This window comes from Betta splendens, chromosome 13 (genome assembly GCF_900634795.4).
Source record: "Betta splendens chromosome 13, fBetSpl5.4, whole genome shotgun sequence".
NCBI lineage: Eukaryota > Metazoa > Chordata > Actinopteri > Anabantiformes > Osphronemidae > Betta > Betta splendens.
In genome coordinates this window covers 239,208-311,296 of record NC_040893.2, presented here as the reverse complement: position 1 = coordinate 311,296, position 72,089 = coordinate 239,208, and the positions used below count along the sequence as shown (strand labels likewise).

Here is a 72,089-nt window from a genome sequence, read left to right as displayed (position 1 = left end):
GCCAACTGGGTCGGCTAGCAGAGAGGCTAGGCATCAGATGAGGTTCCCAGGACAACGCAGAGGGTGCAGTGCCACAGCTTCCAGTACAACCATGATGGAAGAGCCACTGGAGCCGAAGGAGCCGAGGGAGAGTCCAATTAATCCAATTCCAGCTAGACCAAGACTTCTCACCCACCTAATATTGTGGGGCTGCGCGGACCAACACAGCTATAGGAAGCGGAACGCCGTGGTAGCACAGACCTTCATGGTTGACTGTTGCTGCGTGTGAGGATCACCTGTTGGAGCTGAAAGAAGAGCCTAGGCAAAAGGAGACGTCCTAGGCAAAGGACGAGCTGGAGCTGAAGTTGAAACCTGGGGATCCGGTGTACATTAAGGGGGTTCAGGAGAACGTGGGACCATGCCCGACAAGAAGGTCCCATCATGTTGGTCAAGACGACCTCGAGAGCAGTTCAAGTTAAAGGCTCTCCCACCTGGTATCATCTGAACCACTCTGTTAAAGTATCAGAGGGGGAAATGGGGAACCCTAAGACTGATGTTTAGTAAAAATAGTTTGTCACCCTGGCCATGATAGTCAGGTTAATCATTGTATGAATAATGATACCTGTGTTGTTTGATATAATGCATCTAATTGACCTGCCATGAGGGTCCAAGTGTGTTTGTAAACTTGTCAGTAATTTGTTTTTGTGTTTATTTTTAGAGGCAGGTACCGGATTCACCTGTGAAACGTTCGGAGGTCATCAAGCTGGCTGCCCTGAAAAGTCCCGTGTTAGCAGTAGGATAAATTTGGCTATTTTAATTGATTTATGTGTCCACATTGCTAAGGTTGAACAAAACTTACAATGGGTTGGGACATTGCTAGTGCTTATCACTGGTTTAAGGCGATAAAAGTAAATTGGGCTTAGCTTTAATGGACATTTGTCTGTCCATTGAGGGGGAAAGTTTGTGGTAAATTCTATTCCTTCTATGGAGTTATTTCTGTCCATTGCAACAAATGTCAAGTTGACCGTGGTGTCAGATTGGCCACTAAAACAAATAAACTGCTGCAGCTGAGTAAACATGGACTTTCGATGGACACGTAGGCACTTGCTGGTTGCATAAACAACACAGCTTTAAAAAGTGGGCATTGGGAGATGTTTCTTAGAGTGCTTCGCAGAGGGTCTGCTGCAGACACCCAGCTGACCTTTTTCGACCTCTCAGTTCTTTCTGCAGAAGAAGAAGCGGGTGAATTCGGCCACCACCTCTCTCATGATTATTCTGTGATTGTACTATTTCATTCTATGTAATAAATTCATGTGTTAATTTGTGCATAAAAGTTGAGTCTGTGTGAACTCTCTAACAATGTCGGAACAAGAAATACAGAGGCAGCCGGTAAAAGTGTCTACCCCCACCGTGTTTGGATTTCAAATCTGCCGCGTCAGTGCCGGGTTTGTACTGCGGGGGGAGTGTGTTACGTCCTTCTGGCCTGTAGGTGGCCCACTTTTGGTCCTAAAACATCGTAGTTGCTTACGTCATATAGCCTCTTGTAGAACAACCAATGGTCAGGTCTTCGGTGGCCTAGTGGTTAACGTTTTTTTTTTTTCCGGGGTTCGAGTCTGAGTGGAAGCAGTATTTTTATTTTAATTATTGGAAAAACAGCGTCTCATCATCATCACGTGACCACGAGATGACAACGTTGTATTACTTAGTGCATGAATCGCCAAGACCATGAACCGCTGGTCGCGTTATAGTATTAAGTTATGAACGTTTAAAACTAATAAGAAGCTGAACGGTGCGCCCTCCCGCGTGCAGCGTTCGATTTGTGGCAGACAAGCTACTGTAACCCTGATTTCTTGCTGTTGGTACGGGCAATTTTCTTTACGTGGAATGCTTCTTTAATGCACCACACGGCAAGACAGTACGGCACATGTACACTTTTTTCTTTACGCCGCTCTTATCCAACGCGCGTCACCTTTTTCCTGTCCCCCGTCAACAAGGACAGGTAGGAACTAATGTTGATGACAAATAAAATCACAGTAGCTGAAATGTCACGTTTCCCAAACATAAAATAAAAAAAATAAAAAAGAATACTAACTAAGGTTACACTACTACAATTTAAAAAAGTGAATAGGGATGATCTAGACCAGAGGTCTGCCACCGGTAACACCCACGTTTTCAATAAAAAAAACAAACACTGGGAGCCGCGGAGGGCGGCAATATTATATTATTTGAAGAACATTCAACATTTGTTTTTTAATCCAAAGAAGACATAAAAGTCGGGGCTCAGAGATCTAGCCGATGATAAAACATTGTCAAGGCATCGACAAGGACAGCTAACTCACTTTTCCCTGCTTCAAACAGCTGTTTTAACCGTGCGGCATCACCGGTCAATCTGTAAACGTATTAATTTTTTTTTTGTAAATAAAAATAATGTTTGCCCTGTTCAAACCTGCATGGGGAATAAAAAAGATTCTGATTCTGAAAGCAGCTGAGCAACTTTGCAGGAACACATTTCATATGGTACAGGTGAAAGGGAGACTAACAACCAACGCAGCCGAGGCTGTAGCATCAGAGAAACGCAGATCTTTGTCCTGCGTGTTGATGCAGAGTAAACGTATGTAGACCAAACTACTTGCTGCATTAATGAGTCTTAGACCTGCAGCTGATCATGCCGCCCGATGCTGCCCAGTCTCCTACGGAGCTTTGTCCCGGAGCTGTAGTATTTCTCACCTGCTGATCGAGTAGTAGCAACACATTAGCATGTCTATGCGCCTCTACGGGGGAAGGGAGGGATGAGAAGTTTGCCTTTGCGACTGTGAGCAAACATGAGACAAACAAAAGCTTGGTCGAATTCAGATCCAAGTCATCTGAGTACGAAACACATCCCATATCATTCAATCTCGTGTTTCAGTCAAGCGACAGTCGGGAGCTCTCTGCTACGACTGCTGCCCCACGACCCATCCACGGATGAGCTACGATTAAAAAATTAAAAGCAGAGGTTTTTAGTTTTACGTTTTTCTCTAAACGAAAAAAACAGCTTAAAATTCAAGTCTGTGTGTTTTTGTTAAAAAATATTTTTGTTCGGTTTATTGGTTTGTAATGCGGTGCTTTTATTAAGGATAGATGGACGGATGGAAAATCAAAGTTTTGAAACATACACGGGCCCAATAAGTCACATCAGCCACTCATTCAGTTACAATGAGACGCACAGTCAAAACAAATTCTCGCTACATCTAGTGCGCCACTCCCCCGTTCCTCTCGTAGCCTGCATTTGCACATCCATATATTTGTGCATTGGTCACTCTCTGTCTGGACACATGACTCCGAAACACGTCACGTGTTTGTGTAAGAGGTTGATGTCTCCACCAAATTATAAGCAGAGGTAACGATAGATGACTTTTTGTGTTTTCCGTTTGGCTCTAAACAATAAAAACATATTAACTCCAATTCCGTGTCTTTTTGTAAAAAACAAATATTTTTGCCTGTTTTATTGGTTTGTAAGGCGGTGCTTTGATTAAAATCCGTTTGCAGCTCAACAAAAGAGAAACGAAAACACCGGTGAAAGTGGCTGGATGGACGGATGGGAAATGAAAATGTTGAAACGTACACTGGTCGAATAAGTGCTCTCAGCCACTCAGTTACAATGACACGCACAGTCAAAACTAGTCAAACTGCAGTTCTGCAGACACAGAGTAAACACGTAGGAACAAACATGTTGCTGTAATGCGTCGCTGTAGATCTGCTGATTTCTGGCGTCCTGTCAAAATTGCGACCGACAACTGCTGTAAAACAAATTCCTATGATTATTACGGTTATTTACGTAAAATCTACGACTATTGGAAAACATTCATTAACAAGTTGTGGAAGTTTAAAACCTAAATAAGCGGCTGTAGTCGCAGATGGACTGCGCTCTACGACTTTACTTGCGCATTCAAATTATATTAATTAAACCGCGACGCATAATCATGGTATTATGTGAAGTCAATATGTTGTATCAGATGTTAGAGTGGTGGGTGTGTACGAATTTTTAAGAGACGTCTTCTATTTAAAGACACGAAAAAGCTGAGGAGAATAAAAACAAGAACGTGTTGCTGCTGTGGCGCTGCCTGTTTTAAACCACACAGAACAATTATAACTTTGCAGTGAACAGAAAATAACTAAGCCATCAACAAGTTGTTGCCCTTCACACTCCCCATGTTTTAGCACACAACAGATACTTAATAGTAAAAACTTAATAGTAAAATAGGTCTGGTGTAATATATTTGTGTTACAGGTAGAAATGAACAGTCGGACCTCCGTTACGCTGTAGTGCTTTGGAGGCTTCTAATCAACGCTGTGCCACCTGTTGGTTAAAACGAGATTAGCGTCCTGATTTTTTTCAGCCGGCTGCAGGATTAAAAATCTTTAGTCAGCGACGCACTCGCTGCACCGTGGCGATGCATCGGTACTGCAGTAAAAACCCTAGTCACTTTGAACAGCTGCCACTGTACACGACAATGTGCCTGGCTAAGCCATCAAAACTACACTTTAGTCTGTATCTGCCTCAAAGCACAGAGAGTTCCAGAAATCCTCCCATTCACTCCAATGGAAAATACTCTGACTTCTGGGTAAAATCACAGAGGGACAGACATTTTTAAATCGCAACTGCGGCCACAATTTTCAATCCTCAAGCATAAAACGCACACCAGGTGCTCATTGAAGCCTTGGGATTCATAGAGTGAAGTTATTTTTGTGATAATCTTTATGGTTTTGGTGTAACAAGACTGTTAAGCTGGGGTGGAACTCAGCCTCACTCCAGCTCTTTGTGCTGATCAGTGGGGGTTCCTGCTTGTTCCATGAAAACTGCGCAGCTGCAGCAGATAAGGGTTTGAGCTCAGTAGCACTTTGACTTACAAGTCAAACTCTTAATGCTCACAACAGCTCTATGAATATTATTGATAAGTTCATTGCATTGTTGATTCCCCATAAGAGCAGGTGTAGACAATAAGCTTTTTTAAACTACCTGGTCTGTCTAATGGTTGAGGGGGTGTTTTTAAGGAATTAAGTCAACATTACAGCATGAAAAAATATATGCAAATTTATAGCACAAGGCATTGTGGGTAATGCACCATGACAGAACTTGGTGTAAATAGGAATGACCCTTGCAATGAACAATGAACAAATTCTGTACTGTATTAGGCTCTTCATGTTAGTTTAGGAGTCTAATCATTATGTTTAAATACAATATTTTTTTTTTGTATTATAAATATTTCTTAATCACAGAATGATCTTCTACTTTGTCCTTCTGCTTATATAGTAGAAAAAGCTTTATTGCATTATTTTGTTTTAAACTCTGCACATTTGGCTCAGGTTTAGACTTTCTACACTACCGCAACACACAGAAATACTTTAAGAGTCTTGCTTGCAAGCAAAGCCAATTAACTGATTGTCCAGTTAATCTTGCATTTATTTATAGGTAAAATAATTCACGTCTCAGCCACACAAATTAGACTGTGCAGAGAAGGAGCAGTTGCAACTGGTGCGCTCCATTTGTGGAAAGCAAGCCACAATTGCTTTTCACACATGCCCAAAGAATCACTGCTGATGGTCACTCCCACACACAATCGTCTCACTCACGGTGTACCACACAAACAAGAAGAAAATCAAAAGGAACACATTACAACTATAAATGAACAAGGTGCTAAATTAATTTGACCAAAGTTATAAAAATTTTTGAATCCTAACTTTAACTATAAGACTTTAAAATCAAAAAAACGGTTGTTTTACCCATAAGCCTTAGCGACTCAGGGCGGGACTAACTGCTGTGAGCCACTATAATGTGTTAAAATTGAAATTGCAATGATTGACCATGATTTTGTATGAAATATTTTCATTTGCTTTAGGTCCACCGTTTGTGTTATATTCACACACGCACACACACACACACACACACACACACCTCTCTCCATGTGGAGACGGCTCTTCAGCTACAATGAGTCCTCTTTGAACTACAGTATATACTGTGCTATACATTCAACTCATTAGCTAGTTTAAGTAATGTTTCAACTGATTAATTACAAATAGTTATTTAGATATAATATAGCAATATTTCTGCTTTCAACTGGTTTGTTTCTCAGCTTTTCCATTAGTGTGTATTACGTGAGCTAGAGTGCGTTATGTCACAGCTAGAGTGCGAGGGCACACTTTTTAAAGATAGAACTTCTGTCTTTAACTCGTCACTACAGAAACAGTTTGTACTCATCTCTATGCATATTATTGATTACTTCATTTAGCAAATACCTGCACTGGCCTTTTCCATATTCTTTCAAAATAAAAGCACCAATCCAAATTTTTAGCTTTAACAGGACTATTTCTGCTTTTGAATGGGTAATCGTGACTGGTTAATGTGACTGTTTTACAGTTTTCCTATTAAGCACTGTTATGGGAAAAATTGTCTGTTCCTTATTTCTATGTGTCTTCCTTATTTCTATGCAGTTATTATACGAGTTATGACTTATGTTCTGCAATTAATATCTTATGTTTTGTCTTACTGTATGCATTTGACATTTCACCTAGATTGTTCAATGGTTGTCTCTGCCTGATAGACTCTCAACTCTAGCTCCCAAACCCAAGGTCGGGGAGTTGTGTCTCTGTCTGTTGAGACTTGGTGCTCCTTTCTCACAGATAGTTGGACGTCAGCGATGCAGGTGTGAGAAAGTAAAAATCTTCACACACACTGCGACAGGGAGGAGATGGTGCATGTAATTTGATTGGGTTGGAAAGACATTCCACCCTAGTCAGACAGAGAAGCTAAAAGGCAGAAGCAACTTGAGGATCGTGGGCTCTTTGCATCACACCTTCGTGGTGTGTGCACTGATCTCCCCAGCTGGTTTTTGGTTTGTTGATGTGCACGATCAACATCCATGCTTTTTATTTGCTTTCCCCATTATTTTTATTTTCTTTATTATTTCAATAAATCGCACAAAAGGACAACACTCTCTCATCTGCTTCTTTGTGGAAAATTTCCACCACAGAAATTGGCGTTGTCGGCAGGACCCCGCGGCAGGTCGTCTGGACGGTGTGACCAGGGACGATAGTCCTGAGGACTAGGGTCGCTCAGCCTCCAAACCTCTACAGACATTCAGAGCTGGGAGGACTGCTCACCCGTCTGGATCGCCTCTGACGAGATCCACGAACTCAGATTCAAACTCAAATCCTAATTTGGCTCGGCTCGGTGAGAGAGATTCCTTTTGATTTGGGAAAAACAAAAGGATTGGAACTTTTATTTTTAATTTAGCTGAAACATTTCAATTGGTTGAAAAAAAAAGGGAAAGAAATCTTCTATTTGGTTGAAACACTAAATTTGAAAAAGGAAAATTAATTAGATCGAGAAAAAGAGAAAAAAAAAATCCCAATATTACATGTTCTTAATTAGGTGAAAGTCTGCTCTGGGTGGTGAGACGTCGGTTGCTAAGGGTTGGCTCGTGGAACCGAGCTTCCGTCTGTACTGAGGATACAGACATGTTTTTTTGATCTGTGCGTGGTCCACACGTGGGGGACTGAGTATAAAAGACGGCTTCTGAAAGAGGGAGTGCGTTCGCAGAGTGAAGTATTTTCAAGATACGAGGGACCCGGGCCTAGAGGGGCCTAACGTTGAGGAAATACTTCGGGAAAGGCTCTGTCGCCAGATCAGGTTGGTTCCCTTTTTACGGAGACGTCCGATAAAAAGGCATTTTGGGAAGGTTCCGGCCGGAACACACAAAAAATCTAAGGCAGGAAACCGCCGGACTCTGAAAGACGGGTTCGGGGCAATTTGAGTCTTCACCACCAGACAGAAACCGTACAAAACTAAAGGTAATTAAAAGTAAAAAGTAAATATGGTTATTAGTGCGTTTCATGTTTCCATGAGTGGGAAACTGGTTATGGGTTCAAAAGGAGAATCGCTTTGTGTAAGGACATACGCACCTTAAAAGAAAAATTAGAGACAAAAGAAAATACTTGAAAAAGCAAAACTATCAAAACTAAAGCCCTAAAAGAAACAAAAGATGAGAGTAACAGGAAAAAAGGAGATAACAACTCTGGGGAAGAATTGTTTGCACTCTGCCACAGACACACATACACACACACACACACACACACACACACACACACACACACACACACACACACGCACACGCACACACACACGTCATGTCAAGAGCAAATGCTCCCATTGTTTCTGCTCTCTATTCTAATGCAGAACTGAGCGCGATGAGGGTAAATCCGGATCTGGACTCCTTTCCCACCATCAGCAGAAGAACCGAAGGAGAAGAAGCGCCGACCAACAACCAGAACGGGGTGGAAGCTCTGACACCACAGCAGCTGGAGGACACAGACCACAGCATGGAGGCCTCACAGACTCCACAACGTCTGCAGCCATCACGTTCTGGGCTCATCAGATGAACCAGCTACTACAAGCGTGTGTGTCTGACACAGACATCTGCTTATGACTGTAATAGGTAATCAGCAAAGGAAAACAAGGACAGAGCAACAGCAGAGAAGACGTGCTCTGACACAGACACTGGTTGAAACAACAGGAGAGGCTTCAGACGTGATCGGCCCAATAGAGCTGCATGCGAGGATCCAGGAAAGGTCTGTCATCGAGGAACAACTGTCCCATTGAAAGGCTTCACCCGCTGGCGCTCACATCAGACTGATGGTTGGGGAAGGAGGAAGGTGACGGTTCCTTTTCACGTGACGTACAAGACGGTACCGCAAACACACACACATTCATACACGCAATGAAGAAACACGCTTACAGCTGATACACGCTCAAATTCATGTTCATGCTTATCTGCTCGCAATGAAGAATCGCTTTTTGCTTAAAAAAAATCCCACAGAGTGATTTTAAAATGATGACAAACAGCTAAATGACAACTGCTGCATGACTTTACAGTCTGATGGGTTCAAACTATTTTAACTTGCAACAAATTCAGTAATAAAATCCTCTACGTTTCTAAAAGGGTTTGTGCACAATATAGGTTTGTCTGGCCAGACTAGAAGACTATAGGAAACAAAACAGACGGTAGAAAAACAAAACAGACTGTAGAAAAAAAACAAAAAAACAGACTATAGGAAGACTGAGACTGACTGAAACAGACTATTAATGACTATTAAAGGGAAGACGACTATTAGAGAGAAGTAATAATAATTACTGTACGTACCAGACTATTAAAGAAAAACTTATTCTTTCACTGTCTTGTGCAACATCTGACAGCAAGACACCTTAACATTCATTTTTGCTTTCAAACTTGTGCCCAGTTAAATTTTTAGGAAGAGATCTCATGTAGTTTAGGTATTTAATTGATTTCCACTCCAGACGGAGTGCAGGTTACATCTACAGACATTCTAAATAATCCCTCTTTTGTTGCTGTTAACTTCAGCTCAGCTGTGCTCTTATCATTGGCTGCTGAGGGGGGGCTGTAACTGAGGCCCTCACACAGGCTGCATCACAGCTTGTTTATGATTTCACACACACACACTCAAACTGACCTCAACTTCATTCTTTTGGGATGAACACAGGTCTGCGCTTGCGATTTCTTTTACTAACGAACAAAAAAGATTTTTATTTTTATTCTACAGTTCCACACGTCCCTCTGTGAAAACATGATGGAGACAGATGCAGGACGTGGGTCCTTTCCTGAACAGATGTCAACGGGGTGGAGACTGGTGAACGACTTCCGACCCCATGTGACGTATTCACCTACTTTGCATACTTTTAGAAAACCTTTCTTTTATATTCTGCCTGTCATGTGCAGCAAACAGTGAACTGGGTACCTCCACACTCTAATGACACACATTACACGCTTTCGTTTTTATTTTTATTTCAGAGGACGCTCTGACCCAACACTCAGCCTTACAGGAAGCCCTGCTTCCCTGTGGCTCACACACAGACATGATGTAGGTTTGATCAGAGGATGTGAACCAGTGGTCATCACACCTAAATCTGACCACAAACCATGTAAACAACATCACCCTCTGGAAGAAGCCATAGATGGCGTTACTGCAGACACCACTAAGCTACTGAATCATTGGATGCTACAGGCCACAAAGAGAGCCTGTCTAAATTACAGTTTGTTCAGACAAAGGTTATTTTCTGGGTCATTGTAATTATAGCTGATGGCAAATCCATCTCACCCAACAGAGTTGAAGCAATTTGAAACCTGCCTAAACCGTGCACGTATAAACAGCTTATCTTTTCTAGGTTTTCGTTTTTATTGTAGGAACTTCATTCTTAACTTTAATGTCTTTGAGGCCCCACTCAGGGTTCTGATGCAGACATCTTCATCGTCCACTTCTTGTCTCACGTGGACGTCTGAGGCTGAACAACGTTCACCGACCTCATGCTTGCTCTTCAGTTGGCTCCTACCTTGGGTCTTCCTGATCTGACCCTATGCGACCTTTCACTCAAACAGTGGATGAGAGATCAGGTTGTACGACTTCTGTTCTTTGTCCTCATACTGTGTCTTTGATTCTTTTGGAAAACATCACATCTTTCTACAGCCCGATGGCTTAGATGCAACACCACCTTACTCAACATGCTGAACGTTACTATCAAGAGGCCGTCTTGAAGTCTGGCTCTTTGCTAAGACACTACTCTGCTCAGGCTGCAGAGTTGATCACATTGACTGAAGCTAGTAAACGAGCAGAAGGAGAGTCTGTTACCATCTACACGGACTCCACAGACGCTCTGTGGAAGCATAGGAAGCTTTGAAGTCTGATTGCAAACCTATCTTACATCATGATAAGGTTCTGCTTTGCTGGACGCTGTCCTGCTGCCTACAGCTAATGCTGTTTGTAACTGTCCAACATCAGTGACGACTTTGTTTCTGCCGACATGCAGCTGCAGACGCTGCTCCGAAGGTCGCTGCCCAACAACCCCTCCCTCTCCTGATCCTCGTTTCCTCTTGTTCCCTCTCCAACTCTCTCTATCCTTTCCTTCCTCATCTCCCTGTGCTTTAAACATTTTCTACCTCACAGGAACGCAGACTCTGGCTGACGCATGGTTCCACCTGTAGCCATGGAGTCTGGTTTGGGCCTGATGGCAGCCGTGCCGCCCAAACACCTTTTCCCCATAATTCAGATTTCCCAACAGGTGAAAGCAGGCGACAGGACCATTACACCATCCAACCAGGGCACTGGGTGATCGTTAAGGAGTTCAGGAGGAAGCACTGGGACTCCAAACGGTGGCGAGGCCACTTCCAGGTCCTTCTGACGACCCACACGGCTGTAAAGATCGCAGAGAGAGCGACTTGGATCCACTCCACTGCAAGAAGGTCCCGGATCCAACAGACGACCCTCCATCTACATCTACACCACACAAGAAAACCACCACTGACATAAAGAATTGAGAAGGACGACCCTCGCTGTGCTCACACACGCACTGAGGCGAGGCTGCGTTGACCGTTCAGCTAAAGGTGTGAGCCAAGCGCCGCCTGAAGCTGCACCGGTGAATCACACTATCAGACCATACATCTACACACACGCTCCTGAGAAAACACACACACGAGCAGCCTTGAGTTGCCGACGCTGGACAACGTGTAGACTCTTCACATCACGGGAGTGACAGTGACTCAGACGACATTGGGAGGAAACCTGGCGGTGATAACAAATCCCAAGTGTCTCTGTGATCAGCTGATCACAACCTGAAGAACCCCAACGAACAATCAATACTTCAACACACAGGTTGGAAACAATCTAACGCTACTGTTCAACAGGACGAAGCAGATTGTTACAAGACATCAATTGTAACCTCGTTGCGTTAGACATTTTATGTTACTCTGATTATTGCCTTGATCATATGATGTTTTCATGTAACTTTGCACACTACTTTTGAATGAGAAAATTTCACATAATTCACAACACTGAGTTTAAATATCCTAAAGTTGACTTGGTGTTTAATTTGCTCACAATCACTTTATTCACTGCTACAATTAGTTCTATCCTTCATCTACAGATGAAAGACAACACAAGCGGAAAAACGCATCATCATTCTGGTTAAATCCCTGAATCTCCTATTCGCTCTAGACGCAAATGTACAATTAAAGATCCGAAAGCATTAAATCTATCTTAAGAATATATGAAACAGAACCCCACCGGAAACCTATGGCTATCGTACATTAATTATCTTTATTACATTACAATTGAATGGCCGTAGACACGTTGTTAGCAGAGAAAAGAGGCGTTTGTGTTATGTTTGGAGAGGCATGTTGTACTTACATCCTGAATAACACTGATTCTAATGGTATTGTGGCGAAGGCGCTACACGGCCTTCAGAATCTCAGCTAACTCTGGTATAGGTTCTTCCTCTTGGAATTGGCTAGACGAAATGTCTGGAAAATGGAAATCTGTTCTCATGTCCGCAGCTGTTTCCTTTATCATTGAGATGGCTGTGATTCTCTTGTTTGGTTTTTGCGTTATCCCACTGGTTAGAGGTCTCATCATGCGTGCGACCTCAGCAACACTCTCGTATGAGATGACACAATGCACTATGTTCAAAAACCCCAACTCTAATTCACTTAATGACTTTGACAATGGTCTTAGGCTATCTGATCACAAAATATAATCTGATACAAATATGATTATGAGCTTATTTTCTTCACATGCCGATACAGAGGTTATTCTTGTTTAACTACCCACCAAAAACAGCTCCCAACCTTTTGTCCCTTAGTTACTTCCATTTTATGTGAAGGTGTATTTTGAATCTTGATGAGTTAATACCCTTATTGTTTCATTTGCAAGGATCTTTTATTATTACAGAATATGATGTTGACAATTTTTATTCCTTTATGGTTTGATTAATGTGTAATCAAAAGGGGGGAGTGTTATGGGAAAAATTGTCTGTTCCTTATTTCTATGTGTCTTCCTTATTTCTATGCAGTTATTATACGAGTTATGACTTATGTTCTGTAATTAATATCTTATGTTTTGTCTTACTGTATGCATTTGACATTTCACCTAGATTGTTCAATGGTTGTCTCTGCCTGATAGACTCTCAACTCTAGCTCCCAAACCCAAGGTCGGGGAGTTGTGTCTCTGTCTGTTGAGACTTGGTGCTCCTTTCTCACAGATAGTTGGACGTCAGCGATGCAGGTGTGAGAAAGTAAAAATCTTCACACACACTGCGACAGGGAGGAGATGGTGCATGTAATTTGATTGGGTTGGAAAGACATTCCACCCTAGTCAGACAGAGAAGCTAAAAGGCAGAAGCAACTTGAGGATCGTGGGCTCTTTGCATCACACCTTCGTGGTGTGTGCACTGATCTCCCCAGCTGGTTTTTGGTTTGTTGATGTGCACGATCAACATCCATGCTTTTTATTTGCTTTCCCCATTATTTTTATTTTCTTTATTATTTCAATAAATCGCACAAAAGGACAACACTCTCTCATCTGCTTCTTTGTGGAAAATTTCCACCACAGCACACACAGCTTCTCCACATCCTTTCAAAATAAAAGCCCCAATCCTGATTTTTAGCTAAAGATAGCAATATTTTTGCTTTCAACAGGTTTATTATGACTAGTTATTTAGACTAATATACTGCACACACAGCTTCTCCAAATCCTTTCAAAATAAAAGCCCCTTTCCAGATCTTTAGCTAAAAATGGCAATATTTCTGCGTTCAGCTGGTGTATTGTGACTAGATGATAAGACAATCTTAATGTTTAGAAATTACCTGCACAGGTGTCCTCAATCTCCTTTCAAAATAAAAGTACCAATCCAAATTTTTAGCTTTAATAGCATGAATTCTGTTTTTGACTGGTTAATTGTGACAAGTAATGAGACTATTTAGCTAGTTTAGCTATAAACACACACATCTCTAAATCATTTTAAAATAAAAGCATTAAAAGCATTTTTTTGCTTTTGAATGGTCAATTATGAATCGGCAATGAGTCTTTAAGTAATTACTGGTTTATTATTACTTGTTAATGAAACAATTTAAAAGTTACTCACACAAGCTTCCTGTAAACCATTTCAAAATAAGAGTACTAAAGTTTTAGTGCGACTAACTAAGCTCTAAACCTTTTTGATTTCTGCTTTTGACTGCTTTTTTTGTTATTTAGGACTACTTAACACTAGAACACCCAAAGGACGTACACTTTTACATATACCCCTAACAACGGCTGGGTGTTCATTTGTCCGGCACGCTCCAGCTGGCACCCTGCCAAGAGCCGCTTTTACATAAAAAGGGCCATCACCGACGCACTCTGTGGGGTGGAACGCATGGGCTCGCTGACCCTGCTGCTGCCTGCAAGGCAGAGCAGAGTTCCTACTCATGTTCCCATGAGTTTATGAGTGACAGCCACTGTTACAATGTTCCACCGCTATGTGCTTAGATTTACAACGTGAAAGGACGAGTATCATTGTTGCAGTCTCACCGAAGGAAGCAATAAAATACATCAACAATACAATAAGACAGTTTTGCTGCTTTGCTTATTTACAAAAAAACTGAAAGTTCACACATTCTTTCACTGTAACGTTACCAAAAATTACAGAAAAGATGACAGTACACCCATCTAGTTTTAACAAATGTGCCATTAAAAATATAAAATAAACCAAAAACTTTTGAAAGCGTTTCAGTTTTATATTCCGTTTATTTTGTTATTTCCCCTTTCACCTGTACCATAATAAGTCATTGCAGAGGTACAGCTATGTTCCCAAGAGGTTCACCAGCCGCTTTCGGCAGTGAGTCATAGACGGACGTTGTTATGCCCGCTTTCATGTAGACATGGAACTCTTCAAAGTTTTTTCAAATGTAGATTTTGTTAATTTTGTCATTCATATACAAAATGTAAATGCATATGCTAAAAATTACAAAAAAGATGACAGTACACCCATTATGTTTTAACAAATGTGCAATAAAAAATATAAACAGAAAACGCTTGACGAAAAAATATAAACAGAAAACGCAAATATTTCGTTATTACAAGTCATTGCAAAGCTACAGTCGTGTTCCTACGAAGTTCACCAGCCGCTTTCAGCGGTGAGACGCATAGACGTTGTTCTGCCCGCTTTCATGTAGACACAAAACTCGTCAAAGCAAAAGAGCTCAGTGCAGCATTTGCAATTACATGTATATTAATAACGAAATAAACGGAATGCAGAGTAAAATGCTTTGAAGAGTTTTGTGTCAACATAAAAGCAGCTGGTCAACTTTGTCAACATGTGGCATCAGTAAGTGGGGGAATAACGGCCCAGAGCAACAGGCTGTTGTACAGATGGAGCGGTTCGTTTTCGCTGATTTCAGTCGACTGTCAGTCACCTTTCTGATGCTGACCGCACACTTATCACACCCTCATCAGCCGACTGTCAGCAGCCCCCCTCCTTGGTCTGTCTGGGGAAGGTGTTAAAAATGTTAATGAGACCACCCCCATTTTAGCACCAAAGACGCAATTCCAGGGTAAAACCAAAAGGTGGAGCTTTAGTATCTGACCCGTAGAGTTAGGGTCAAACAGCAAGTATAGGCACAGTTCTGAGAACAGAACATAGATCTGATAATGTCAGTTCTACACTGTTTACTAGGGCAGACAGACAAACAGACAGACAGACAATAGTCTGTCCAAACAGTCAACTAAAAAGTTGAGAAAACTTGAAAAGTTGACTTCATTTCAAAATTGAATGTTGTACTAACTCTTTTTTAATCATAGATAAGCATCGGCAGCTCACGCTGCCACAGCTGCCAAACTACCTTCTGGAGGTTTATCAGTTACTGGCTATATTAGGTTGAGTTGGACTTCACAAAAGTACCTAATGAAATTATTAAATTCTCATTCTATATATTATTCTTATTCACTTGAATGTAGTGAGTGTCAGTCTGCCTGCTCCAGGAGCTGTTTTATATTAAAAAAGAACATTTCAATGTTCCAATCAAGCTTAGATGAACATAACAATAGAGAGCCTCTCTTCAGACAGAACGACCAATCCACAGCACTAGTTAGACTGGTTTCACACAACCCCCTTCTCCCCAAAGCACCAGAGTCCTGCAGTGCTGTTACCTGATGTGATGTAACCAGATACATTTGTGAACTACTTCATCCATCCATCACTTATAAGAGCCTAGTGGTTAAAGCACACAACTTCTCACCCACAGTTTTTAAATAAACAGTTTTTGTTGGTTGGTGGTTTAAAATAAGAAACTTTTATATCCTAAAGCCATAGACTTAACACTTTCTTTTTAACAAGTTTTATTTACAGATTTTATAAACGTCCAGTTAATTTGACCATTTTCTAAATCAAGTTGTCTGAAATTTGGGTCACTACATTCTTTCAGAGCAGAAATGTTTCTCAAGGAGCTTCTACATTATATGTCCTTCATGGGGGACATGATCTTCACACCTTCTTACAGTCCTTTGTTCAACTGATGAGCCAGTTCTTTACAGGTGTGAAGTGAAGCCTATTGTAAATAGAGGATAGTGTCTAACTTTACTCAGACTGAAGGTTCCTGTACTTTTGGTAATGTTTCTGCTTTAAGAAAAGGCTGTAAGTTAACTTGAAAACTATTGAGCAGTCACAATCAGCCGATTGCGGTGACATTTGGCAGTAAAAGGTGACTGAAATGACACAGAACTGAAAGAATATCAGCTGGCGTAACTCATGCAGATCTCTGTATTTTGTGTCACTTGAATTTGTGTGGTAAACAAAACAAAACAAAAGACACCAGAGGCAAGTTTACACCAGAAGTCTCTAGCTCGGAGCTTCTGTGCCTTAACCACTAGGCTGTTGGTCCTCTGAGGGAGACCTACTGTATGGACAGTAACTAAATTCCTTTATACAGCAATATGTTAACATAGCCTTTATTTGAGTAGAACCTTTAAAGTTATGGATCAATGAAGAATTTTCTTTTTAAGCATTTTACAAATATGTACTCTGTTTCTCTCTATAAAAAAAAACAACTCCCTTCTCACCCTCCGCGGGTGGTCTCATCCTTTTTTTCCAAGCTCAGGTCCTCTACCAGAGGCCAGGAAGCTTGAGGGTTCTGCGCAGTATCCTTGCTGTTCCTAGGACTGCACTTTTCTGGACTGAGATGTCGGATGTTTTTCCAGGGATCTGTTGTAGCCACTCGATGTCTCGCTCATTCTTGGCGATCTTGGCGTACAGCTTGATGTCATCCATGTAGAGGAGGTGACTTATGGTGGCCCCGTTCCGGAGTCGGTATCCATAGCCACTCTTGTTTATTATTTGGCTGAGGGGGTTCAGACCTATGCAGAACAGCAGTGGGGACAGTGCATCTCCTTGGTATATGGCACATTTGATGAATACTTGGGCAAGTGGCTTCCCATTGGCTTCAAGGGTGGTTCTCCACAACCTCATCGAGTTTGCAATGAAGGCCCTTAGAGTTGTATTGATGTTGTACAGCTCCAAGCATTCAGTGATCCATGTGTGTGGCATTGAGTCATAGGCTTTCTTGTATATATATATATATATATATATATATATATATATATAGATATATATATATATATATATATATATATATATATATCTATATATCTCTTGTCTCTCTAGATATATTATAGATATAGATTATCTATATTAGAGATATATATATATATATAATATATATATATATATAAATTGGTTGACTCACTGTAGCCATTAGCAAAGCTAGCTAGTAGCTTGTCTCATGTAGGTTACTACATTTTAAACAGACCAACTAACATATTAAGACATCACAAGTATCAAGCATGTACTTAATACAGCGAGCTAGATCCACCGTTCCCTGCCTGTAGCCGCTCGAAGGCCAATAGCTATCAGCTGTTCCCCCCAGGTGTATGCGATTACAGGAAAAAGGCCAAAAGCTAGACCCACCGTTTCCTGCCTGTAGCCGCTCGAATTTTAGCAGCACACAGGCCTGTCTGACGGTGGAGGAATAACGCTTTTTCTATTCTGTTGCTCAGACAAGCCTCAGCAGCGCTTAGTAGCTACAACGCTGCCCCCGCCATTCTGTCTGTTTGCTGAAGTTGCAGTAGTGGGCTCTGATTAGTTAGGACAGTTTAACCTCGGCAAATCAAGTTTGAACAACGCTTTTAATTATTAGACTCGAGACACTTGAGAGTGTTCACAGATCATGCAATGCATTCCGGCTGTCTGCTGTCACATTTGAATATATGTTGGAAAAATACTGCATTTAATTATTGAAACATTGTTGGAATTTATTTTGATGATCTGCTGAAGCCTTGTTAGCTGTGCTATAGCCTTGAAGTTTCCTCCCTTTTGCTCTGCAAGAAATAGGGAGTACCGGTGTGTAGCATCCTTATCTGATGTGCCCAATACTTGCTTTGTGCAATAAATATTTGCCACGTACTGTGTGACTATGCACCTCCCAGAATGCAATGCATATTATGGCTGAATCCTTGTCTTCTCTTCAGTGAGAGGAAGTTGCCTTTGCTGTAAACTGCTCACTCCTTGCAAATAAAATCCTGAAGCAGGTCTCAACTGATTGTGTCTGCGTCATTTAACATTTACAAAGGGAACTAACAATTTCCCTAACAATATAGACACTTCTAAACCACAAGAAAATGAAATGCAATTGATTTATTTAAACGTTTAATTGATAAAGCTGGTTATTGATTGATTGAACACTTTTTAATAATGCATTTCCATTTGCAGACTGCATTTTCAAAATGCAAATTGAATTGTCAATTGCAAAATGCATTTTCAAAATGCATATTACATAACTAATTGCAGAATGCATTTTGAAATTGCATATTGTATTTTCATTTATAAAATGCATTTTCAGATTAAATGACCAAATAGCATTTTGAATTGTCAATTGACAGACTACAAAAAACCATGACAATACGAAAGGCAATTTATTAAGTTTTTATTTATACTTTTGATTAATGAAACTAAGTATTGAATTGCCACTTTCAATATTGAATTGCCAAATGCAAAATGCATTTTCAAATTGAACAAACATATTGCATATTGAATTGCCAAATGCAAAATGTATTGTGAATTGGATTTTGAGTCAGAAAAACCTCCATAGTAATCTGTCTTTACTCATTTCTCTATTTTTTTACTGCTGAACAGCTGAATTAACCCTCCTGGGAAGAAAGAAAGATTTATCTTATCTTATTTTATCTTAACTAGAAGCACAGCTTGAGTGGGGGAGTGGCAGCAATCTTTCACACATTTGAAGGTGAACCTCTCTCTTACCCTGATCTGTCTGCAGTTCCATCGTCCATGTGCGTGTTCACACTCTTCTGACTGAATGTTCTACCACCAATCAGTGCTTTAGTCATTTATGCTGTAGCCGTGCTCCTCAACTTGTCACTGCTCTACAGTCATGATAACTTATTCTAACCACCGTAACCATATTATAATCAGAACACTACATCAACAAGGGATGAGGCTAAACTCAGGATGTTGTATGAAACTACTGATTCTTTTTAAAAATAAATCAAAGTTAACACAATAAAATGCTCACTGTAGAAAAACGATGTCAGGTCTGCTCTGCATGAAAAGCTGCAGAGATACTTAATTCCTACATAAAGTAATTGTAGTTGTGACTTTAACAATTATGTATAGAGTAAAGAGTGATAGACTCCATTGGTCCTAGTCAACAGAACACATCATGGTCTCTCTAATACACATGTACAGTAGCTCCACCTTCACACTTCAAGCTTCTCTACAGGAACAACTTGAATAGCAGCACATTGCATGCAGCACAGTGCATGCTTTGGTCCATGGGTAGCCAACCTTGGTCCTCCAGAACTACTGTCCTGGATGGAACTAATCCTGCAGCCCCTGCTGATTACCTGGGTCAGGTGTGTTCTACCAATCGCACACTGTAGGTGCAGAGCTGCAGAAATTGGAGCGCAAGGGTCGGCTACTCCTGATGTAGTCCTTCTAACAGGTTGACATCCTGGCACCTTGCAGAGTTTTAACCTGTAGATTATTTTCATAAATTACAGTAAGCTTTAGACAGAATATCCAATCATTGATGTTAGTGACAGCTTCTATTCAAGCTGTGCGTGTGTGTGTGTGTGTGTGTGTGTGTGTGTGTGTGTGTGTGTGTGTGTGTGTGTGTGTGTGTGTGTAATAACCGGACACTTGTGGAGGCCTTCTTGTTCTTGAGATTTGTTAGCGTGTGTCTTATGAACTCCTTCTTATGGCTTCCCTGTCCAAGGCCGTTCCCTTTAAACCACTCCTTTCTGAGTGGTGATGATGTGGGGCCATCTTCTTTGAGCCAACGTAAGGCTTAGCAGACAGATTAGGGAACTGCTGGGTGTACAGTCGCTCAGTGTACTGCAGTTCTGGTGTTATTAGTCTCTGACATCTTGTTTTGGTGTGTTTGTCTATGTATGGGTTAAGGTTATAGCCCTGAATGACAGCAGCTCCATATTGAAATGGTTTTAGGCTTGTGTCTTTGACCTGAGATGGGTCGACTGCCCCACCATCTCTCAAGCAGGTACGTGCTAGCTTGCCTTGAAGCTCTCTCAGCTCATACATTTCCTTCCTCATCTGTTCTTGCCCAACCAGACTATCCACTTTGTGCCAAAAGGTGGTGTTAAAGTGCAAGTAAATCCTCCAGTCTAAAGAATTCCACCTCTTGATTTTCTCTGCAGTGCTTGGTAATAGTGAACAACGACTTCGTTCACTGCGACTGTTGAGTTTAAAGGAGACCACATCTTCCAGGGACCAACACAAGGCGTGTTTGAGCAAAACCATGGACTCATCAAAGTATTCAGAGATAAGAATGAGGTGGAAGTCTCGTTCGATGGCTGCAATGGCCATGCTGGCGCTCTGCTCAAAGTCTGTAGCATTTTCTGCAATATTGTTCTCAAAGCCAAAGTCGAAGGCCAAAATATTGTGAGCGTAATGGTTCCCAGCCACCGATGCATTGTATTTCACCCGATTGTTGTCAAGGAAGTCGTCCAGGCTATGAGCTTTGTGGAAGGCTGGAATGCTCTTGTAGTAGATGAAGATGGACTCCATCATGGCCACAGGATTTCTCAGAATGGAAAAGTAGAAACTATCCTTAGGCATCACTTTCGCCACCTGCATAACACAAATGCATTATCACTTAACAAAACATATAATTAAGCATATAAATGCAAATTGTTCCATTTCCCTACCACCTGAAAATAATAAAATCTGTATATGAAACGAATGACCCTGTCAGATACGGCATATAAAGGACCCAAATGCACAGCGCCAGGACACGACGTAGTCGGTGAAAAAATGAGGGTTTATTCCCAAAATCAAAGTCACAAAACAGTCCGGGTCATACACAGGCCAATATCAAAGAAAAAGGTTCAGCTCTTAGAATCCAAATCGGCAGGCTTAGACAGGTCATAAACAGGCAGTGGTCAATAACAGAACGATGACTTACAGGGTCGGTAAGGAGCTGCGGGAACGTGAGAGTCAGGAATCAGTAAACAACGATCTGGCAAATGATGACGGTGACAGGTGGTGCTTAAATGTCCGGGGAGTAATGATGAATGAAAAACAGGTGCGTGAACTGAAAACCGGAAGTAAGGTTAGCGTGAGTGTGATGGACTGGTAAACCGGAAACTATCAAACTAAACAGGAAGCGGAAACTGGAACCCAAAACATGATGATGAGACAGAACAACAAAGTGCCTTCAAAATAAAACTAAAAACAGTGCCGGAACCTGACAGTACCCCTCCCCCTAGGGCGTCTTCCACGGCGCCCACGGAAGCCCCCCTCCCCAAACCAGGGCGGGCGGAGGGTGGTCTCAGGAGGAGGGACCGAATCCCCCTCCCGCAAGGCAAACAAGCAGGGTGGGCGGAGGGAGGACTGGAGGAGGGTCAAAACGAGAGTCCAGGGGTCCCTCACGAGGGTGGTGGCAGGAGAGTCCACCACGACGGCTGGCGAGGTCCGGGAGAGCAGAGCTGAGCCCAGCCCCCTCCCCGACGGAGATGCTCCGGGGATCCCAGTATCGCGGCGGACGACGACGGCAGAGACCGCGCCATCGTCGCGGCAGGAGGGGACGTACCCCAGGCGAACGGCCGTGGCGGTGGCGGAGTCGAGGCGGACGGCGCCGGAGGAGGCAGCGCCATCCCATCACCAGGAGAAGCCGAGGGCGAGGCCACCAGTCCGGCAGCCGAGACCAGGACGAGGCAGGAACCAGCGGCGTCCTCCTTGGACCACCGCGACGAGGAACCGATGCAGGTGCGGCCAGAGCCGGGCCGCCAGGAACCGATGCCGGTGCGGCCGGAGCCGGGCCGCCAGGAACCGATGCCGGTGCGGCCGGAGCCGGGCCGCCAGGAACCGATGCCGGTGCAGCGGGAGCTGCGACGGGAACGACCCCTCCTGGAGGTCCGCCGGGACTGCGACGGGCGCGACCCCCTCCTGGGGGTCGACAGGAACTACGACGGGCGCGACCCCCTCCTGGAGGTCCGCCGGGACTGCGACGGGCGCGACCCCCTCCTGGAGGTCCGCCGGACTGCGACGGGCGCGACCCCCTCCTTGGAGGTCCCGCCGGACTGCGACGGGCGCGACCTCCTCCTTGAGGTCCGCCGACTGGACTACGCGACGCGACCCCCTCCTGGAGGTCCGCCGGGACTCTACTGACGCTACCCCCTCCTGAGTCCGCCGGGACTTCTACGGTCTCGCCCTACCCCTCCTGGATTTTCCGCCGTTTCACTTAGGGCTACTTTCGCGACCCCTCCTGGAGGTCGACAGGAACTACGACGGGCGCGACCCCCTCCTGGGGGTCCGCCGGGACTACGACGGGCGCGACCCCCTCCTGGAGGTCCGCCGGGACTGCGACGGGCGCGACCCCCTCCTGGAGGTCCGCCGGGACTGCGACGGGCGCGACCCCCTCCTGGAGGTCGACAGGAACTACGACGGGCGCGACCCCCTCCTGGGGGTCCGCCGGGACTACGACGGGCGCGACCCCCTCCTGGAGGTCCGCCGGGACTGCGACGGGCGCGACCCCCTCCTGGAGGTCCGCCGGGACTGCGACGGGCGCGACCCCCTCCTGGAGGTCCGCCGGGACTGCGACGGGCGCGACCCCCTCCTGGAGGTCCGCCGGGACTGCGGCGGGCGCGACCCCTCCTGGAGGTGCGCGGGGCCTGCGGCTGGCGCGACCTCCTCCTGGAGGTGCGCGGGGACTGCAGCTGGCGCGACCTCCTCCTGGAGGCCGGCGGGCGCTGCGGCTCCGAGGGTGACAGGAACTGGAACGGCCGCAACATGGCCGACAGGGACAGGAACAGGGACTGGAACGGCCGCAACATGGCCGACAGAGACTGGAACGGCCGCAACATGGCCGACAGGGACTGGAACGGCCGCAACATGGCCGACAGGGACTGGAACGGCCGCAACATGGCCGACAGGGACTGGAACGGCCGCAACATGGCCGACAGAGACTGGAGCGGCCGCACCGGGACTGCGATCCAAATCGGCAGGCTTAGACAGGTCATAAACAGGCAGTGGTCAATAACAGAACGATGACTTACAGGGTCGGTAAGGAGCTGCGGGAACGTGAGAGTCAGGAATCAGTAAACAACGATCTGGCAAATGATGACGGTGACAGGTGGTGCTTAAATGTCCGGGGAGTAATGATGAATGAAAAACAGGTGCGTGAACTGAAAACCGGAAGTAAGGTTAGCGTGAGTGTGATGGACTGGTAAACCGGAAACTATCAAACTAAAACAGGAAGCGGAAACTGGAACCCAAAACATGATGATGAGACAGAACAACAAAGTGCCTTCAAAATAAAACTAAAAACAGTGCCGGAACCTGACAGACCCCAACATCAAATCCCGGACGTCCTGTAACTTCCTTCAATTAAATGCAGATAAACCATGATTTTTATTCATCCATCCATTTTTCATACCACTTAATCCCATATGCGGGGTCGTGGGGTTTCTGGAGCCTGGAGCCCAGCTGGCTATGGGCGAAAGGCAGGGTACATCCTAGACAGGTCGCCAGCCCATCGCAGGGCAACACACAGACAACCATTCACACACGCACTCACACCTGACAACTCAGAGTGGAGCCCAGGACGCAGAGTCGCAGTCTTACACGCCTCTCTGCATGTTCTCTACAGCCGCCACCCACTCTTAGTCTTCGTTGTCGCATAGAGACTGTGTCTGCTCCCCCACTACCTAAACTATACAAGTCACAAACAAATCAAAGAGGAGTGACTTACCAGAATTTAATAAACATCGAAACAGTTTCTCTTACAGAACAAAGTAACAGTAAGTTCATAAAGTGTGGTTTATTAAATATCAGATCTCTCTCATCTAAATCCTTAATAAATGACTTGATAAGTGACCATCACATACTGTAGATCTGTTCTGTCTCACTGAAACCTGGATGCAGCAGGATGAATATGTTACTTTAAATGAGTCGATTTCAATGAGTCACATAAACTATCATGTTCCTATCATGTAGAGGTGGAGGAGTAGCAGCAATTTATAACTGAGATTTATTAATTACTCCTAAACCTAAACATAGTTATAACTCATTTGAGAGCCTCGCTCTGAGCCTTTCTCACCCAGACTCTAAAACTCAGAAGCCACTTGTGTTTTGTATTGTTTACCGTCCTCCTGCTCCATATTCAGAGTTCTTAACTGAGTTCCCTGAATTATTATCTGACTTAGTTCTTAGCACAGAAAAAGTCATTGTAGTGGCAGATTTTAACATTCATGTAGATGTTGACAGCAACTGTCTCCGCACTGCTTTCAACTTATTAATAGACACTATTGGTTTTACACAGCATGTAAATGAACCCACTCATCGTTTTAACCATACACTCGATCTTGTCATGACATATGGGGTTGAAATTGATATTTTAATAGTTCTTCCCCAAAACCCTCTGTTATCTGATCATTTCTTATTAACTTTTGAATTTAGCATAATTGACCCTACAATAACTGGAAAGAAATGTTACTATAGCAGATGTTTATCTGACAACGCTGTTGCCAGATTCAAGCAGATGTTCCATCAATGTCTTGTAGATACACAGAGAACAGTCACCTTAATCCTTATGAACAGGTTGACTGTCTTGTGGATGATGCTGCAGCTTCTCTACGTACAATGTTAGACACAGTGGCTCCTCTGAAGAAGGCAGTGAATTAGAGGAGGTTAGCTCCATGGTATAACTCAGAGATCCGCAGCCTGAAGCACAGGACCAGACAACTAGATAGACAGTGGCGTTCCAACTAAATAAATGCAAACTGCATTGCATGGAAGAACAGTCTAATAAAATAGAAAAAAGCACCTCGTGCTGCTAGAACAACATATTGTTCCTCCTTAATTGAGGAAAACAAAAACAACCCCAGGTTTCTTTTCAGCACTGTTGCCAGGCTGACTAAGAGTCATAGCTGTGTTGAGTCTACTAGCCCTTAAATCTCAGCAGCAATAACTTTATGAACTACTTTACTAATAAATTTATCACCATTAGAAAAGACATTCAGCAGCAACTTCTTCCAAATGACAGGAAGCACTGTCTAGATCCATCAACTTTAAATTTACCAAATCCTCTGTCTTACCTAGACAGCTTCTTCCCTATAACTCATATGGAGTTAACCTCAATAATCTACTCTTCCACGTCGTCCACTTGTCTTTCAGATCCAATCCCAACCAGATTACTCAAAGAGTTCTACCTTTAATCAGCTCGTCCATATTAAATCAAATCAACCAATCTTTACATTTAGGCTATGTCCCACAGGCTTTTAAGGTGACTGTGGTCAAACCTTTATTGAAAAAACCTACGCTGGACCCTGGCGAACTAGCCCATTCCAAATTTACCCTTTATTTCCAAGATTTTTGAAAAAATCGCGGCTAAACAATTATCTTACCACCTGAGTGGAAATAACCTGTACAAAGATTTTCAGTCAGGATTTAGAAAACATCATAGCACAGAAACAGCTCTGGTTAGAGTCACTAATGATCTTCTATTAGCTTCGGACAATGATCTAGTTTCTGTCCTTGTCCTGTTAGATCTTAGTGCTGCATTCAATACAATTGATCATAACATTCTACCACAGAAACTAGAACATAGAATCAGGATTAAAGGAACAGCATTGGGATGGTTTAAATCCTATTTGTTTCAGATTCCCGTTTGTTCATGTTAATGAGAAATTCTCCACATGCACAAGGATTAGCTATGGAGTACCACAGGCTTCTGTGGTTGGTCCAATTCTGTTTAGAATAGAATAGAATAGAATATAATAGAATAAAAAAGAATGTCTTTATTAGTCCCACAGTGGGGAAATTCCCATCAGCAGCCAGGTTACCCGGCGCTAGTCCGACAGTGGAAGCAATTGCAGTACAAACAATAAAACACACGCACACAAAAGCTGGGAAAAAACGAGTAATTTTAGAACGTTTTAGAACTGGAGGACCTGTTTATGTGACTGAACACACAAGAAAGTGAGACTCTTATTTTGAAACACAGTACGGTGACAGGAAGCTGGTGCTCAAGGGCAACTTAAGTAATGGATTTATATTTTTCTTTCCAGACAACATCGGCTGAAATCAAGCAGTTTTCTGGTTAAGTTGTCCAGAAAATAAAATACAAAGACCATCCATTTCCTCATTTCTCTTAAGCGAAAAACGGAATTTAATCACAGCACCATGTTAAAAAATAAAAGCTGAAAACTGAGGAAAAAACCAGAAAACCAGAAAACAAGTCGTTTTCTCGTTTTCCCAGCTTTTTTTCTGAGGGGGAAATCAAACTGTTGGAACAAACACGGACCGTTTTCTCGTTTCTCCTTATAAAACTGACAAACGGAATTTAATCAAAGCAGCATTTTAAAAATGAATAAACGAGCTGAAAACAGTGTTTTCAAAACTAGACCCGGAATTGGATTTGAAGTTGATTCCCGTTTTCTCGTTTTGAAGAAAAAATGGAAAACAAGAGAACAAGTTGTTTTCTCGTTTTCCCAGCTTTAACTCTGGTGGGGAAAACAAACTGTTAGAACGTACAGGCACCATGTCGCCCTGCTGCCCAGTCTTTGTTGATTGCACACATTAGGAGAAGAGACACACAGTGTGTTTCTAAATGTTAACGGTTATATTGGATGAAAATGAAAATAACTCCTGCTCTGCAGCGTAAACCACTTTGACCACTTTTAAGGTGTGTGTGAGAACAGTTAAACCAGTAAGATAAAGCTAATGTCCTTTAAATGGAAGCTCCAACATTTTACCGGAATGACATTATTCACAATATCTGCAGAAAAACAAACTTTTATTACGCAGGGAACACAGTGGTTTTAGAACTCGCTCTGCGCCGTAAACACGTCTGATGTTGGTTCAGTTGCCAAAGCAAACTTCACTTCCTATCCCTCTACTCCTTATTGGCACAGAGACATTAACATAATGTCACCACTCGGTCAATAGGTGTGAAATACTTTTGCTCCGAGACAAGGAAAAAGCTCCATGGGAGATCGGGCAGCATGATCAGCTGCGCCTACGTAGGCTGTGGGACGCCAAAACCTTTCACTTCACTTTTTTTAAATGTTTTTTTTTTGTTTTTAAATCACACAAGTCTGGCAGACTACCACTGCTAACTTGTAGAGGATATTATATAATAAAAATAAAGAAATTGTAATAAACTCTCTCTGTGGTATGCCAGAACGCCAGGACTCAGTAGATCTCCGACTCATTAATGCAGCAAGTTGTTTGTTCTGCATATATTGATTCTGCATGAGTAATAAGGACTGTTTTACACTTATTTAGCCGAGGACAAAACTCAAAAGAGATCGAACAATTCGCTCAGCTGCACCTAGTCTGTGGAACCTTCTCCCAGAGCACACGAGAACGCCACAGACTGTGGACGCTTCGTAAAATGTATTTATTTACTGGAGCTTTCAAAGTCTGCAAAATCCAGTGTCGCTCAGATTTATTTGCGACATCTGATTCTCCCGCAGGAATGATATACTAATAAAATCGAACGCTGTACGTGGGAGCATGCACTCGGTCTGTCTAAGCATACAGTACAGCTGCTTATTTCAGTTTTGAACTGCCATAACTTGGAAATACTACTATACTAAATACTTAAATCGTCTGCTAAATAATACAGGCAGCCAGCCCTATTTGTCATTTGTTATTATCTTGTAGGCCAAAATATTAAAATGAGATAACAACGGTTATTGTTCAGTAATTACAACTTCTGCTTCCACCGAGATTCAAATCCAGGACCAAAAAATGAATCAAGACTGTTGAACAATAACTTACCATTACACCACCAAGACATTGTTACGTTACTCTACGTGGGCCCATATAACATGGTCTTAGTACGGCGTCATAGGGGCCAGTGTGGGGGCTGATTGCTACCTATAAGCCAAAAAGACGTAACACATGCTCCAACGCGGTAAAAACAAGGTGATCCCGCACTGCAAATGGAAACAGATTGCCGCAAAGGCTGACACTTCTAAGTGCTACGACTGTATATGACTCCCTGGTTCATGTTAAGACACTCCTGGGGTGTTAGAAGTACACCCCCTACTTATTTGACATTTTGCTAGTTTATCCAATTTGGTTCAAGAACAATCTGTTTCAAATGTGGCGGTCTGCGTATGTCCGCCTTTTCATTTTACCAGCGGAGCAAGAAAGGAGAACTTTATGTATTATTTACTTGGACTGTTTGGACTGAGAACTGACTGACGGCTGACTGACGGTAAGCGTATCGCGTCACTTCCGGTTACTGAGGTTTGCTGCCGCTGTGTGTGTACAGCGTTACTCTCCGCTCTTTTCTAAATATTATCGTTTTATATCCGATAGCGACTGCTAAAAGTTTCAAAACAAGCTTGTAACACTCAAGCATCTTTTCCTTTCATTAAACGTCCTGCTAATTTACACTGTTATCTAAGTGTTTTCTCCGCTAGCGTAGCTCCTAGCTTACTTTCCTGCTATGGCTTCCCCCTTTTCCTCTCCCTCTCGCTCTGTTCGGTGCTCGGTGTGTCTTATGTTTAGCTTATCCTCCGCCTCCTTTAGTGATGGTAATGGTATCTGTAATAGGTGTACGTTAGTTGCAGGGTTGGAGGCGAGGTTGTTAGACTTAGAGTCTCGGCTTCGCACTTTAGAAAACAGGCCAGCTAGCCAGGTCCCTTTAGCCGGTGCGGAGCCTCCTAGCTTAGCTGCTACCAGTCCCCCGGCAGGTCCCAGGCAGCTGGGCAACGACTGGGTCACGGCTCGTAAGAAACGTAGCTTTAGGCAGGCGCCCACGGTGCACCACCAACCGCTTCACGTTTCAAACAGATTTTCCCCAATCAGCGACACACCCGCTGAGAAACCCACTCTGATCATTGGTGACTCCATAGTCCGAAACGTGAAGTTAGAGAATCCAGCGGTCACAGTTAGGTGTTTGCCTGGGGCCAGAGCGGGCGACATTGAGTCTTATCTTAAGCTCCTGTCTAAGGATAAACGTAAGTACGCTAAGATCGTAATACACGCAGGAGCTAATGATGCCCGGTTACGCCAATCGGAAGTCACTAAAACTAACATTGAGTCGGTGTGTTCGTTCGCCAAAACAATGTCGGACTCCGTAGTTTTCTCTGGACCCCTCCCCAATGTGACCAGCGATGACATGTATAGCCGGCTGTCATCGCTCCACCCGCTGGTTGTCTAGGTGGTGTCCTGCAAACGATTGGGCTTTGTGGCTAATTGGAGCACTTTTTGGGGAAACCTGGGCTGATTAGAAGAGACGGCGTCCATCCCACGTTGAACGGAGCCTCTGTGCTCTCTAGTAACATGGCCATGTTGCTTAGTCCCCCCACTCCGTGACAACTCAGAGTGGAGCCCAGGACGCAGAGTCGCAGTCTTACACGCCTCTCTGCATGTTCTCTACAGCTGCCACCCACTCTTAGTCTTAGTTATCGCATAGAGACTGTGTCTGCTTCTCGACCACCTAAACTATACAAGTCACAAACAAATCAAAGAGGAGTGACTTACCAGAATTTAATAAACATCAAAACAGGTACTCTTACGGAACAAAGTAATAGTAAGCTAATGAAGTGTGGTTTATTAAATATCAGATCTCTCTCATCTAAATCCTTTTTAATAAATGACTTGATAAGTGACCATCACATAGATCTGTTCTGTCTCACTGAAACCTGGCTGCAGCAGGATGAATATGTTACTTTAAATGAGTCGACTCCAATGAGTCACATCAACTATCATGTTCCAAGAAGTACAGGTAGAGGTGGAGGAGTAGCAGCAGTTTATAAATCAGATTTATTAATTACTCCTAAACCTAAACATAGTTATAACTCATTTGAGAGCCTCACTCTGAGCCTTTCTCACCCAGACTCTAAAACTCAGAAACCAGTTGTGTTTTGTATTGTTTACCGTCCTCCTGCTCCATATTCAGAGTTCTTAACTGAATTCTCTGAATTCTTATCTGACTTAGTTCTTAGCACAGATAAAGTCATTGTAGTGGGAGACTTTAACATTCATGTAGATGTTGACAGCAACTGTCTCAGCACTGCTTTTAACTCCTTAATAGACACTATTGGTTTTACACAGCAGGTAAATGAACCCACTCATCGTTTTAACCACACTCTAGATCTTGTCCTGACATATGGAGTTGAAATTGATAATTTAATAGTTCTTCCCCAAAACCCTCTGTTATCTGACCATTTCTTATTAACTTTTGAATTTAGCACAACTGACCCTATAACAGCTGGAAAGAAATGTTACTATAGCAGATGTTTATCTGACAATGCTGTTGCCAGATTCAAGCAGATGATTCCATCATCTTTTGCCTCAATGTCTTGCAGATACACAGAGAACAGTCACCTTAATCCTTATGAACAGGTTGACTGTCTTGTAGATGATGCTGCAGCTTCTCTACGTATAATGTTAGACACAGTGGCTCCTCTGAAGAAGAAGACAGTGAATCAGAGGAGGTTAGCTCCGTGGTATAACTCAGACATCCGCAGTCTAAAGCAAAGGACTAGACAACTAGAAAGACAGTGGCGTTCCAACAAAATAAATGTAAACTGCATTGCATGGAAGGACAGTCTAATGAAATATAAAAAAGCACTTTGTGCTGCTAGAAAAACATATTATTCCTCCCTAATTGAGGAAAACAAAAACAACCCCAGGTTTCTTTTCAGCACTGTAGCCAGGCTGACAAAGAGTCATAGCTGTATTGAGTCTACTATCCCCTTAAATCTCAGCAGCAATGACTTTATGAACTACTTTACTAATAAAATTATTATCATTAGAAAAAACATTCAGCAGCGACTTCTTCCAAATGACAGAAAGCACTGTCTAGATCCATTAACTTTAAATTTATTAAATTGTCTTACCTAGACAGCTTCTCCCCCATAACTCATATGGAGTTAACCTCAATAATTAACTCTTCCAAGTCGTCCACTTGTCTTTTAGATCCAATCCCAACCAGATTACTCAAAGAAGTTCTACCTTTAATCAGCTCATCCATATTAAATCAAATCAACCAATCTTTACAACTAGGCTATGTACCACAGGCTTTTAAGGTGGCTGTGGTCAAACCTCTATTGAAAAAAACAACCCTTGACCCTGGACAACTAGCCAACTATAGGCCCATTTCAAATTTACCCTTTATTTCCAAGATTCTGGAAAAAATCGTGGCTAAACAATTATCTGACCACCTTAGTGGGAATAACCTGTATGAAGATTTTCAGTCAGGATTTAGAAAACATCATAGCACAGAAACAGCTCTGGTTAGAGTCACTAATGATCTTCTATTAGCTTCGGACAATGGTCTAGTTTCTGTCCTTGTCCTGTTAGATCTTAGTGCTGCATTTGATACAATTGATCATCACAATCTATTACAGACACTAGAACATAGAATCGGGATTAATGGAACAGCATTGGGATGGTTTAAATCCTATTTGTTGAACAGATTCCAGTTTGTTCATGTTAATGATAAATTCTCCACACGCACAAGGATTAGCTATGGAGTTCCACAGGGTTCTGTGCTGGGTCCAATTCTGTTTAGCTTATACATGTCTCCTCTAGGTGAGATTATTAGAAAGCATTCTATTAATTTTCATTTTTATGCAGATGATACTCAGCTATACATGTCCTTGGAACCAAATGAAACAGATCAACTAGTCAAAATTCAGGGTTGTTTAAAAGACATCAAATCCTGGATGTCCCAAAACTTCCTTCAACTAAACTCAGATAAAACCGAGATTCTTATTGTTGGGCCTAAAAATCTGAGAGAGACACTATTGAGTCAGATAGCCACCCTGGATGGCATAACATTAGCTTCAGATTCTACTGTGAGGAACCTTGGTGTCATGTTTGACCAGGATCTCTCTTTTACATCATACATTAAACAAATCTCCAGAACCGCCTACTTCCACCTTAGAAATATAGTTAAAATCAGAAACATCCTCTCTCAGAGCGATGCAGAGAAACTGATCCATGCATTTGTTACCTCTAGGCTGGACTACTGTAACTCCTTACTCATAGGATGTCCTAACAGCTCCTTAAAAAACCTACAGCTCATTCAAAATGCTGCAGCCAGAGTTCTGACAGGACTTAGAAAGAGAGATCACATTTCTCCTACATTAGCTTCTCTGCACTGGCTGCCTGTAAAATGTAGGATAGAATTTAAAATTCTCCTACTCACATACAAAGTACTCAATGATAAAGCTCCTTCTTATCTTAAAGACCTTATAGTTCCTTATGCTCCCAGCAGAACACTTCGTTCTCAGAGCGCTGGGCTACTTGCGGTTCCTAGAGTGTTTAAATGTAGAACAGGGGGCAGAGCTTTTAGCTACCAAGCTCCTCTCCTCTGGAACCAGCTCCCTCTTCAGGTTCGAGAAGCTGACACACTCTCCACCTTTAAGATTAGGCTTAAAACCTTCCTTTTTGATAAAGCTTATAGTTAGAGATGGTTCAGGTCACTGGCAATTATTGTTAGTCACAGGAACCATCTCTTAGTTAAGCTGCAATAGACATAGACTGCTGGGGGACTTAATTTATACACTGAGCTCCTCTGTTTCCTTCTACCTCCTCTGTCCCATAACCTCCCATCATTGTCCCATGTTAACTAACCTTGTCTCTTACTGTCCAGTAGTTGTGCTTCTCTCCTCTCTCCCCCCCCCCCACCCCCACTCTTTCTCCCTCTCTGTCCTCACCCACAGGTATCATTGGACTCAAAGTTTGGTGTCTGTGATGGGCAGCTGCGGATCCAACCATCCTGCCTGCATCCAGTCCCTGGTCCTACCATCCTGCCTGTGCTCTGTTGTTGCTTGTTGTTTGCTGTTGCTGTGCTGTGCTTTTCTATCTCTCTATCCTCTCACCCCAACCGGTCGAGGCAGATGGCCGCCCACATCCAGTCTGGTTCTGCTGGAGGTTTCTTCCTCGTTAGAGAGGGAGTTTTTCCTCTCCACTGTTGCTGTCAAATTAAATGCTTGCTGTATGTGGGATTTGTTGGGTTTAGTTGTGTGAGGTTTTAAACCTTACTTTGTAAAGTGCCTTGAAATAACTTTGTTGTGATTTGGCGCTATATAAATAAAATTGAATTGAATTGAATTGAACTTGTAAATGGACCGGTGCCGGCACTGCTGCCTTAATGCTTCTTTGTGTGTGGACACCATTTCACCTCCGTCTGCTTTGAAAACGAGGGTATATTTATTACTGGGCTTGAGGTTGAAGAAGGGCTATATTCCTACAAGATGTGATCCACTTGCTGCTTCCCCAAACGTAAGTACATGCTTGATATTTATTTGATGTATGTACTCCAGAAGTTTCTTTGGTTATAATCTAGCTCCCCTCCTGTGTAAGGAATGCTAATGGCTAGAACAGTAATGCTAACAGCGACAGAGAGAGAGACAGTGTTGCAAGGTGCTGCCATGCAATTTGGATGAGTCCAAGCCTCTCCAGCATTTGTCCGGTTCGAATTGTGTGACATATGGTACTGAGGTCATTCACTCAGCTGACATTTTAGCTGCTAGCATCATGTTAGCCGTGGAGGCTAGCGCTAGCCGCTAACACTGCGCTACCATCGCACTAGCCTCCACATGACGTTCAATATAACTTGGGTTTGGCTGCGATAGTAAGTTGTGAGAGTCAGCTGTGTTTCTAATTACTACCGAGCCTGTCGTGCGTACGTCGTAGCCCAGGCAGACCTGTGAATTTGGGTTATGGCCAGTTCTATCAAAGTCTAACATGTACAGTATGTTTTTGCTGTCTTTTCGTAAGTGTTGCTTATCTAGTCAGCTAACTGTAAATATGGCAATGTTTTTTTATACAGGCTGGCGCATCTCAGCTACCGAAAGGCAAGAAGATTGCCTCTCAAACTGACGCCAACCTTGTAGAAGAGTTGTTGCTCAGATTTTGGATTTCACATTTGAGTAGTTGTAGTTGAAGTATTCATAATCTGATCTATATTATTGTCTATATATTTACTCTGTATGCAGTTGGTCAACTTATTTTGATATGTTAGTCTGTGGGTAATTTCTAATTTGTAATTCTAGTGCCATGGTGCAGATTATGTGAAAAAGCTGATGGAGACCTTCTTCAATAAAGTCCTGCTGGACCCAGGTCGTTATATGAAGGACCTTGTGAACATCCCTGTCCCACCGCCCCTCTGAGCAGAATTTGAGCAACCTGACAGGAATGAGGTCATTAATGCCATGCCAAGATTTAACAAACCAGCACTATAAAAGCGAAGTTGAAAATGTGTTTGCTCCAAACACCATTATAACTAATCTAACTACCTCTATGTATTGTTTACATTTGTGAGGGTTGTGAGATACATAGGAAATACTGGACATTTCATTAATCTACTATTCTATTCTCTATACCTTCTAGAGTGGTGTCAAGGAAAACAGCTGCATCCTCCATCTGTACAGCAGCTGCACTGCTTCCGATTTCTTCCAAAACGTGATGAAGACAACAAAGATGCTCACATCTCCTCAGCCAACTGCCCATGACTGTACCTGTTCCACTCCAGAAACTATGCTTTCAACATAACTATGAATACTACCGGTTCATTTTGTGGTCTGCACATTGAACTGTGACGGTAACTTATCCAGCATTATAGTGCTGGTGCATTGGTTGACAATAAAGTTGGCTTTGACTATTGCTGTTTTACTGAACTATTTTTATGAGGGAAAACAGACAAATGTTTTATAATATTTTAACTTTTATTGAGGTATTGCCACGGAAACAGTAATTTAGTTATTTCACAGGTGGTCTAAGTCCAACATAGGTGCCTTGTCCCTCAGGAAACACTTCCCTGATCCACAAGACCAGATGGGATGACAACTTGAACTCTTCACCCTAGAAGTCCCCAGCACCAGCTAACAAGACTTCTCTGGACTAGATACCTGCAACAACTTGAGATACACACAGACATAGTACTGTCAAATTTATGAAGAAAAAAATAAAACTACATTTCTCTTAGTTATATATTAGTACTTGATATATCATACACCTTACTAAAAGCAATTAAATATATATTGGGTCAATACGTATTTAGAACCAAAAGTATGTTTGTAAACTAGAGCTCCCAGATATGTTACGATTAATCTTTAAATAGTAAAATGTTCTAAAATTGTTTATGAATTTCTGAGATACTGATTTATTCCATGCATGTGTAATTGTCTGATATACTGTATATTAAATGTGTTCTGTAATGACTACACATTCAATCATACTGGCTCCAGTCCTGGATCATCAACCATACATGTAGGTTTGGCAACTGGTTCAGGTGTCTTGAGGTAAGATTTATCGAAGTTTTAATTTTAAATACCATGTCACATAATAAAAGTATTAAACACATGCAATATCTTGACAGCAACAATTGTGTCATACCATGCCTCTGTAGGCATTCACTGTTCCCACATTGGCACTTAATTACAGACAAATACGGCAATATATAAGCTGCAGCTGAAGACCCTGTTGGGGGACCTCATATGTATAATCTGTTATTAACAGAATTATTATTAAGGTCCCACATGCTCAGACAAAGGAGGCACTGCGGCCTGCATGTAAAGTCCTCATCCTGATAGTAGTGAGTGAGAACAAAGAGATTTCAAATCTCAGCGCCAAAACCAGGCGCCAGGCTGGGGACCCATACCTGGCTCCCCCGCTGACATCCAACTCCCGCTGACACAAGCGACAAACGGAGGAGAAACTTGGACGTCAGCCGTCCTGATTGGACCAAACAATAGGACGGGCGTGACCAAAACACGGTTATAAAACTTGCCGTGACCGAAGAGTCGCCCCTTCTTCTCTTCGACCCTCTCCCTACCCCACCTGGGGCTTCCCTCTGCCCCCGGCACGCCTGGAACCTCCACCGCCGCCAGCAGCTGAACTAACGGGGACGTCGTCACAGAGAACGGGCCTGATCACCCTTCTACTTCCAGCCATCCGGCAGGAAACTGCCAGCTTAACTGCCTCACTCGCCGCCTCATCAGCTGATCACAACGCGATCACCGCGACGCACACCTAGACCGGACCGGACCGCAACAGCGCAAGCACGCACACAGGCACGCACGCAACGCCGGATCTTCTCACCAGGATTAAGCAGTAAGGCAGAGGCATTCTAAGTCTGAGCAGAGTAGAACTCTTAGGGGATCAGTAATTGTTTTATTGTTGTGTTGTTTCTTTTCCTGCACACACGATCTGACCGCTGCGCATTTCCGCGATCACGTGACTGTAACGCTGTTACCGATCTACGTGAATCTAAGAGGTGCACATTGAAGTTGTAATCTGTGATTTTGCTAGCTTAAGTGCTTTATTGTGTTACTGTGCAGTGCTCTATTTCTGCTGCGACCACGGCAAGCGCACGTTTCAACCACTGCACGCTTATGCGATCACGTGACTATATCGCAGAATATAGCCTCACGTGTTCGTGTGACCACAAGCCTTATTCACGCTAGTCCCCCTTCACACTCCTTTACACGCTTCTTTCCCTGTGAGCGCCAGACACGCGCGCTCCATTCAAAGGGTTTACCGGCTCACACGCAGCTGTGCCATCTCACCACGCCCCTAAAGGGGGGCGCGCTCCTCCTCCTCTCTCTTTCTCCTCCTCTTCCTCTCTCTCTCTCTCTCTCTCACACACACACACACACATACCTCCTATCCCAGGTAACGCGCATACACATACAGTACTTCCAGACGAACACACCATAAGGTTAAGTTGTGATTTGCTGAGTTATTCAGGTTAGTGTTGACACTAAAGTTAGTATTAATTGTTTAATAAAGCATTCATAATTTAATTGGTCGTTGTCTGTGATTATTTGTACATGGTTTTGCAGCACTGGTGAATTGAGTCGGCCATGGTACGGAGTTCATCCTTCAACCAACTTAAATACAAATGAGACTGTATTGGCTATTCCAAATCGGTTATTGGTCCCTGGTAACAGGGTGGTGCCCCGTAAATTAAGTAATTGTTAATTCAATTAATAATTATTAAATCAATAATAGTAAGTGTTTCACTTACCAAACTATAGAAATTTGTCATATAGTTATATATATTTAAGCTAATAACCAAGATTTGTGAATCTAAATTATAAACATAATTGGTATCTCCACTCAGGAGCTATAAATCCAATTATTATAATTTGTGCTCCTCGCATATCGCCAACATAATTGGTGCCCCGTGTGAGGCCGAAAAAGATTATTCACCGTGCTGTAAATCTGTACAAATAATAAGAATAAGAATAAGAAAACCTTTAATAGTCCCGCAGTGGGGAAATTACCTCTCACAACAGCAGTACAGATGAGCAAGAATACAGGTACAGAACAGTTTGTGTTGGCACAGTACAAAGCAGTACAGTACAGTTAGAGTGAGTATGAGGTCATTGCAGGGTTATTGCACAGTAATGGGTATAAGATTTGTACCGGTAACAATATACATGATTGTTCACAGATTTACACAAATATTGTGCAGAGCAGGTTGCTATATAAACCACTGATGCAGTGGGTGAGTGACTGTGGTGGGATGTGGTCAACAGTTCTGATTGTACAGTCTGACAGCAGCAGGTAGGAAGGATCTACGATATCTCTCCTTCACACAGCGAGGGTGGATCAGTCTACTACTGAAGCTGCTCTCCAGAGCAGACAGTGAGTCCTCCAGTGGGTGAGAGACCTGGTCCATGATGGATGTCAGTTTAGCCAGGACCCTTCTCTCACCCACCTCCTGCACCGTGTCCAGAGTGCAGCCCAGGACAGAGCTGGACTTTCTGATGATCCTGTCCAGTCTCTTCCTGTCCCTCGCTGTGATGCTGCTGCCCCAGCAGACCACACCGTACAGGATGGCTGATACCACCACAGAGTCATAGAAGGTCTTCAGGAGTGGCCCCTTCACTCCAAAAGACCGCAGTCTCCTCAGCAGGTAGAGTCTGCTCTGACCCTTCCTGTACAGTGCATCCGTGTTATGAGTCCAGTCCAGTTTATTGTTCAGATGCACTCCCAGGTACTTGTAAGAGTCCACTCTCTCAATGTCCCTTCCCTGGATGTGCATCGGTGGGATGAGAGCAGGCTGCTGTCTGCGGAAATCCACCACCATCTCCTTCGTTTTCCCTACATTGATCAGGAGGTGGTTCCGCTGGCACCAGTCCACAAAGTTCTGGTGTAATCTACTGGTGGATGCAAGAATCCATAACTGTGTGTGGCAGAAACCAAGGTGCCCTTTGCCTTAACACTAGTTACTGAGAACTGCAGTAGGAAGAGTGTGCCTAGAAGCTTAGCTTCCACTTAGCATTAAGAGGCCAAGTGTAGCTTTAGCACAGGCTGCCAAACCACCAGTGGTACTAGTGTTAGCCTAGCTACTATCTTAGCTATTAACTCAGGGTTAGCTGCCATCAGTGTTACCAAGCTGTGCTTTGTTAGCTTAGCGTTAGCTTAGCAACGAGCTACCACATGTCAGCTAGTGTGTGTGCATGTTAGCATGCTACCATTAGCATAGAAACCCCAGAGATTGAGAATAGGTTATGCCAAGACTTCTCTGAAACAAAAGTAAGTAGGCTTAGTGTCTTTTCAGTTAGCAAACCCTGCTAACTAATTGTGTGTTAACAGGAGCCAAGCTTGGTTTTCTGCAAGACAAACCCAGACTTAAGCCTCCACAGCTAGCACATAACAAACATTCAAGTAAGCCACAGGTTGAAGTGTCACCTGTGCACCACTACTTTAGCTGTAGTTGTAAACCACATTGCTCCTCAGAACCAGAATGGGCAACGTGAATCTTTGGAGATCTGGTGCTGAACGTTCCCCCAAGCAGGGAAACTTAGACTTTCAAGGAGTTGTTGCAAAGATCTTAGATGTGTCAGTAACAGAATTAGAAGACCTCAATAGTTATACTATTAATGAATGTGAAGCTGAATTGCAGAGGTATTTATCTTACATGGCCAAGCCCTCAACGGAAACTCACCTGGCCCAAGAGGTAATGGGTGAGTTGGCTCTATTCTGCCACCGCAAGGTGCAGCTGAAGGCTGCAGAGTATGAAAAGAAGCTCTTCCTTGTGTGCAGTGGCTACAAAGCTGAGCAGGAGACTGTTTCCCACCTTAAGCAAAGTCTCTGGGTAACGAAACAAGAGCTGGAGCAGCTCCGGGAAGATAAGGAGAGATTGCAGCAGGACCATGACGCCCTACAATCTAGTCTCCTAGTGGCCCGTCAGGAGGTTGAGAAAGCCAGGAGGAAGAGCCAGAGTGATCAGGTAGACATGGCAGCCAGTCCAAGGAGACCAGAGCTGACCAAGTCAGGCTTAGATGGTGAGAGTAGGCTAGCTCCCAGGAAGGCTGAGCAGCCCCCGCCTCTTGACAGCCAAACAAACCGATCACATGCAAAGCTGCAGATGCCCAAAGCAGGCGCAGTGGCTCTCGCCCAGAGGCTAGAGACCCCCCAGCCACCTCCTTATGAGCACCAGCTCAGTACAGCTACTTGTGTTACCAGTGAGATAGCCAAAGGCAAAGGTTTTCAGACCACTACAGTGGCTGAGTACAGGAAAACTAGCACTCCAGTGCACAGGAAAGCATCCAGAGCAAACTTGTTTTACTCCCCCTCATGCACTGAGGACAGGAATGCCCCCACTCTGAGGAGGGAAAACTCACCCGAGAACCAGAGTGACAGTGGCAGGTTACGCCCCCTGTTGGAGGAGAAAGCACCTCGTCTCAAACGCAGGAAGCAGCGTCGGGTTCACCCACGTTACAGCGAGCAGTGGGACGACACAGGCTCAAGTGACTCTGATAGTGCTTATCCTTCCCAAAACTCAGGTTTGCGCCTACGCCAGCTTGAATCCCTAGCCAAGGACATTGAGTGCTTTGACCCCAGTAGCCATGATTCTACCATAGACGACTACTTGCAGGAAGTCGATCGTTGCTTATTGGACCTCCCTCATGCAACAGCTCGCGAGAAACTAAAGCTAATCTGGAAGACCACACCCAGGAGTGTCCATGACTTCATGGAAACACTCATGCCTGCCACTCGGGATCATTACTCTTTACTCTGTCGAGCTTTAAGAGAAGAATATGCCCCATATTCTGACCCGGCAGCAACTATCTTTGAAGCGTTCAATGTCTTACACAAAAGAAATGAACCTCCAAAAGAATATTACAGGCGCCTCAGAAAGGCTTACTTCCAAGGACGGAATACACCAGGTCTAGAAGAAGACAGTACATTCCAGTCCTTATTCTTGCATAATCTCCATGACAGCATCCAATTTGATGTCGCCATGCACTGTAAGACAGGCAGGCGCACAATGCAGGGAGTTGTGAGATATGCCCAGCTGGTCTGGGAAACGCGTGTATGCCCCATTAGGAGACCTGTAGTGGACGCCAGAGTTTTTAGCATTCAGACCCATCAAAAGTCTGACTTAACACTTGAAGGCCACGAAATGCCTCGTGCTAAGAGAAGCAGACGAGGGCAAAGGAAGACTCAAAACCACAGGTCACGTCGCCAGCAGGTTGACACAGTCAACCGGGAAGATACGTCTCTTCAACACGGTAATTCAAGGCCAAAGCAACCTCGTTCCCACCCGCGAGGGGGAAGAGGTCGGTTCAGACAGAACTTGAATCGTAGATACAAGGACCACAGTCCAGTTCACCTGTCACGGAAAGACTCAGAGGTGGACATTGTAAATCTGGTACCTGAGATGCGTGGAGGAAGCCCTAAAAGAACTTAATCGGCCCAACAGTTCGGCTGCTCCTTCAGACCTCTCAACAGAAGCCAGACACTGACTCCCCACTAGTGGATTAGACCAGGCGTCTTTCCCTATTACACTAGGTATGAAAGACATGGGTGGCCTAGACCAGGCACCAAGCCTGCATCAAACACATCCACATACCAAAAGGGGGGAGCAGTCCCAGCTCCCAAAGGCGAGGGTAGACTAGTCCATGCCACAACGTGATATGTATAAAGAGAACTAGTCCGCATCCATTGTAGGTCCAAAAATCTTATCAGCAACCTGGTAGGAATAGCTGGATCTCTGGATGAGCCTAAACGATGTGTAACCCACACATAGTTCATTCTTCTCCTATATGATTTTGCAGCCTCCTGAGACCCTCCAGGACAATCAGAGAAGATAATTTAGGTACAGGTAGCTGGGTAGGCTAATGAAATCTCATCTGAAAGTTAGCTCCTCGGTCAGAGTCAGTAGCAACTTATTGAGTTTCTGTTGAAGCCTTGTCAAGGAAAGCCTTGTGTCCACTACCACCACGGTTATGCATCCCTTTCAGGTACCACAACCCTGGCAGTACCAATTGTGGTTAGATTAACCTAGAAGCAGGTCCATGTCTTTATAGATCTCATGCAACGAGAGAATGTACACACTGTAGTCCACCAGACACAGACATGTACACTTCATAAAGACACCAACCTGGCAATGCCTTGCCAGCTAACAACTCTTTCACGAGTTGAACAGCAAACTCTAACCACACCTCTCTTCACTCATCTATCCCTCTCTTTTCTTGTGTTTTCTTTCACCTAAGAAATATATAGGAAATTATATGGTTTAGGATTGTAGACAGACATGCTTTTGCCTCTGCTCAGACATGCTTTTGCCTCTGCTCAGACATGCTTTTGCCTCTGCTCAGACATGCCTCTAAAATGCTCAGACTTGCCTCCAACTCTAGCAAACAAGGACTGTTTGGAATAAATGGACTGTCAATGAACATTGATAATGCCTACAGGAGATGACAAGTACACTGAGGACCTTAAGGAACCTGTCAGAGCACATGGACCCTTTCAACGTCTTGTTCCAAAGCGACGGCTGACACGCCATCATTCGGAACAAAAAGGGGGGATGTTGGGGGACCTCATATGTATAATCTGTTATTAACAGAATTATTATTAAGGTCCCACATGCTCAGACAAAGGAGGCACTGCGGCCTGCATGTAAAGTCCTCATCCTGATAGTAGTGAGTGAGAACAAAGAGATTTCAAATCTCAGCGCCAAAACCAGGCGCCAGGCTGGGGACCCATACCTGGCTCCCCCGCTGACATCCAACTCCCGCTGACACAAGCAACAAACGGAGGAGAAACTTGGACGTCAGCCGTCCTGATTGGACCAAACAATAGGACGGGCGTGACCAAAAACACGGTTATAAAAGTCGCCGTGACCGAAGAGTCGCCCATTCTTGTCTTCGACCCTCTCCCTACCCCACCTGGAGCTTCCCTCTGCCCTCGGCACGCCTGGAACCTCCACCGCTGCCAGCAGCTGAACTAACGGGGACGTCGTCACAGAGAACGGGCCTGATCACCCTTCTACTTCCAGCCATCCGGCAGGAAACCACCAGCTTAACTGCCTCACTCGCCACCGCATCAGCTGATCACGACGCGATCACCGCGACGCACACCTGGACCGGACCGGACCGCAACAGCGCAAGCACGCACGCACGCAACGTCGGATCTTCTCACCAGGATTAAGCAGTAAGGCAGAGGCATTCTAAGTCTGAGCAGAGTAGAACTCTTAGGGGATCAGTAATTGTTTTATTGTTGTGTTGTTTCTTTTCCTGCACACACGATCTGACCGCTGCACATTTCCGCGATCACGTGACTGTAACGCTGTTACAGATCTACGTGAATCTAAGAGGTGCACATTGAAGTGTTGTAATCTGTGATTTTGCTAGCTTAAGTGCTTTATTGTGTTACTGTGCAGTGCTCTGTTTCTGCTGCGACCACGCCAAGCGCACGTTTCAACCACCGCACGCTTCCGCGATCACGTGACTATATCGCAGAATATAGCCTCACGTGTTCGTGTGACCACAAGCCTTATTCACGCTAGTCCCCCTTTACACTCCTTTGTCTGTGATTATTTGTACATGGTTTTGCAGCACTGGTGAATTGAGTCGGCTATGGTACGGAGTTCATCCTTCAACCTACTTAAATACAAATGAGACTGTATTGGCTATTCCAAATCGGTTATTGGTCCCTGGTAACAGGGTGGTGCCCCATAAATTAAGTAATTGTTAATTCAATTAATAATTATTAAATCAATAATAGTAAGTGTTTCACTTACCAAACTATAGACATTTGTCATATATTTATATATAATTAAGCTAATAACCAAGATTTGTGAATCTAAATTACAAACATAATTGGTATCTCCACTCACGAGCTATAAATCCAATTATTATAATTTGTGCTCCTCGCATATCCCCAACAACCCCATTATGGAGAAATTATTTTGACACAGCTGCAGCACGAGAAAGAAAAAAAAGTAAGTAAGTAAGTAAAAATTAGTTTATATTAGTTTATCGAGCTATGCTCCCAAACAGGCTGTAGTTGTGTTATGAATATTCTGTTAATTAATTCAGGCTGCTTAGTGGCAACCATTGGTATTAGCGTTAGCAGCTAATCAAGTTGCATATTATATAAATTAATAAATTAAATTAAATGTGAAACTGCCAGTTAGACATACCTTGCGCCAGTCGAAGTGCAACCACTTCAACAGCCTCCCATTCGACTTCAGAGTCAGATTTTGAATCAAACATATGGTTAAACTCCACTACGAGGACGAGGAAACCAGTTTCGCTGATACAATGAATTCAGTGACCGTGACCTTTGATCTCGCGGCAGATCACAACTATGCGCTCCCTCAAAGGGGTGTGGCGGTCAACTTCGCTTGTGACACACCCCTAAAACAAAACGTTGTGGACGAGAAATTAAAACACACATTTTCAGACAGGCCGTGTGGGCGATCTAGAGTGCTTTTTGGCATTAAAAGTTACAGTCACCTTACTGAGACATCAAGGTCCAATGCTCTAGCATTGTGTAGCATGAAAAAAGTGTGTGCATGGACCTTTAAATGGGAGAAGTTGAACGGAGTTACAACCGATGACGCTCCAGCCCTGACAGGTGCAAAGGAATGGCCTCTTTGGTGTGCGCCAAGGTACAGGAGAGTAGAGGTGAGGTAATACTTATTTCACCTGAAGTGAGTGGCCTGGCTGTGTATTTGACCAGAGATAGCCCTTGGTGAAAAACGTTTGGACATCCCTGCTCTAGAGCCTCCTACTTCCACTTGAGGAACTAAAATCAGGAGCCTCCTCTGTCAGAGTGATGTTGAACCATAAATCCTGTTTTGTGGCTCCATCATCTAGCCTGGACCACCATAACTCCCTACTTACAGTTTGTCCAGTGACTCTTTAAAATAATGCAGCCAGAGTTTGACTGGACTTAGGAACAGAGATCACATTTCTCCTACACCAGCTTCTCTGCATCTGCTCACATCAAAGCTCTTAATGGAGTTTAGTTTGTGTGAGTTATCTGATGATAACAGATGAAGTGGTAAAGTCATGTAACAACCTGAACCACTATGCAAATATAAATATATAGCTCAACTTACAGTAAATTATTGTATCTATTGTAGTCTACTGTATTGTAATCCAGTGGACCCTCACATGAACATGAAGTCCATGAACCCAGATCATTCTGTCATTTATATAGACAGGACAAGTTCAGTGTAATTTAATCTTGTCATAATAAAGCTCACCTCAGATTTTCTAAATCTCATGTGGTTGCAGATTATGTGGAATTCCTTCACACTTCTGCTTGCGATACCTTCGACAAAATGTGTTGCAAAGGGGTATGGGTAAAATAACTGGCTGTGTCTGTTTAGAGGGAGAGCAAAGGTCAGGTTTCTGCTTTCACCGTAGCGATACAGGATGTTTAAGATGGTGCTGCTGGCCGTCTTGTGTGTCTTGAGGAAAACAACATGAGACTTTGAGCTGCAGGTTGCGTTGATTGGCACATTTCTGGTGGGAGCATTGACAAGCCTTTTATCTGTGCCTGGACTTATGGCCTGTGCAGGATGACGAAGGACGAGTGAATCTGGATAGCCAGGCTGGTTCCTGTTCTGTGGCCCAAGCAGTTTTCCAGGTGGAACCTTTCTAGTTTGATGGCTGGTAGAAATGTTCATGCTTTCATCCACATGTTTCCACAGAGAATCTGCATGTCCCTCCTTAGCAAGCTCTGCAGTGGATTGTGTGTGTAGTAACCATGCATCCTGGTTTCCTGACAGGGAGGACTTAGGGTGAAGGCCTGCCCACATGTTCCGCAGAGTAGGAAACAGGTGCTGCTGACTCACAGTGAACCTCAGATGTCCTGTCAACTTGTCACTGGAAAATGCCAACACAGTTACCATGATGAGGTAGATAAACACGACAACACTGAGATGAGTCACAGCAACAGTGACTTTACCTGGCTTGGTGGGCAACAAATGTCTGGATGGCGATGCAAACCAAGAGCAGGACTAGCAGGATCCAAAGGTAGTGTTGCCGGGTCCACATCGTTCTCCTCACACCCCTGCAGACACACACACACACACACACACACACACACACACACACACACACACACACACACACACACACACACGCACAGGCACAGGCACACACACACACATGGCTTTATCACAGTATAGAGTGACTTACTTTCATTTTTCCGGATCATAAAATAATAAACTAAACAAACAATATGTTTAGGTTTGGCACAATAAACATTATTTATAATTTGAAAGGGAAACATTTGATCGGTTGCAGTGACTGGATGAACGGTAGACCTGGTTCGGGAGCAGTATAATGACAGCTTGTGTGCCATCACCGTTTTTCCACAACTGAACCTTCTCCTGGGTAAAACCATGCCTCATGTATCATGAGGAAATTAGTTTTCCATTTTAAGACCGACTCAACCACAGTGTCTCGCCAAGGATCCTCCCGCTCCCCACATTTAGTACGCTCTGTGTCATGGCTCGGCTCGAGCGAGCAGGAGTGATGGACCCAAATGCACAGCTCGAGAGACAGGTCTTAAAGCAAACAGGGTTTATTGGTGTCAAAACCAAACGGCAGGGAAAACGTGATCAAGCAGGCAGTCTTAGACATGTCCAACTTGAGACCTCCCACTCGACTCAGCATCAATCTTTTGAAGCGGAAGTGTTGTCAAGCAGAATCTCGAGCGCATTCCAAATCATTTGACCAATGAGAGCGAGAGGCGTTGATACGTCATGTGACTGCCGAGCGGCTTATGTGCAGTTTGAACGGACGGGTTGTTTCAGTATGTCAGAGCTTTACAAATGTGGCCGGAGATGATATATAAGATGATAGATGATCTATAAGACAGACAGGTTTCACATTACAGATATCTGTAATTTATTTATGACAAGTTCAAAATGTAATTAAAGACTAAAACTACATTTTGACAAGTCGCAATTCCAATACAAATATCTATATTAGTCAGACATCAGTGCCGGGCAAACGGCTCTTCTCCAAAGCTGGAGAGGTAGTGAGAATGTGATTCTGAGTTCTGTGGAAAATAAAATAAAACAGGTCTTTGATTTGACTAAATGACAAACTTGTCTCCTCAATGTATTAATAAACAGAGTTGCAGAAGCACCAAATACAGTCTAATAACATCCGACTATCAAACATATTTGCCACATCGAGGCTACTTATATATTATTATCCACAGAAAAACACAATTGAATTGACACACTTTTGATTAAATAACTTTTATTTGACAATAAAACATGGACTGTGATCCTGAGCAACCACGTATCACTCACAACCAGGAGATGTCGTTTTAATTGTGTCATTGGGTGTCGAGCAATGTGTTGATTTTAGCCAAACTGTGTCAAACTTGCTCAGTGATTTATGAGGCTTCGACAGCTCTGTGTCTCACACAGACCTACTGTGATTGTTCAAATAAATTCAAGTATGGCCAAATGCTTAAAGTCAGCTCTGCACTAATTGTCCCTAAAGTCTAAACACCCCTACCTGTAGATGTAAAACCTTTAGGTGAATGTTCAAAAGACTTGTGTGTCCAAAGTGAATCAGTCTGAACAGTCAGGGCTAACGTGTGGCCTTCACCAGCAGAAGTCTCAACTTGACACTGACCCCATCATAAAATGGCTCAAAAAGAACAAAATTAATAATTAAAAGTACTGTAGCCTTGTCAAACTCAAACTGTCTGGTATTAGACTGATTCATTTACTGTGAGTGCCACCACTTAGGATCTGAGGCAAAGGCCCCTTTTGAGGAAGATCCCAGTTTAACACGTTTTAAACATTAAATGTCCTGATTTTCTTTAAGTAAGTCATACTGTACCTGCAGGTTTTAGAACCTTGAAGGGAATATGCTGATACAATTCCCATGTGTTCCACACTGCAGAGATGTAGTCATTGGCTGGGTCAATTTTTTGTCAACCTACCTATTGAGGTCGTTCCAGTTTCTTGTCGACCTTCCTGTTGAGGTCATTCCAGTTCCTGTTGAGGTTGTTCCAGTTCCTGTCGACCTCCCTGTTGAGGTCAATCCAGCTCCGGTTCCTGCCGGCCCCCCTGTAGAGGTCGGTCCAGCTCCGGTTCGTGCCGGCCTCCAGGAGGAGGTCGTCCCTGCTGCGGTTCGTGCCGGCCTCCAGGAGGAGGTCGTCCCAGCTTCAGCGCCTGGCGATCCAGTCCCCGGTGGGCGGGAGGTGACCGTCCCGCTCCTGGTTTCAGTGTTTTTTGGGTCAGTGTGTGCAGGTGCAGCTCCTGGTGGTTCGGCACCGACCGCATCTGCAGCGATTCCTGGTGGTCCGGCACCAACCGCATCTGCAGCGATTCCTGGTGGTCTGGCACCGACCGCATCTGCAGCGATTCCTGGTGGTCCGGTGCCGGCCGCGGTTATCTCCGTTCCTAATGATCCAGCACCAACCACACCTACCTCAGTTCCTGAGGGCCCAGCACCAACAGCGTCCGCCCAGGCTCCCCGTCTGGCATACCGCCAGATCTCGCTTCATCTGCCTGATGGATGGTCTGGTCCTTGGCGCATCCTGTGGCAGGGATGGCGCTGCCTCCTGCGTCGTCGGCCACCTCAGCTGTCCGGTTGCCCACAATGATGGCGCGGCCTCTGCCGTTGCTGACCGCCGCGCCTCCTCATCCCCCTAGAGCGCTGCCGGTCTGGAAAGCACCAACGCGAGTGTTGGGCCACTGGAGGCGCGTTTTTCTTGTTTTTTTGGCCGTCTAGGAAACCGCCCTAGACGGGGGGGTTCTGTCACAGCTCAGGTCATTTAGCCACTGCAATTACTCAATTTCCAGTTTTATTTTTACACCACTTCCTGTTCCAGCATCTACATCAGCAGTTCTAGTTTTACTTCAGGTTTTAGTTAACTCACCTGTGTCCTGTTAGTAATTACTCACCTGTATTTAATCACCGTCTCTTGCCATAATCCCCCGCCAGATTGTCTGTGAGTACTAGCCAGCATTCCAGCATTGCATTTCGTAGCTTGTTCCGTGAATGACCCTGCTTTCCCTGACCTTGCCTCCTGTCTCACCTTTGATCCTGCCTTGCTGTAAATCTGACCTAAGCCTGCCTCCTGACCACCGACTGTCTAATCCCTGCCTGTACTGTAACTGCTGCCTTTGTGTATCGACCCTTGCCTGCCTGACTACGAGTAAAATTAAACCTTTTCTTTACCGAGCTTTGTCTCCGCCGTGCATGTGGGTCAGCTACCTACAGTAGAGCGTCGTGACAATTTCAAATGCAGCACATGTGTAAACGTTTCAACAAGGCATGCTAACATGCACATTCAAGTTCACTGTGTGTTTGTGTACATGTGCGTTGACAGTTTCCAGTAGGGGTTGGCGGATCGATCTTAATATTGATAATATCAATACCAATACCAGTATTGAAGTGTAGTGACCTGTGGTTCCGGGTCGTGGGGCATGATGTGATATTGTGTTGAGTTATGCAGCACTGTGAGGAAAGTTGTTGTTAGTTCAGGTTCTTTGGTGTGTTTACTTAATTTATATAAGGCAATCGATTTCCTAGATTGTACTGTACTAAGTAAAAAGTACTGTTCATGTAAGTCAGACTAACTTTTATAGCTAAGCAAATAAAAACTTAGCTTTACTTGCTAAATCTAAGCTGAAAAAAACGTAACCAAGTAAAGTTAGAATAACTTTGTGAAATTAAGTACATTCAACTAGTATTCATTCAAGTAGTAAGTACACTGAACAAAAGTTTCCAAGATTTTTAAGTAAATTGTTAGATTTGGGCACCGGTGTTTGTGGCTGCTCGTTTCCTGTCCGTATTACTGTTGGTATTTATTCATTTTCTGGCTCTTGGAACTCTAGAGACTGACTCTCGGCTGATTTATAATCGGCAGTTCCTTCTGGATCTTCAACAAAATGTTAAGGATGTCTGTATATTTGATACTTGTTGACAAAAAACTCTGCCATTGCTCCTGTTAGTGTCACAATGGCACAATGAGGGAAGGACCCTAATGCACAGCGTGGCTTGGATAAAAAGGTATTTAATGAAGACGTAGTCAGGCAGGCAATGGTCATACACAGGATTGGCAGAGCAAGTTCCGGCAAGGCGTAGGCAAAAGGATGGTCAAAAGACAAGCAATGGTCAAAAACACAATCACAGGAATATCAGAGGCTGGACAATAGACAAGAACGGGTTACCAAGCTGGATCATGCACGGGACTGGATACACGCCAATGCTGGACTGGGTCATGAGAACGACAACAATCTGGCGGGAGACTATGGCAAGATGTGGTGCTTAAATACAGGTGTGTTCATTACTGAATGAGACACAGGTGAGGTTAACTAGAAAGTAAGTAAAACTAGAACTGCTGGTGTTGATGATGTAACAGGAAGTGGTGACAAAATAAAACTGGAGCTGAATGGAAACACTGAAAGACTGTTCTGTCTGAAACACTGACTGAAAGACCTGGACTGTTACAGTTAGGAATTCCGGCTCACCTGTTACGGGCCTCGGCTCTTCTCAGCGAAAACGTTGCCGTGGTAAACACAGCGGTCAGCTGGTGAAGCTGAAGACTTGCCTGGCTCACTCCCCTTGTTTCTCCCGAGCAGGACACGAATTGCACCGTCCCTTTGTTGTACCCTGGCATTTCCTGGACCCCATCGGAGCTTGCTAGGTAAAATGTGTGGCTGGTCCCACACACAATCAGGGACATACATTAGATCTTGTTCTCTCTCATGGCTTGTATCTGTAAAACTTAAAGACCTGTATTAATGTGTTTTCTGATCACCTGTCCATTTTATTTGATGCTGACTTTTCCTGTGCAGCAGTTAAATTGCCTGCTCCTACTCGCCTGTGCCGGATTTTTAATTCTTCTACTGCTGGTCAGTTTCCTGCTGCCTCTAACCAGCTATGTCCTCCTTCTGGCACGACTGTTGATGTTACAACAGAGGAACTAAGCTCCTGGTTTCACTCCTCCTGTTGTACCCTACTGGACACTGTGGCCACACTAAAAACTGTGTTGCCTAAAATTAAATCTGAGCCTTGACTGCTGAGCCAAGGCACAGATTTGCGAAGCTCTCTTGTGTTGACAAGCTGAGTGCAGGTGGAAGAAGGATGGTCTGCAGGTCTCTTTTCAAATTCTAAAGGGTTGTTGGCGTCAGTATCAAAATACTGTTAAAGATGCTGAAAAAATATCTTCCTAACATTATTGCATCAAATAGCCAAAATACACGAGTGTTATTTAAGACATTTGACTTTGTTTTAAATCCCTCAACAAGACTGTGCTGCTTGGAATCCTCTGCTAAATGTGCAATAATTTCCTGCACTTTTTTATCAAGAAGGTTGTTGCCACAAGGGCCTCCATTTCAGCTCCTGCTGTTGATCCATCTGATTGTGCTCCTTGTTTGTCTGTGTTTGATACGCTTGAGCCGGTAACACTCTGACTTTTGGAGGAAGTGATAAGCCACATCAAGCCATCGGACTCCCCTTAAGATGCTCCCCCTTCTCATTTTCTTAAAGAGGTTTTCCCCAGTATAGGGCAGTTGGTGTTCTCCATTATAAATGGCAGCCTGATTTCAGGCGTTGTCCCGGCAAATTTCAAACATGCAGTGATACAACCCCTGCTTAGGAAACCAGGTCTTGACCACATTGAGTTGGCTAATTTTAGGCCCATCTCCAAGTTATCTCTAAAATCCTAGAGAAAATTGTTTATGCGCAGTTGAAATCTTTTTTACTTGAGCAAAATCTTTTAGAGGTTTTTCAATCTGGTTTTAAAACCTTGCATAGCACAGAGTCAGCATTGCTAAGGGTTTTTAAAAAAATTCTCCTGGCAACTGATGCTGGTGATTTTGTGATCCTTTTTTGCTGGATCTCACTGCTGCTTTTGATACTGTGGACCATAATATTTTATTATCTCGGCAGCATCTAGGCATTTATGGTGTCGTTAATAAGTGTGAACCTTGCTGGTTCTAAATCATCTTCAGCTCCCCTGTTATATGGAGTTCCTTAAGGGTCAATTTTAGGGCCTCTCCTTTTTTCCCTGGGTTCCATCCTAAGGAAGCATGGTATTTTTTTCATTGTTATGCTGATGATGTCAGGCACGGCAGTTGTCTTGACAGACCAGACCCACATGCACGGCACAGAATCCAATTTGTTCCAACCAAAATAACGCTTATTGCGCAGGATACAGAGTAGCAAGCTGGAGATCACTGGCACAATCTTCAAACAAGGGGACAGGCAGATAACGGCGGTCAGACAAGCACGGGTCGGCAACAGAGAGACAGGAATACAGTACCGGAGGATCAGGCAGCTCGGCGTCAGTGGACAGGCGATGGTCGATAACATGCAGGCTCGGCGACAGGACAGACAAGGGCTAGACGATCACGGCGTCAGTAAAACAAGCAATGGTCAGCAATGAACAGACTCGGCGACGGTACAGACAAGGGCAAGGCTAAGACTAGGTCGGCAAGGAATCTAAACGAATGCTGGAATGCAGAAAGAATCACGACAATCTGGCAGAGGACACAGGTGAGGACTGGTGACTTAAAACTGGCGTGATTGCAAATGATAGATAGGTGGAGTGATGTGGACCAGAAGTGAAAGCTGGCAGCAACATGGACTAGGGAAAAGAAAACGGAAATACCAAAATAAAACCAGAAATAAACCCAAAACCTGACAGATGACAGTCAAATCTACATGCCAATGAAGAAAAGTGATGACTTCTGCATAAAATCACGTCTGTCTTGCATTGATGACATTAAGGAGTGTATGGCCCTAAGTTTTTAAAAGTTTAACGATTCAAAAACCGAGGTGATGTTGATTAGTCCAAATGGCCTTGGTAAACCCTCCCTGGTTAAACTTGGCCCTTTGGCACAGTATGAGAAGCAGACTGTGTCAAACTTAGGTTTCAAGATGGACTGTGATTTTAAATTGGATCATCAAATTAGTGCAGTTGTAAAGTCTGGCTTTTTCCACCTTAGGCAGCTGGCTAAAGTAAAGCCTTTCGTAGTACGGCAGCACTTTGAAACAGTAATCCATGCCTTTATTACATCTCGGCTGCATTATTGTAATGCACTGTATTTTGGTGTAAATAAATCCTCTCTTGCACGTCTCCAACTGGTCCAAAATGCAGCTGCTCGTCTCATGGTTGGGGCACGAAAAAGGGAGCACATAACTCCCATTCTGGCATCTATCCACTGGTTGCCTGTGCAAGTTCATGTTAAAATGCTTTTATTTGTCTTCAAATCTTTACACGTTCTTGCCCCCACTTATCTTGCTGAGCTACTTATCCCCTATGCTCCTTCCCGGTCTCTCAGGTCATCTGACCAGCTCTTCTTGACAGTACCGAAGTCAAGGTGGAAGCCTAGAGGGGACAGAGCCTTTGCCATTGCAGCACCCAATTTATGGAATGCCCTACCACCGCACATTAGGCTGGCACCTTCATTGTTAATTTTTAAAACTTACTTGAAGACTTATTTTTATTTTCTGGCTTTTAATTGAGCATGGAGCCTCCGTGTTTGTTTTCTTTTAATCTTTTGTTTTTATTGTCATCTTATTTATTATTTATTGTTTTATATTAGTATTGTCTTAACTGCTTGTTTTTCTTTTGACTAGCTGTGTACAGCACTTTGGTCAGCCACGGCTGTTTTTAAAGGGCTTTGTAAATAAAGTTGAGTTGCGTTGAGTTGATGATGTGTATGAAAGCTACCACACACAGGGAAGAAACTACCAGCTGCATTTTCAACCTTACATTTGAAACATCATACATCATTACAAGGTTAGCAGCTTTCCAAAGCTCTATTTCTCAAATCCAGAAATAGGTAAGGACAATAAGGAAAGGTGGGTAAGGAAAGGTGGGAGCCCACAAAGAGAAACTATATTAAAAGATGCAGCGAAAGGCTCAACAACATGTGGAGCCAGCAGCGAACCCAAACACACCCTTAACAGGACTGAGTCAAGACTTTGACTGTTGACACTTCAGGGCTGCAAACATTGGCTTGAAAAATGCTAACTGTGGATCTGGAGCGTCAGTCTGTTCACACACCTCATCATCGACATCCCTGCATAACTGGCTCTAAGGGATGGGTTCTGACCCATTATTGGACACAGTGGACCTCTACCGTATGTCAAAGAGCGTCAGTCCCTGAAGCGGAGCCCGACCTCCCCATGCCCCTGCTACAGGGATGAATCACAGTCCACCGTACATGCGGCTGGCAGCTCCTACTATTACCTGCTGTGCTTAGCCAGTCCAGTTCTGGCCTGTTGGGATATTTTGCTGTATTTGCTATATGATCAGCAAAGTTGCAAAACCTTTCTTACTATGCATCCACCTAAAAAGGCAAGTCAAGTGATTCTGTGGCCTACTGATGCAGCTGGCAGAACTGGGCAATGGTTCTGAATGATTGGATAACTGCCTGGGCTCAGTTGGTGAACGTTTAATTCTTGCTGTAAACAACAGCAAATTTGATACAGATGTTGTAAGGACAATATCCACATCATATTTTAGATACATCACAACAACGGAGCTTCACTGTAGGTTAGATTTGTGTTTACATACACTAACTGTTTATAGGCTTCTAATAATAATAATTGAACTCTATTGATCCCACATTGGGGAAATCAATGTCTTCCCATCCCCTGAGGATGCCCGGGAGCTAGTGCGAAGCATATTACTCAAGGAGTAAGCCACCAAGCCACCTAGCTTCTAAATGGAGTCTCACACATGCACAGTTAGTCTAGTTTTCTAATAATACTGGGTCTTGTTGTCAGGCTCATGCTTCTCGCAGACACTTGAAGCTTTTCATTGGTCTTGGGTGCACTGGAAAAACACGATGGGAGGCTTAAACTTTAACGACTGACGACAGAAAATGGGTTGTTTGGGTTCGGGTTTGGGTCGGCTCATGAATGTCAGTTCATACAGTATGTAGCTGATACCTAAAGCATGCGTCCAATTTGCTTCATGCCACGGAAATATAAAAATCACTTCCAGCAGACACATAAATGCTTTAAAATTGCAAAATGATGAGGATGTACTGTATGTGAAGAGCACATTCCACATTTCCAGACATTAGGACATAATAAGAGGCAACAACACAGGCTTCCCAAGGCATTGAGAATATCTGGTGCCTAGCCTCATGAGCACACATGAACTTCTAGCCTCTGTGTAATTGAAGACTTGACTCCAGGTAGGCAGCTCTAAATGCCACACATAAGTTCTGCAGGCAGACAACAGGCATTCAGTCAAATTACCAGAGTGTTATGTTATAGAGTCTATATTGTATTTTGTGCTGGATGCAAGTATCCTCGTATCCATATAGTAAGTATCCATTATTTTCATATCGATGTTCAAATAACTCAAATTTAATTGCACTAAAAAATACAAAAATGTATTTAAGATCAAGGAGAGCATTTAAGAAGTAGCTGCAATGAGTCTACTTGTAAGACACAGTGAATGATTAGCGCTCCTGCATATTCTGTATATATTAGAGTTCTGTCTGAGTCAAAGAACTTTCCAGGACCTTCCATTAGAGGCTTTTCAACACTTTGGTGCATTCAGGGACAGTAAAAAACGTAATTTAGAAACAGCCAGAACACAAGGCATCGTCACTATAACTCAACAGAGTCAAATTAGGAAATTATCCCTAATCTTCATGATGTGCAGTATGTTATCATGAAGTACTGTAGACCTCTAGATTTATCTAAAGATTAGATTCAAAAAATAATATTTTTCAAAAGCACTTTACACTACTTCTCATTCACACTGATGCCAGCAGCTGCTCACTGGAAACACCAGGAGCAACCTAGGGTTTAGTGTCTTGCCCAAGGACACTTCGACATATTGACCACAGGAAGGGCTTGACCCGCCAACCTTGCGTTTAGAGGACTATCTCCCTACCAACTGCACTACTGTCACCCAAACAGCAAGAACAATAATAGATTGACAAATACAATAAGCAGTGTTTTTAATCCTTTGGTTGTCCTCCTTGCCAGGTCACTCTGATTAAAGAAATCACATCTAGAATGAGAACCAAACACTGATATGGACGGAAGGTGAGAGCAGCCTGTGCCAGCGTCTGTTACTGTACAAATAGAATTAAGGTCACTCCAGCCTTGTGTAAATCCCATGAGATGTTTAGAAAACTATCCGGACTCCGGAATGTTTCTTATTCTGTATAGGAATCATGGACATTAAAGGTGAGAATAACTGAGGTTCAGTCTTGTTAATCAAACTAAAACCATAAGCTGAAAGGTTTTTAAAAGTGAAATCCTAATGATTGTGTGAAGTAACTACTAGAACATGCCAAAGTAAAAAAAGCATAAAAACTAAAAGAATAAAATGATCAACATTAGACACAGCATTGATGACTGCCACAGCACATGACTGCAACATGACACTGACAGCCCCAAAGTGTCTCTGATGTCTGACAGTGTGCCCAGTCAGAGACAAAGAGGTTTCAGTGCACGGCAGAACCGTAACCCTCTGATCACAGATCAAATGGCACAAATTCATCAGCACAGACTCCATCGCGATGACTCGTTATCAGCCAGGACCTGCCTTTAACACAAACGGCTGGTATCGCTGTCCTTGGTCTGAACTTAAGGTATCAAAACCAACAAAACCCAGACTACAGTTCCGCTTATCGGATCCCATGGGCAGACTGTAATCTGATGCTGCAAGCTAACGTTTCACTGGACCTGAGGTGAGTATCAGAATTGAGCTGAGACGATGATTTGGCCACTGAATGCACTGAAACGCACAAGCAGCTTCCACCTTGTGCTTCACTTTGACCCACTACCTTACACAAATTAACTTTCACAGGAAATGAGCCTATTATAATTCATTAAAGAATCTGGCATAATCTGGTTTTCAGTGGAGGAAGGACTCTATTTCCCCAGGAGCAGTAACTAAAACGCTCCACGTCATCGTGCATCCAAACGGGTTCTGACACGTATTCACTGTGTTTCTACAGAGAACCGAGAGCAGTCCACAGATACACACGACCACTGGTCTACTGGTCGGTTACCATGAAGTTCTGCTTCCCATTAGATGATCAGAACTCACACTACTCAACTAAACCGATACAACTGTAAAGTATCCACCTTTAATCAATGGGCTTGAATAGCTGATACCAGGCAGTAATGAACCTGCTCCATCACTTATTGACAACAACACCTTACTTATATAGTAGATGTGGCTGTTGATTCCTCTGTATTTACCTGCCACATGACAGGGACCACACAAACACACACACTTGCTGATCAGGTTGTTATTGTAGTGAGGCCCATATATCAACTCAATCAATCAGTGTAAATCTGTCATTAACAATATTAATGTTACAGGTGTGAGGTGTAATATGATTTGTGAGCTTTGTTTGCATACAGAAATTACAAAATTACGTGTTAAATAACAGTAACGTGTTTCAGTATCATTTCAGGTCAAAATATTTAGGTAATTCAAACGTTTACATCTATAAAATACAACAAGGTGTAGCGGTAGACGCACTGTTATTAGCAAAACAATAATCAAAAGAACGGAAAGGTGGGAAGATTTCTTACCAGGGCTTCAAACCAGTATTTTTGTATATATGTCCCACTAGAAACACAGCTTCATCCTCTGAGGGTCATCGCAACCATGCATCCAACTCGCGGCTTGTGTTGTGTGGAGAAAAGACGTGGACTTACGTGGTCACCGAGGCCAGAGGCAGCTCTCTGAGCCATCTCCATCTCCTTGGTGGGGTCAGCATCTCCATGGTACAGCTCCTGCTTCGGCTACGGCCTCAAAACTAGCTCCTTCTAGACTGGCTCTCTTTCTCTCTCTCTCCCTACCCCTCTCTCGCGTCTCTCACTCACACACAGCTCAGTCTCGTTCAGGAGCAAGTCAGAGGCTCGGCCTGCCTCTCTTCTCCTATGTCCACTATTTATTAGGTGCAATAATACAACCAGAAGCTTAGACATTGCCTGTAAACGTATTATTTATTCAAGGCCCACAGACATGTGACCACTCACACTTACAGTCACCTACTGCATGTTAGGAACCTGAGAAAAGAACAGCACAGAGAAAAGCAACAGGCTGACGCAGGAATCAAACTCTGACCTGTACATAAAATGACATCATCATGTGATGTTCATGCAGTCTGTGTCTACTGTCTTACTATTAAACAGCCAAAATATTGCCTAAATTTTGATTTGCATTATAACAGAAAACTACATCTGAACAGATTCACATGGAGCCATGGGCCACGTGAAGTGTGATTATAACCATAAACCAGACAACACACCAGGACAAGATATCGGCTCTGACAGAATTTTTTATTCTATTTTCCAAAGTACAGTTTCCTTTAGTCATGTTTCCTCCATGTAGTTTCAGTGGATGTAAATTTACCTCATTGTTAAAACAACAATAAGTCCCTTTTGTAGAACTTTGCAGTTACTTGTCTGGAAGGAATCCCAACCTAAGATCCATCACACACAGCTGCAGTGGTAACACCTCACCAAAGTACTCAGGCTTACTTAATATACCGTCACCCAGTGTGGTGTTGTAAAACAGTGAAAGCTGCTCTCACTGTTACCATGTGGATGTGGTGCAGGTCACCAGCTGCTATGACACAAACAGAAACATGGTCGTTATGAGAAAATGTACATGTCACATCTTATGGTGTGATGGGTTTGTTAGTTCAGAAATGCTAAAATGCCCTTTTTGGACAGTGTACCACCCCAAACAATGCAGCAATGGCGACTCATGTGGCATCTGAGTCCTTATGGTCCCTCCCGTGGCCAGGTCTGCTGGCTGTGCCTCCCTGTGCTGTTCTAAGGGGTGTGTGTGTGTTTGTGGAGGCTGTACACACTCACAGTTGAAGGTTCTGGCCCACAAAGTCTCCCTTGTCTTTGTTAGCTAAAAGGTAAAATGAGCCTGAGCCGTCACTCTCACAGAGGTGAGCATGGCATTGTGAGAGTTGCACAGTCACCACGTTACCTTCTGTGAGTGTGTTTAGCTCCAGAATAAAGGTGTCAACAGAAAGTCAGCAACTCTCCAAACTATTTACTATACAACTATTAAACAAAAGAAAAAGAGTTGTGTCACAGTTTTTGTACACACCATGTGTTAGAAGTTGTCTGTCACACTGTTCCTATTTCCTGCCTGGGTTCAATTATGCTCATCTGGATATAGTATATAAATTCATCTGTCACACTTACACTCGTTGTTGGTAGTTTGCTTGTATTATTATCTTGTTTGTCTGTATGAACTCACCATAGCACCTGTTGACAGATACTGCCCCACAAAGATCTTCAATTTGCTATAAGTCCTTACACCTTAAAAATGGTACCAGGCCTGTTTTGTTCTTTACCAGCATGGATGGAGAAGGTCTAAGGCAGAGACCGAGTATCAACAGTGGCTATGTCTCATCCTCCAATAGGTTTGACTGTTGTGGTGGAAATTTTCCATAAAGAAGCAGATGAGAGAGTTGTCCTTTTGTGTGATTTATTAAAATAATAAAGAAAATAAAAATAATTGGGAAAGCAAATAAAAAGCATGTATGTTGATCGTGCACATCAACAAACCAAAAACCAGCTGGGGAGATCAGTGCACACACCATGAAGGTGGGATGCAAAGAGCCCACGATCCTCAAGTTGCTTCTGCCTTTTAACCCCTTTCTCTGGCTCTGGTGGAATGTCTCTCTGCAGCAATGGAATTGTTTGTGCCACTTTATCTCGCTGTAAGTGAGAATGTTTGCTTTCTCACTTCTGCATCATCATGTCACGTTATCCAAAGAAAGCAACACCGAGCTTCCAAGACAAGATGCATTCGCTTTAACAGCCTTGGGTCTGGTGGGGAGTCAGATAGGAAGGAGCCAAAGTCCGGGTGTAAAACACAAACATATATCATAAATTATTAGTCAGTCAAATGGAACATCAGATGTTTAGACTTGATGTACGACAGGGCGCAAGAGATTAGTTGTTTGTGTAAGAATGTTCAGTTCAGTATTGCAACTAACCAGCACATGACGACTGTGTTGGATAAGAAATAGCACAAAGGCAAAATTTTTCCATTACACTGTATTTTAGTTTACATGTAATTTCTGTTATATTTACAATATTTCAGTTTTTTTTCCACAGTTTGAAAAATGAATGTCATGGAGTCAATAGATCAAAGCATTTCTTCATCTGGATCCAATTCTTCACATAAAAGGTAAATTTGACATAAACTACAGAGACAACAAATACCAACAGGCTACAATGACAATGAATAAGGCACTGATTTACACTGAGATCAGTGGTTTGTATTTTGCTGTCCGCTGTGTAGCGGATTCAAATGATTAAGAATTTGATATTAATGCAGAAACATTAATATACCTCGAAGTTGGGGCACCAGGTTTGTTTTAAAGCTGAAACCACGCTTGTATTAATCTAGTCAACGCCAGATATCAATTCAATGAGTTACCAGTCATGAACAACAATAACCACTTTCTTGTGATAAAACTAAATCAGTCTCTTATGCCGTGAAGAATGGTCAAGACCTGAGTGTGTGATGGCTTTGGCTTTGATCAAGCGAAAAGAGTATTTGTCTCTAACTAATTCGAATCTAAGGATAACTAATCAATTTGGAATGTTCAATTTTAGAGCTTTGAGAAACACCAGAATTCTCAGAGGATTAGAGATGTTCGTCTTGCCTTAGTTTGGAGCTGTCAGCCACTGTGCAGCGTCTTCCGTTACCGGTTTGGTTGAGCAGGCGTGTCCTCTCTGGTCCAGGTGTCATGGCCTCTGGGCCAGGAATCGCCGCCCGCGGTGATGATGACGGCTCGGGTTCAGCAAAGTAACAGTCAGACAGGCTGGACCTTCCAGGGTGTTTCAAAGCGTCAGCGCTACTTAAACTGGCCCAAAAAGGAAACAGGCTGGAATCTAATTTAATTAGTTCGATCAAAAATAGCGAGTCAATTAAGGACTGGTTGTAATAGTTTCAGTTTCGCGGAGTTTCTTGATGACTTTCTAACGTTACAAAAATCGTTGTTCGTTCGTGTTTCTAAATTTAACTTAGGTTTACAAAATTTAAGAACAAAGGAAAATTAAAGAAAAGTAATGCGACGCAAAAAGAAAAGATGAAAGAAGTTTGAAGATAGAGGGAAATCCGATTCCACTAGGGTGTCACTGGTTTAAATACCCCTGGGGCAGTGGTCACTGTAGGGCGGAGAAATTAGTTCAACCAGTGGTGAAGAGTTCCACCTCTTCAGATCAGGAATCAAACTATTGGATTTTGATTGCTCCTAAATCTGGGATAACTAAGCTTTCCTCTTTTCATCAAGCTCAAAGTTCCATCACACCATAACACAATAAACATGTAATGATCACTTTGACACTCAAATGAGCAGAGAAGTCAAAATGGTTAAACAGCAATATTAAATGCATAAAGTATTAAGGTCTTATACGTGGTCCCTTACAACGCTGTAACAAATTAAATGTTATTCATGATGACTGGTCTTGTCCTATGCAACACCCAGTAAACACTAAAACATACACGAATAATAAATGCAAGCAAAATCAAATTATAAATGACCTAATCTGGACATTACTAATTAAACAACTGTAACACTTAAAAATGTATTACACTAATGAGGATACCGAATTGTAGCTGGTGGAAATAGTCTATGTGTATGTTGCACAGATTAGTGGTTCCTAGAGTGTTTAAATGTAGAACAGGGGGCAGAGCTTTTAGCTACCAAGCTCCTCTCCTCTGGAACCAGCTCCCTCTTCAGGTTCGAGAAGCTGACACACTCTCCACCTTTAAGACCAGGCTTAAAACCTTCCTTTTTGATAAAGCTTATAGTTAGAGATGGTTCAGGTCACTGGCAATTATTGTTAGTCACAGGAACCATCTCTTAGTTAAGCTGCAATAGACATAGACTGCTGGGGGACTTAATTTATACACTGAGCTCCTCTGTCCAATAACCTCCCACCATTGTCCCATGTTTAACTAACCTTGTCTCTTTCTCTCCAGTAGTTGTGCTTCTCTCCCTTTCTCTCTCCCTCTCTGTCCTCACCTACAGGTATCATTGGACTCAAAGTTTGGTGTCTGTGATGGGCAGCTGCGGATCCAACCATCCTGCCTGTGTCCAGTCCCTGGTCCTACCATCCTGCCTGTGCTCTGTCGTTGTTGTTGCTTGTTGCTGTTGCTGTGCTTTTCTCTCTCTCTATCCTCTCACCCCAACCGGTCGAGGCAGATGGCCGCCCACATCCAGTCTGGTTCTGCTGGAGGTTTCTTCCTCGTTAGAGAGGGAGTTTTTCCTCTCCACTGTTGCTGTCAAATTAAATGCTTGCTGTATGTGGGATTTGTTGGGTTTAGTTGTGTGAGGTTTTAAACCTTACTTTGTACAGTGCCTTGAAATAACTTTGTTGTGATTTGGCGCTATATAAATAAAATTGAATTGAATTGAATTGAATTAAAAGAAGTAAAGAAGGTGAGTCTCTCTATTTCAACTTTGTGCCTACACACAAAGGAAAGTGTCATGATCTGGGTTTGTGTTTCTAGTTGTTTCCTGTATTATTTTGGTAGTCTCCTGGTTTCTGTGTCTGCTCAAGCTTCACTTCCGGTTCATGTCCTGTCACAGCTGTCCCTGCTTCACCTGGTCATTACCCACACCTGCACTCTATCAGTAATCAAGTCAATGTGTATTTAACCACCACCTGTGTCCTTAGTTCCCCGCCAGATTGTTGAGTTCCTTAGTTCCACACTTCGTTTCATCGTTTCGTGTCTAGTTCCCTCGTGTTTTGATCCTGATTTCCTTGACCGCCGAATCCTGCCTGAACCTTGTCTGTATCGTTACCAGAGGAAAGAACCTGGACTAACCAACTGACCGTGAGTTTGCTTATCCCTTGTCTGTACCGTCACCGAGATCTTCCGTGTATCGAACCTTGCCTGCTTACTGGACTCGAGATTGCCTGCTCCCTCTTTGTACTTCATTGCTGAGCTTTTTGTGTATGACCTGGACCGTCTGACCCTGCCTTGCAAAATAAACCTGTGTTTAACTATCATCGCGCCTCTGTGCTGTGCATGTGGGTCCGACGCCTGCCCAAGTCTGACAGAAAGCATGGTGATAAGTTGAAGTCCCTTTGTAACTTTAGGAATTTCCTGGCAAATCTGTAGATCAGGCATTAAACATCGCACAGAAACCAATCTAATATCAAATGAAAACATTTTGTCCACAGAATACAATGACATCTGTTTCATGGAAGTTGAAAGCTCTGGTGCATCTGAACCAGAATTTGTGTCCAAATGAAGTCTCTCGTTGTCTTGATGAGCACATTCCACATTTTATGGCTGGTGGTCCCAGTTCTGGGAGAGGCAGCTTCTCAGTGATAAATGTGTCAGCCTGTCCTTTTGGCATGATAAGCAGAGGTGGAATCCTGTGAGATTTACAGGTAGATCAACAAAGTGGACTCATGGTTCTTTGATAGGGACATTTGAGATGTTGGCGCTAATTGGTGCCTGTTGTAAAAGAAACCAGCCTCCTGTGGTGGAGGAAGGTTCAGAGTCCCTTATCTCTGGGGACTGGAGAGGACATAGAGGCTCTTCAAAGGAGGGAGTTAAGTTCACATGTAGGTCAGGTTACCTCAGTCCAGACGTGGATTGCTACAGCTGTGTTATGACTGATTGGATGTGTTCATGTGTTTGGTTGCAAGTTGTATTGTTTGAAGGCAAAATTAGTTTCTGCTGCATATTTCCAGTGTTTTGACACGGTTACAGCCTATTGCAAACAAAATGTGTCATTATGACATTGGAGCAGCTGTTTAGACCTGTGTGTGAACTGTTAAGAGAATGTGAACACACAACTAGAAAGTTTCGACATGCGTCTGGTGATAGTAGAGTTCTAGGCCCTCCGCAACTCCCTGGAATTCAGCCAGCAGCAGGTGGTTTACATCGCCACCAAAATAAAAAAATTCAAGAAAGCATCATTGATCTGCCGGCCTGCGGCATGAGAGATAACCTCGTGTTCCAGAACAGGCGGAGGAAAACGCGGAAACCACCGTTAAAAACTTTCTCAAGCAACAGATGAAGCTTCTAGCTGACCAGTTCACCACTCTCACTTCCATATAGATACATTTTAGTAAAAAGCTCAGTCTTATGTACAAGATGTCTCTTGCAACACCAATATTTACTATCACAATCAGTGATCATGCACCAGTGTTCATTTCCTTGATTAAGACAGTTACACCATCAACCAATTGGTGGGTTAATACATCAATATTCAATGATCAAGACTTCATCAGTTAAGTGAGGAGAGAATGGGCAACCTTTATTGAAAACAACGATACACTGGGAACCTCACCTTGTGTTCTTTGGGAGACTGGGAAGGCAGTTATGTGTGGTAGAATAATTTCATAATAATCACACAAGGAAAGAAAGGAGATGCTACTTGAATTAAAAAATTCAGAGGAAAAAATAAAATCTCTAGAGATTAGATATGCTGCCTCTCCAACCAATGATGTCCTGGAAGACCTAAGACATCTAAAGCTGAAATTAAATAATATAATTGATCGCAAAACTCAGTTTCAGGTAGATCAATTACGATGGGGGAACTTTGACCATGCTAACAAATGTGGTAAATTAAAACTATTAACTAATAAAAAAATAAAGAAAAACAAATCAATAACTAATAGGAAAAAGAAAATTACTCATGATAACCATGAAATAAATGATACCTTTAAAAACTTTTACCAAGAGTTATATGCGTCCCATATAGAGCCATCCACCTCAGCCATGCATTTCTGAATGAACTAGAACTGCCAAAGCTAAAGGAAGAACAAACCACAACTCTAGACTCATTGTTGTCTTTGGCAGAACTACATGAAGCTCTGCAAGAGATGCCAAATAAAAAAGCTCTAGGGCCAGATGGATTCCCAACTGAATTTTATAAGGAGTTCTGGTCCATGCTGGCACCCAGATTTTACAAAATGGTAGCTGAAATTAAACAACAGCATTCATTCATTCATTCATTCATTCATTCATTCATTCATTCATTCATTCAGCCTTCATAAGCCTGCTCCAAAACCCAGGAAAAGACCCTGCACTTCCATCAAGTTACAGACCAATCTATAGAGACAAAATCTATAGTGCTACCACTTAACCTTAAGGTGAATAACATCATTAAATACTTGGGCATCGAATTGTCATCTAGGCTATCAGAGCTTAATGATCTAAACTACCCATTTCACTTATGGGAAGAATTGCCATTATAAAAATTATGGTCCTGCCAAAAATTAATTACATATTCTCCATGATTCCGACTCAGCCAGGCCAGGTGCGGTTTAAGACATTACACCCATACGTCTCACAGTTTTTGTGGAAAACCAAGCCACCACAAATTAGTTTAAAAACTCTTCAAGAATCCAGATGCTGGCTGCCTAGAACTACCTAATTTCCACCACTATTTTCTTGCCAACAGACTGAACCATGTCCACAAATGGATAAAACCCATGCCAGCAGACTCCTACTGGATAGACATTGAACAAACATTTTGTGGAAATATTAAAGTTGCAGATGTACCATTTATCAGCACCAAAATCAAACACCATAGTTGTTACCAGAGCATTAGCATAAAAGCATCTCTGACAGCCTGGTGGGATTTTCATAAAATGAATGGATCTTCGCTTAACTCTTTGACAAAACAAACCACTCTGGAACAATCCAGACATCATACAAAACAAAAAGGCAATACACTTTCCAACTTGGCATATCAAAGGGATAACACATCTGAAACATGTTTTCACAAGAGACAAGTGTACCTCTTTCGAAGAATTAGTGTCCAACTATGAAATCACTAGTGCCAATTTCTAAAGTCAATGCAAAAGATGCAAAAGAATACTCCTATCCAGATGCAACCACCGCCAGCAATAGAACGATTTATATATATATCAGGGAAAAGGCCAGTATCAAAAATCTATATTTTAACTTCCAATGTTGATCAGACAGTGAGCCTTCCGATCTCTAAATGGAATAATATGTTTTAATTTATTCAGAATAGGGGGGTGTCTACTTGTGCCCGGAGGGGTGTCTCTCCCCTGGGATGCTGCCCCTGCTCGGGTGGGGTGCTGCCTGGGCTATCTGGTGGGATGGTGAGCAGAGCTAGTCTGAAACCTGGCTCTGTGGACCCCGGTGCCTTGCTTCTTACCTACATCTCTACACACTCATCCATTTAGGTCTGTGAAGGGCGTCATACTGATAGAGAGACCGGGGCTACTGGAAAGTGGTTCCGTCCCTCCTAAGTGGGATGCTCTGCAGTTTGCAATGCATTAGTCATACACACTCATCCAGGACTTTGGAGGCTGCCTCCAGGGGGAAGGAGCCTTCACTCACGATAGTCCACTCTGACCTCGGTGCTGTCTCTGTGGCTACTGCAGCCCTGCCTGGGGCAGGTGGGCGGCTTGGGTTGCAATACCTGCCCTCCTGGAACTGAAGGTGTGTGGGCTCCCTGGCTGCTAGGATTCTTTCCTCTGCTCGTTGGCTGGGAGTAGCGGCCGAGGTCCTCCCATCACCCTGACTTTCACCAGTGACATAGTTCATGCACCAACTGTTTGCTTAAAAAGGGGACATATCATGCAAAATCCACTTTTTAGACATTTTGGAGCGTTCCTATGACTGTATGGGTCACATATACACACACTGAGCACGGTAGAAATGCATTTCTTGCTTTTTTCACATTTGTGAGAACCACATATTGACAGGGGGGCAGTGTGGACGATCTAAAGGGTTTTATGGGATGAAAATTTACAAGGACCTTACTGAGACAATAAAGTCTAATATTTTTTAGAATGAAAAGTATGACCAGTCTCCTTTAACTGATTTGCTTGTTTTCAGCAGCTGGTTGCACCCCCACTTTACACCCCCCCTCCCGCACTCACACCCAAAAGCAAAAACTCAACCTGTCTACCAACACAGCGACATCACACATATTTAGGATGGACTAAATAAAACATTAAAGGTCCATGATCATACAGCTTTTCACTCTAAAGAAAATTGGACGTAAGGTGCCATTCCATAAAACCCTTTAGATCGTCCACACTGCCCCTATCAATGTGTGGTTTTCACTCCCCATCAGTAAAAGGTCTGTTTTATGGGCGTGTCCCAAGCAAAGCTACTCGCCACACCTCTTATTATTTAATATTTTTTTTGGCGTTTCATAGAAACGAGCCACTGCAAGGTTAGGATACAACAGGTGGCAGTAGTCCGACACTGAGAATGCAGTCTAACACAATTCTCCACAGAAGATGACCCACTACAGGACTCACGGCATGACAATGACCAGCTGGTCTGGTAGTGTAGTACAACCATACATCTACGATCATGAATCTGACTCTGAAAAAAAATAATAATAATATAATATATATAAGAGGTGAAGGCCACAGTGGTGCCTGTGGTGATCGGAGCACAGGGGGCAGTGACCCCCAAACTAGAGGAGTGGCTACAACAGATCCCTGGAAAAACATCAGACATCTCAGTCCAGAATAGTGCAGTCCTAGGAACAGCAAGGATACTGCACAGAACCCTCAAGCTTCCTGGCCTCTGGTAGAGGACCCGAGCTTGGAAAGTGGATGAGACCACCCGCAGAGGGTGAGAATAGAGTGTGTATTGGTAAAACACTCACTGTATGTTGGATTTAGACCACCTGTGTAATAACTCCTTTACATTTTCATTTTCACATTTTTCATTTGAGTCTGTGTTTTTTTGTGTGTGCAATACCCATTAACGATTTTTTTAAACAATTGAATTTTCGTTTATATTTACCTTTTATAGCTTACCATATTAGAAAGAGAAAAACATGTCATTTCAGTGGTGTGAGTTCCTGAATTAAAGTGTTTTCCCCTCATAAAAACAGAGTTCAGTGAAATATGTAATAGTTTAAGCCAATTTTATTGTCAAACAAAAAATTATTTTTGTTAAACCACTATTCTAAAGCTGGAATAAACGGTTATCTTCACACTCAAATGTGCAATGTATAGGTTACTGAGTAAGTTGAGAAGTCTGGGAGTTTGAGGACCGAAGCTTTTGCAGGGCCTTGCTGATGAAATGCTTGTGTCAGGTTTCCTGATATGGCGGACCCACATGCACGGCACTTGAGACAGGCAGGTAAAGTTAAAGGCTTTAATCAGATCCAGCAAAACAGTCCAATGGTCAGTTAACAGGCAAAAATCGGAGGTCGGACAGGCGTTTATTGGTAACCAGGTAGACAGATCAGGCGACAGTACAGACAGGGATCAGGCAGGCTCAGAAAACAAACAAGGTAGGTTCAGGGTTCTATCACTGGGTCAATCAAAGTAATGCTGAAAAGTGGTGAAATCAAGCGACAATCTGGCAGATGACTGAGGTGAGTCCTGGAGACTAAATACAGAGTAGATTACTAATTAAATGCAGCTGTGTGGGTCATGTGACAGTGTGTGAAGCTCAGATTAGACCTGGAGGAGTGGTAACCGGAAGGGAATCAAAATAAAACCGAAAAACAAAACAAAAGGGCAGTGAATGAGTCTCGAGTGTGACAGCTTGATGGAAGTAGGGTAAACAGACCATGTTCTGTGTAGGTGGTAAACTTGGTTATGTTGGAGATTTGTTTCTGCAGCAGGACAGGTATAGTTGTTGACAGAGGACCAGGGAGATGTGGTGATCCTTGTTCTCATCACTATTTGGAAGACTGAGCGGAAGCAGTCCTCTACCAGATGAAAGCTGTGGCTGTCCTCACCATCACCTCATCAAAACAAAAAGGTACTGCAATCAGAATTGTAGATTAGTGAAATGTTCATTATTATGTAGGTCAAAACCTTTTCTAATGTAACAATACCAGACAAAAAATTTAATCAAACAAGAGGACAGATTTGAATAAAAGCACCGCCTTACAAACCAATAAACAGAGCAAAAATATTTTTTAACAAAAACACACGGAATTGGATTTAAAGCTGTTTTTTTCGTTTAGAGAAAAACGAAAAACAAAAAAACTCTGCTTTTAATTTTTAATCGGAGCTCATCTGTGGATGGGTCGCGGGGCAGCAGTCTTAGCAGAGAGCTCCAGACTGCCGCTCGAATAAAACATGAGATCGAATGATATGTGATGTGTTTCGTACTCAGATGACTTGGATCTGAGTTCGACCAAGCTTTTGTTTGTCTCATGTTTGCTCACAGTCGCAAAGGCAAACTTCTCATCCCTCGCCTCCCCCGTAGAGGCGCATACACATGCTAATATGTTGCTACTACTCGATCAGCAGGTGAGAAATACTTCAGCTCTGGGACAAAGCTCCGTAGGAGACTAGGCAGCATCGGGCCGTGATCAGCTGCAGGTCTAAGACTCATTAATGCAGCAAGTAGTTTGTTCTACATTTTTACTCTGCAAGAGTAAACCTATGTATTTATCGTAGCTTTCTGGTCTAATTTACAGACGTGGACAAAATTGTTGGTACCCTTCGATCAATGAAAGAAAAACTCACAATGGTCACAGAAATAACTTTAATCTGATAAAAGTAATAATAAATAAAAATTCTATAATTGTTAATCAATGAAAGTCAGACATTGTTGTTCAACCATGCTTCAACAGAATTATCTTACAAAATAAACTCATGAAACAGGCATGGACGAAGATGATGGTACCCCTAGAAAACACTGAAAATAATGTGATCAAAGGGACATGTTAATTCAAGGTGTGCCCCGCCCACTTTCATTCACCAGACGGACATGAAAGAGGGAATAATGAAATAAACAGCTGGTTAACTTTGTAGGAACATGGCTGTAGTTTTGCAATGACTTGTGGTACAGGTGAAATGAGTAATAACGAAATAAACAGCTGGTTAACTTCATAGGAACACCTTTTAGTAGGAACTGGTATATTTAGTAAACCCAGTAGTCCTAGTGTTAAGGTGTGTGAACTGGGGAGGAGACGGCAGCAGCGACTGAAGAGCGACTGAATAGAGTTGATGTCTTCCCCGCTGACAGGCGCATTCATTTGATAATGCACGTACCTTGGCTGACAGTTCAGTTGAAAAACAGACTGAATCTTTACAAACCGTCCCCGAATAACATCTATGAACTGCAGTTTCTTCCTTGATTATCCATGATTATTATGGAAGAAGCGCAAATCATCGCCAGTCCAAATTTTGCAATTAATACTGTGTTTACAACAAAGGTAATAAATAATAATAATAGTATTTTCATTTTAAAATGCGCTGCATATTTTAAACGAATGTCGAAGTGCTACAAATACAGACGTGGACAAAATTGTTGGTACCCTTCGATCAATGAAAGAAAAACTCACAATGGTCACAGAAATAACTTTAATCTGACAAAGGTAATAATAAATAAAAATTCTATAAATGTTAACCAATGAAAGTCAGATATTGTTGTTCAACCATGCTTCAACAGAATTATTTTAAAAAATAAATTCATGAAATGAGTTTATGAATTTTTATGGCTTTACAAGGCGTAATATGATGCTTACGTTTGATCTTTGCTCGTATTCCAAGAGAACAAGGAATGAATAAGTATGCTGTTAATTGCTACGATCTTCTGTCAATAAAATATAAAATGTTAGATCTCTGAGCCCTGACTTATGTCTTCTTTGGATTAAAAAACAAATGTTGAATGTTCTCAAATAATATAATATTGCCGCCCTCCGCGGCTCCCAGTGTTTGTTTTTTTCATTGAAAACGTGGGTGTTACCGGTGGCCGACCCCTGGTCTAGATCATCCTTATTCACTTTTTTAAATTGGAGTAGTGTGACCTTAGTTAGTATTCCTTTTTATTTTTTTATTTTATGTTTGGGAAACGTGGCATTTCAGCTACTGTGATTTTATTTGTAATTAACATTAGTTCCTACCTGCCCTTGTTGACGGGGGGACAGGAAAATGTGACGCGCATTGGGTAAGAGAGTCGTAAAGAAAAAAGTGTACATGTGCCGTACTGTCGGTGCATTAAAGAAGAATACCACGTAAAGATAATTGCCCATACCAACAGCAAGAAATCAGGGTTACAGTAGCTTGTCTGCCACAAATCGAGCGCTGCACATGGGGGGGGGCGCACTGTTCAGCTTCTTATTTTTGGTTTTAAACTGCCATAATTTGCCATAATTTACTTACGTTCATAACTTCATACTATAACGCGACCAGCGGTTCATGGTCTTGGCGATCCATGCACTAAGTAATACAACGTTGTCATCTCGTAATCACATGATGATGATGAGACGCTGTTTTTCCAATAATTAAAATTTTAAAACTGCTTCCACTCAGACTCGAAAAAGTTTTGTAGCCATGCATGTTAACCACTAAGCCACCCAAGACCTGATAATTTATTGTTCTACAAGAAGCTATATGACGTAAGCAACTATGATGTTTTAGGACCAAAAGTGGGAGTCAATCGCCATCTACAGGCCAAAAGGACGTAACACACTCTTCCCGCAGTGCAAACCGGGCACTGACACAGCAGATTTGAATCCCAAACACGGTGGGGGTAGACACTTTTACCGGCTGCCTCTGTAGATGGTGTGTTTTCATGAAAATGCATGTTAAATTCATATTTAGTAACATTACTTATTCTAATATCGACTTAAATCTAAACTTTGAGCAAACAAAACTAACCACAGCAGCAGCAGAATAAAATGGCAACAGCGGGCTCCAAGTTCTCTTCTGGAGGGCGTGGCCATTGTGACACGCGGAGTGTTAACGTAAGGTAACGATCGAAATCCACACTGACACTCCTTAGGAAATGACTCGTGAAGTGTTGTTTTGTATCCAATGAACGTTAAAATAACTAGGAACTCTGCTGATTTCAACTAACACTGAAATTTTAACACCCGCAGATTTGCTGTGTACACAGAAAGAGCAGATGCTGTACAGAGAAGGACTGAAAGTACTGAAAAGACTAAAGCGTAACCATGGTGGCAACCAACACACAGGGTTTGTGACTGTTAGCAGTGACAATGTTAGCAAAATATTTCCTCTTAGCATCGTTTGCTATTGACTGGTAGCAACACAAACAGTCTCCCCATGTTTGACACTTGCAGTTTGTCCTTTATGCACACACCTTCACTCCTGCTTTACTATACAACTCCCAGCATTTAGCCAATAGTAATACAGTACAGTCTGGCAAGTTGAGTGAAAGGAGGCACTGAGCTCATATATTGAAATGTTCGGTGAAATTAAGTTATTCTGACCAAAGAGAACTACTGAAGAAAATGGGTAGCAGTGGAAGGATTAATGATATGAGAGATTTGCGTGGGCAAACAAGTTTTAACAGCTTTACAAGTCAAGGAAACATTACATACTACAAGCTTATCATCTGAGTCTCACGTGCCTCAGTTTACTCATCTGATACTGTATGTGTCTTTGTGCTTTTTCAGCCAGAGATGACACATGGGCTGACTATAGGCTCAGAATAGAATGAGTAACAGTCCAGGTTTGCCTGAACCCGTAGTCCTGAGCTGAGCCATGCTTTTCTTTGTGATGTAGTCAGTGCCCGCTTT

The 72,089-nt window shown here is 43.1% G+C and overlaps 1 protein-coding gene and 1 long non-coding RNA gene across 3 annotated transcripts; one reads left to right on the top strand and one right to left on the bottom strand.

Annotated features, from left to right (window-relative positions):
* Positions 1-6,397: 6,397 nt before the first annotated feature.
* Positions 6,398-13,377, top strand: LOC129605032 (uncharacterized). The gene is made up of 2 exons (XR_008696501.1): positions 6,398-7,648; positions 8,195-13,377. It is a non-coding gene; the product is annotated as an uncharacterized LOC129605032 (long non-coding RNA).
* Positions 13,378-17,578: 4,201 nt separating this feature from the next.
* gal3st2 (galactose-3-O-sulfotransferase 2) lies at positions 17,579-57,772 on the bottom strand. Of its 2 annotated transcripts, none has more exons than XM_029172172.3 (4): positions 57,286-57,772; positions 45,560-45,664; positions 44,853-45,477; positions 17,579-20,995 (listed from the first exon to the last, which is right to left on the bottom strand). In XM_029172172.3, exons 1-4 carry the CDS (start codon positions 57,351-57,353, stop codon positions 20,090-20,092), a joined length of 1,704 nt encoding a protein of 567 aa, XP_029028005.3. In that variant the 5' UTR covers positions 57,354-57,772; the 3' UTR covers positions 17,579-20,089. The 2 variants fall into 2 exon arrangements, with proteins under 2 accessions (XP_029028005.3, XP_055370022.1); XM_055514047.1 differs by lacking the exon at positions 57,286-57,772 and adding an exon at positions 57,160-57,274.
* Positions 57,773-72,089: the final 14,317 nt, after the last annotated feature.

Bases quoted from the DNA above. Each gene is read 5' to 3' on its own strand.
- gal3st2 (XM_029172172.3), bottom strand. From the start codon at position 57,353: ATGGAGATGCTGACCCCACCAAGGAGATGGAGATGGCTCAGAGAGCTG. The intron at 45,478-45,559 runs GTAAAGTCACTG...GGCATTTTCCAG, and splicing joins TTTGTTGCCCACCAAGCCAG to TGACAAGTTGACAGGACATC. The intron at 20,996-44,852 runs GTGAGCTTTATT...TGTGTTATGCAG, and splicing joins TGAGATTTAGAAAATCTGAG to GTGGCGAAAGTGATGCCTAA.